Source organism: Anas platyrhynchos, chromosome 2 (assembly GCF_047663525.1).
Source record: "Anas platyrhynchos isolate ZD024472 breed Pekin duck chromosome 2, IASCAAS_PekinDuck_T2T, whole genome shotgun sequence".
Taxonomy (NCBI): Eukaryota; Metazoa; Chordata; class Aves; order Anseriformes; family Anatidae; genus Anas; species Anas platyrhynchos.
Genome location: NC_092588.1, coordinates 120,143,633 through 120,215,721, shown reverse-complemented (window position 1 = coordinate 120,215,721; position 72,089 = coordinate 120,143,633). Strand labels below are relative to the sequence as shown.

The 72,089-nt window shown below is 37.5% G+C and overlaps 1 long non-coding RNA gene across 1 annotated transcript; it reads right to left on the bottom strand.

Annotated features, from left to right (window-relative positions):
* Positions 1–35,777: 35,777 nt before the first annotated feature.
* Positions 35,778–53,097, bottom strand: LOC106019263 (uncharacterized). Its single transcript, XR_001193935.5, has 3 exons — positions 52,926–53,097; positions 43,018–43,226; positions 35,778–37,184 (listed from the first exon to the last, which is right to left on the bottom strand). It is a non-coding gene; the product is annotated as an uncharacterized lncRNA (long non-coding RNA).
* Positions 53,098–72,089: the final 18,992 nt, after the last annotated feature.

Genomic DNA, 72,089 nt, shown 5'->3' with positions numbered 1-72,089 from the left:
GAAATGTCTGATTATGCAGACTACAATGATCACAAACCTTTGTACAGAGACAAAGACATATACAATGCTATGACACATCATAAATGGTATAAGAAGTCAGGGCACTGTACATTACCTCAGTAAAACCTCATCTAGAATTAAGGTTATGAATTCCAATTACCTGTTTTCATGATGAAATAAGACTACTGCAGGACACAAGAGGACTAAAATGATCAGAGGAATAAAGGATATCTTACATGAGAGGCCCCAAATGCCTAAAAAAATAAAAATAAAAGCTGCAGAGAAGTCTTTGGACTTCTGTGTATAAATACACCAGGGTACAAATATCAGAGGGGAAAAGAGTTGTTGAACTTGAAGTACGGAACAGGCTGAAGAGCCAACAGATATAACCATGCTATAAATAAATGCAGACTGGACCCTCCATAAGACAAACACTTTTCTAGAGTACACCGCTCATACAGGTAAGAGGACCAAACATCCTAACCAATTTTGACAGATCTGGCACATTTATTAATAAGGTAATGTGACAATATGCTTAACACAGCAGCTTGAATTTGATGATCTATGAAGTCCTTTTCGCTTCTGTCATCATATCTTTTGCTAAGTGATTACCCTAGTGATTGAATTAGGAAAATTCATATCAATACAACAGCAAAGCCCATCATGGGCAGACACTGAACAAGGCAGGTCTTGGCCAGGGCACTTACAGTGTTTTCTTTGGTTTGTTGGGGCAGGTGGTGGATGTATTTGTTGAAAGATCCAAATCCACAGGCCTGATTCTGTAGTTTCTAATATAGTTTCCTTCCATATGGTTGAAAGGAAGGTTGCACACAAGAAAGGAATAAAGAAAGCCAAAGTCTTTTGCAGCTGCTATACTACACACAGTGCCAGAACCAATATGGAATGAGGAAGAGAGCATTCATCATTGCGACCTGACGACAGCCACATGCATCTGCTATATAGCTCCCTCTCCCACTAGCGTCATCCCCTGTGGCCTCAACAGAGCCCTGTAGAGCAGCACTGATGTTTGGGTTTGAAACACCCTCATCACTGTGACCACTATTATGGAGACAGTGATTTTAAGAAGCAGAAACGTTGAGGTCACTTGCTTCCTAGAACAGATGCATTTTCCTCAGGTCACAGACAGCCCCATGCATCCAGCTGCCCCTTCAGAGAACTGAGCATGCATGGGATTTCACAGGACCTTCAGAAATAACTACAAGAATCACACTGGTTGATCAGCTAACTAATCAGTCCCATGTGAAAGTAAAAAAAAAAAAAAAAAAGAGTTAAATGGCACCTAAGTCTAAGCCCACATGATTGGATAGAAGTACCTCAACTTTCTTGCCTCTAGTGCATTGCAATACATTTTTATTATTATTACTATTGGTAGTAGAGAATTGAATACTGAATTTTCCATAATCTCTATTTTATCAGGCAGACAGATTCCTTTCAGGGGTGACGACTCATTTCTCTATTCTTTATATTCAAAAGGGTATTTTTATTTTGAACCAGCAAGGGGAAAGAGCACCCTACAGAATACAAAGTGGTCAAAATTAATTTAATGAGTAAATCCCCACACGTACCCCAAATAAAACATAGATGGATTGTAACAATCTTACCCGGGTCAACCAAGGAAGAGTGTGCCCAAAGGCACCATTTCTTTCAACTATATAAAGCTGATTTCTTAAAAGATAACAGTTTATTCTCACAGACTTTACCAGACTGACAAACCATGCACTGCAGCCCTTGGTCTCAGACTCAACCTGGCTTATTTATCCCATAAAAAGTGGGAATAACTAAATCTATCATTTAACTGTTTGATTTCATGCATAATACCAAACAGCTGTCTTTGAAGTGGTGCAACACAAGACACAAATGCAAATGGAAGATGAATAATTTGTCACTGCAGTAGAAACAATTTCATTCCAGATAACACGGGTGATATACACCTATTCCTCATATTTTAGTTCTCCTTGCTCTGTTTTATTTATGTCCCATAGAGCTGTAATTCACCAGTGAAGAATGAAACACTTTATTGAACTTCTATACAGTATTTACACTTGCTGCATCAGACGCCACTTTTTCATCATAATGGGACATATTGGGAATCCCAAAGCCACAAAGATTTATGGACTTCTAGACTGCACTGGCAAAAATACAGAGCCATGAGCAGGCTCTCACAATGAGCTCTATACCTAGTAAACTTTTGTATTAATTAAAAATCTCTGGAGGGTTTATGGGTAACAATTTAAGTTAATGGGAACATCATTCTCTGTCATCCATCATTCCTGTAGGGACAGTAATAATGTAGGAAGAAAAAAATAAAAAAGAGTGCCTGACAAGAAGTCTGAAATGTTGTAATCCTTTCAATTTATAGTTTTTTTTCAGATGCTGTCTCCCAGAATTTATGATCAAGTTAGCTTGTAGCAATTTTTTTTCCCCATGGCAATGACTTTTCTAATAAAAAGAGCAATTTTAATTTTAAATAAATAAATAAAGGGAAAACATAATGCTTCAGGGAAATTATAATTAAGGATTTTGTTGACTCCAAAATACTGTTAGTGGTTCAGGTCAACCTTTAAGCCAGTCTTGCAGGTATTTCAGTATAAGCCTGTCCATCTACATGGATAGAGCCCCAGCTGAGGACAGCAGGGTTATTTGAGAGGAGTCCAATTAAACCCAGGCCCACATCTCCACTGGGAGCACAGCCTTAGCTGCACCAGGAAAAAAAAAAAAATCATGATTTTAGAGTAGAGTCAGAGCTGCTGTGTGCCTAGTTCTGACAGATAGGAATAAACATGACAAATGTCTCCAAACATGGCTGGTAGATCACCCTGACTGCTCATGAGAAGTGATGTTAGCCAGTGCAAGGTGAAACAACTAGAACTTAAAAACAGAGTATGGAATCACTGTCTGGGAATCGACACCCAAACTGATGCGAGATTCATTGAATCATGCCTAGATTCTCAGGAAAAATCACCAGGGAATTCATTTGTATGCCTTGCTATCACTGTGGCTTAACCCAGAAGGCAGCTAAGCACCACACAGCTGTTCACTCACTGCCCTCCACCCCCACAGTAGGATGGGGGAGAGCATCAATAAAAGTGTCCTTAACCAATGAGTTTTCACAGTTTAATAAGAAAGGAAAAAAGGCAAAGAAAAAAAAAATAAAATAAGAAGTGACACACAATGCAATTTCTTACCACTAGCCAACCAACACTCAGCCAGCCTCCAAGCAACAACAGCACCCCCAGCCAAAACCCCCTCGGTTTATTGCTGAGCATGACACCACATGGTGTGAGACATCCCTTTTAATCAGTCTGGGTCAGCTGTCCTGGCTGTGTCCCCTCCCAGCTCCTTGGGCACCCCCAACCTGTGTTAATTCTGTGTTAAACAGAAAAAAATAAATTAAAATCTATTAAGTTTTACTTGTACTAAGCTTCAATCGTCACAAAACACAAACTGCAACACTAACTGAAATTGTTTCATGAGTGAAAGCCTTGGCTGTCTGTGATTTTTCTGGCCAGGAACCACAGAGTGCCATTTTGATTCACTATCAAAACAGAACAGGAAAAAGCAAAGCAGTTAGCAACTTACCCTGTTGTTAACACTTTCTCCGGAGTCAAGCTCCATATGACTTGGATTCTTTCCAGGCCTGTAAGGTTAAGATAGGCATCACATCAAGGGCATGCAAAATAAAATAGAAAATTCTGTATTATCCAAAGTCATCTCATTATATTAGAAGTAGAAAGAAATTGTTGCTGGGATATTCCAGTTGTCCTCACTGCTGTGGAAAGGCTAACGGTATAACGAAAAGCTTAATTGTTTATTAAAACATGAGCATATTTCCTTTTACCATGAGAACATTGAGAGAGGCAAAAAGCAAGCAGTGATGTAACAGAGGTGGAGTGAACAATAAGAGATCAATTTAGAAATGTAAATACTTCAAAATGACATGGATCATCCAGAATAACATCACTGCAGATAAGCCAGTGATCCAACTTCAGTTATGCAAGCCTTGCTCTTTAGCATATTCACAGAGAAATGTTTTCCTAATAATTAGTCTTAGGATATTTATTCAGTTTCCTGTATGAGATGTGAGGAGCAGAAGGTGATGTTTCATATGTTTTAGCATCAAGGAATTTATCCAGAAGATTACCAGAGAGGGCCTAGTGAAACAAGGCACAGCAGGGGAAATCCTAACGATTCTCTCTCTCAAAGAAAGATGATGGATAGGACTGTTACGAAGTCAGTTGTATAACTCAGGCAATTTCACAATCAAAACGAAGCAAAATGATGAGTTCAGTATTAATTAACTATGATTTCTGTGGTATTGTTAAGAAAGGAACATCATCATTTACACCTTTTTTTTCTTCCTGAGAAAACATTTAGTCATTGTTGGGACATCTGACAGTGAGGTTAACCTTAACATCAAAATAAGTAAACATTCAAAAATAAAAACAAAACATTTTAGGGTAAATGATATGTAAATAAAACTTTAGAGATAAGCAAGAAAATCCCACTAATTCATGGAAGTCAGACATCTAAGCTGTTTACTATGGAAAATCTAGTATATTATAAAAAGCAAATATCTGTGGTTGTACTGAGTCATATGGCATCTGATACACAAGAGTTTCTGATTTTGGGGGAGAGAAATTCATTAATATGCCTATTCAATTCCTATCAAGTCTCAGTAATTGTCCAAAATCAGTTAGACCTACACAGAGCAATGTTTTAAGCACATTTACCTTATACAGAGCGTTTTGCCACAGATTCAATTAAGGATCATTTTTCAATTTCAAATTAAAACATGATCTTCATTTTAATACACTTTCCTGGTGGAACATCATAATTTCAGTCTTGGTCATACAGTCATGGCAAGGTTACCACAGTGCTGGAATGGTAGGGGGTTGTTGCCAGTCTTCATGCCATATGGGGGAATTTATTTTTTTTTAAGCTTTCTTACCTGCCTGCTTGCTGCTTTCTTGCACAAGCAAACAGGAAATTCATCTTCTGCCCATGAATAAGTAGTCTGTTAGTGCTGAGACAGAGTAATTCGTCAATATTCTTGTGGCAGTAAATTCTCAGAGCATCTTTAGAGTTCTTCTTTCAATACTAAACAGGAGATAGCCCTGAAATATCCTTCAGATTTAATATGAATTGATACTGTTTCAAATAAAGACTTATTCCTTCATCTCTTAAATCTCTCAAGCTCTTAAAACAGTCTTAAAACTTAATTACTTCTTAAAGGGTTTCTTGAATTTAAATAACCTTTCAAGATAGCATCATACCTTACAAATAGTCTTCAGAGAGGTAGTACCTTAAGTTTCTTACAGAAATTTGTGAAACATTGTCAGATCAATTCATTGCACAAAATATATGTTCAAATGACTTCTTATATTTGTAACTGGTTGTGGTATTATATAGCCCTGTCATATTGTACTTAACTCATCTTGATATTCACACAACGTTCCCTTTTATGTGAAGGATTCTATTAATATAGACTTGCAACACAAGTCCAAGACACAAAATTATTCCTGATTAGAAGTATGCTCAATTGTTTGCTTACTTTAAACACATGCTTCAGTCACTGCAGAGAGAAGAACATAAATACACGCTTAAGTGCCTTTCCATATACAGACTACTTGCTAAAGCTTAGGTATCACTCGAGCAACATAGTCATTTCCAAGCAAAGTTTACTGTAGTTTCTTAGGGTACTGTAAGCCCTGACTGGCAGCACTTAGTATGGAATTTACTAGAGTCAATAGATGGCTTAGAAAATAGGGAGTCACTTCCCTCATTGTTCACTACATTTTCCCAGTGTCTCACCTTTCACAGTACAAATGAGAAGCCTCTCCAACAGCAACATTAGGGGAAAAAAATGAGCAGCAAGGGAGGAAAAGCACTTCACTGTTGGCAACTCTTTTCATGCCTCAGTTTCTCAGGATTTTCAAATGTCCATTCCAATTAGCAGACAATTCTGGAAGAAACAGGAGCAAAGCAAGGCTGGAAATGTGACAGAAATTTTACTGGAATATGCAAGTACAGAAATGTAACACAAAGCTAACAGGCTCAAGTTATGGCTTTGCCACAGAGCCTCAAACAAATTCCCAGAGGAATCAATGACTATCCCAAATGGTATCAATTCTCACTGCAAATGCAGCCCACCCTTCCTTTATCTTGTTTCCCATAAACAAAACAATCATATCAAAACAAATTGCTCCAACCAAGTATCTAAATTCTTTATGTGGGGAAGGAACAAGCCAAGTATGATGGATGCTAGTCACCTCACGTACCTTGCACTTGCAAGTTACTCATATACCTCACAACGAAAGCAGAATGAGAACCTACATAAAACAGAATGGCATACAAGAGCAGGGCAGGAGGGAGACTGTGACAGGGATATCATTACTGGGAGAACAGGATACAAAAAAAGCTACCAAAGACATTCTGCTGCAGCTGAATTATGTAGAGCTCTGAAAAGGAATGAGCTCCAATTTAACTCACTGATTTATTCTCTGTTTCTGTTTCCTCACTTATGACGTAATCATTAATCAGCTACTTCTTTTCAGTGAGAAAAACTGGTTTTTGATTAAATTAATCATGAATACAGCCCAGAAATAGTTCCCTGCAAGTATTCTTTTGAGCAAACACTTCACTCCCACAGATTTTCACAAAAAGCTCTACACTAGATAAAATAGGTGCAAACATGATCTAAGCAAAACTCTATTTAGCAATTGTCAAAACATTAGTGAGTAGATTTCCTCATTATTCACTTGGCTCTGCTGGTATCTTCACAGTCAGAGCACAGATGAGAACCATGCTGCACAGTAACAAAAGGTTTGTATCTGGACTGGAAACCTCTCCCTTTACCTTGGCGTTAGGTGCCTCTGAATGTGAGGGCCAGAATTGTTTCTGGCAATTCTCAAGAGGCAAAGAGGCAGATCGTAAGCCAAAATATGGCTTTTGAAGCAAGAACAGAGCTTCTGCAAAAGCCATTTGCTTGCCTACAATCATTCTTTCATCTCAGGCCATTTGTCTGATCGAAACTGCCTGACCTATCATTATTAAATAATGTTACAAGGGCAGTTCTGTTCAGTGATACTTAAAGGTTTCAACTCATCTCCAGATTAAAATCACCATTCTAGAGGGATTCCTAGACAAAGCTGGGAGTCAGAGTCACGTGCTCAGAGCACATAAATGTGTTACCCTTTGAGCTAAAAGTGTAGCTCCTTAATTCAAGGGGGTTCTACCACTGCACCAATATTAACGCTCATTATTCTAATTGCATGTTCAGATAAATGCATGGTTTGCAAATACAGTGCCAACATACTATGTGTTTAAAAAACAACAACTAAGTCCACTGACTGAAAGATCTGAGGATTTGCCTGGGGGCTTGTGTATAACAGCCACTTTGAACAATTCTAAATTTAACCAATATGCTATAAAAGAAAAAAAAAAAAAAAACACACACACAAAATGCACAGCACTTCATATACTTGTCACTAGCACTAATTTAAACCACACTGTGGAATAAGCTATTTAAATGGTCTTGTTGACCTAGTTTTTGATCCCAGCTTTTGGGGAAGAAAAGAAGTTAAGAAGTAACTTAGAAGCTTATTTCCTATAAATCATATTTTTACATGGCTCTTTCCATATAGCATTTCAATTTATGATATTTTTTTTTTCCACTGAATGCAGGTACAGATTCAGCTGTAGAATGTTAGGAGATGGAAAAGTATTTTAATTCATTATTGCCTTCAAGTGATCCTCATTGTCTGACATTTTGAAAATATTTTTTCCTTTATTCAGTCTTTTTTCTGTTCTCAGTCACTTCCATTTGAAGGGAATAACACCATCTTAAATATAAAAAGGAGCTTGACACCATACATAACTACTTACAAAGGAGGATAAAGGGACTTTGTTTAATATAGTTCTTTGTCATAAAAATTCTTTCCTCAAGATCAGTCCAAACAATTATTCATTTCTCTTTAATGTTTGTCCCAAGCATGTATTTTTAGGTTCTCCACTGTTCTGTTACACCCTGTACGTGTAAAGTGCCATTCCAAAACATATGATATTTCCTTGGGACAACAGTTGGTCTATATTTTGCTCACTAGCATCCAAGTTAGAGGTGAATTAAAATGGGTCAAAAAGGGCTACAATGCAGTTCTTGCTAGTACCAATGCCACAAAGAAGTTGGTTAATCAAGACTAACAGAACAACTTGTGAGTGAAAATAAATATTTCCCTTTTGTACGTGTTTGTGATGAGAAACTGAGTACAAAAGTGGGTCTCTACTTCATTTGTGCCATACAACTAAATGGTACAAAAGGAGAAAACTGTAACAGGTTTCTGGTAGAAGAAAGCTGTACAGCTGGCACATCTCCCTAGTTTCAATGGATGTCTGTAGGAAGGCAACTGGACAAAGCCAATCCACAAGTTGGATGCAATGAATAACGCACAAAATCCACTATATTTATGACTTGGTTTCTTGCACAGGAAAGATCTTAAGATAGCCACAAGCTAGGAAAAAATAGCTTTGAACTACTTATTGGTAGGTGTCCAACTGCGGCAAGATCAACTTTTTCATGATCTAAGTGACCACACTTGAGTATGCAACATTAGTTCATCAGTGACTTTTTAAACAAAGCAATGCAAAGAAAGAGCAAAGGACCTATCATAGTACAATATCCATTTGCCTTTGAGGGAAAGGCAGAAAGAGGGGAAGGAACCTAAAAGAATATATATATATATATATATAAAATTTATATTATTATATAAAATATATATGATTATACATATATATATATATGTAATTATTCTGGTGAAAAACAACTGTTAATACCTTTATATAAGAGGCCACTGAAACTGCACATCCCTAGGATTGAAAATTTCAACTGAGTAATAGCTAACACATTGTCAATCTAAGCTTTTCTAGAAACCTTTCTGTGGTAAAGAAGGATCATGTCCTGCTTTCCCTAGGACATGTGAATTCTCCACTGAAGTGTGATACTTGCACTTTGCAGAATTAGGCAATTTTGAAGACAAGCATCATCCACTCAAGGATACAGGATGCAAGGGAGACATTTTTACCTTTGATCGTATAAAAGCAGTAGTAAAGCAATCAGATGAAACAGGGAATGCAGGAAGTATAAGGTTAAGAAACAAGCATTTAGAAATACTAGAAAAGTCACAACACAAAACAATTTATGTGAGAGCTGGCAAAGCAAGATGGGACAAGGAAAATGTATCCTTTTTTCTTTTATATATAGTCTCTAGGAAGGGGGAAGTAAAAAAGTGGCAATTACTAGCACAGCAGCAGAAACAATATGAAAATATGAATAAAAATGTTGCACCTGAAGAATATAAGCCATCTTTATCTGCACCTAATAGCCAAGAAGGCATCACCTGAAAAATGTGAGGAAGCGGACAGTCCAGGGGGCAAACATAAACCTACAGTAAAGCTATAAAAATTCATACTTTCTAGTTACATTTAAGGAAAGACAGATGAGGCTACATAGACAATTATAGGCTGCACAGACAACCACAATCCTACAGACCAAACTAGCCCCTTTAACTTTAGCAGTAAAGTATAATGTGATATTTAAAGAGAAGCTTACTGACCCAGCATTCTTACAATTTCATTGTCTGCCAAGTTTTAGTTAGTAGAAGCCCCAGACACACCTTCTGTTCTGAAGGGAGGTGGGGGAAAAAAGGAAAAAGTGATTCTGAGCAAGTCAGCCCCATTTCAACTAATAATAGCCCGATTTATCTTGCTAGAGTAATCTTTACCTGAGTTTTGGATTTTTTTTGCACATAAGAGAACTTTTTCTTACATGTTGAGGAATATACGTATAATTAATATTCCAATCACTCAAAGGTGTTCCATTTCACCAATTCCCTATCACCAAAAAGTAAGGGAGCAATATAATTGTTTCTGCATGCAGTTTGTACCTGTTTAAGGTTACTTCCTGAGCACCTAAGCAGTGCAAATAACAGTCAAGTACTGCTAAAAATCTGCAAGTACTCCTTAGAAGAAAAATGACACTGGGGATTGAAAAAGACACTTGGTGAACAGATTGACTTAAATTGTGGTTTTGATCATTAACTAACCTAGGATATCTCAGAATTCGTTGAGATAATCAGTTTGCTTTTAAATACTGCATGTCAACATTTTAATCAATACTTCTATGCATATCAACAAACCAAAGCAGACACCATTTTCTCTGCAGCAGGCAGTACTTCTTGCTCTAGTGTACAGCACATGTAAACATCCTCTTCAAGAAAATCACTGTTTAAGAATCACAGTGAAATGCATGCAAAGAATTTTATGCTCATAGCCCCCCAAGATCCTCTACCAAGGGTGGTAGAAAGGGGTAGGGACAAAGGTGTGAGGGAAGGTTTACCATGCAGAGCATGGGGCTGTCTTCATCTCTCTCCACTGCATTAACACAGGCCATGTGGCCCACATCACCTACAAGGCTGCAGATCTGCCCTACACAGCATGCTAACATTTGTCTCAAAACACATGGCTTTCTCCAGCAGCTTCACTTGTTTAGTGAAAGAAAAGTTATAAACCACAAGCCCAAAAGCCTCCTCAAGGCCTTTAACTGCCTGCCTGATTTCTCCCCTTGGAGTCCTTCAGAGACTAAAATGCAGGAGTTATATCACTTTAAGCCAAGGCTCAAAGGAAAAACAACACATGTCCATGAGAGAGTCAGGCCTTTGCCTTACACACTCAGGAGAAAGGCTTGCCTTTTTTGCCAGATGCTACACACACAGGATATCCATGAGTATTCACTTCAGTCAGATGTTTACTAACTATACCTTTGCCAGGAGAAATGCTCAGCTTCACATGTACTTATGAGCTTTATATTTCTTTAAAACATTTGAATTTCTTTAATATATATACACAGAATGCATCTGAGGATCATTTTTCACTTTTTTCCTTTAAAAAAAAAGAAAAAGAAAAAAAGTGTTCTCCTGAATACAGCTCCCAGACCTAGTGGAGGTTAAAACCAAACAAATAGGTTAGTTTTTTTGAGGCTATGCTTTTCTATGTTGTCCAGTAAAAGTCTGAACCTACAATTGTGGGATACAGATTTGAAACCTCTGTCCAATCCCCCCACAAATCCCAACCAAAACATTAAAGCAAAATTAAAACAACTGAAAGATAACAGAAGGGAGTGAAGATTAAAAAAAAAATCACAAGAGTTGTGACTTTGTGCCAAAGTTATTCAGACTTCTTGATTGGCACTTCTACCATCAGGAAAAGGAATTGCTTCGGAAGAAAGAATTTTGTCCATAAGCTACATCAAGTAGCTACTATATCAGTTCTCCTGCTGAAGTGGAGTGGCCTGCTACAAAGAAAAAGGAACCAGGGTCAGGAGAACTAACATTTAGCCACATGGCAATGAGCCTGAACAGGGGCAGCCAGGTCCCAGAGAGGTTTATAGCTTCTTCTCAGTCGTGATGAAAATCTGAGGTGACACAGCAAGTAGCGACTGACTCACAGCCTTCTTGCAGCCATTGGTAGCCAAAAAGACCTAAGTGATGTGATTACTGTATTCCTCAGCAAAAGCTTCGTGACTTTCTGCAGGAGCTAACTTAATTATCAAAGTGTACACTTTAGGCAGATGTTGGATCCATTCCAGGAGGTAAAAAAGCCTGAAAAGCTCTACAAGGGAACTACCAGACCTTTCATGGCTGTCAAGGCCAGAAGTTGAATGCATCATAGAGAGAAGGGAAGATCAGTGATTTATCCTCTTATTCAGACACATGTGGCTATCACCCAGAAGCTTCTCTATCTCTGAATAACACAAAGGAGGCCACTGCTACCCATCCAGTAAGCCAGACAGGGGAAAAGACTCTCATGCAGTAGGAGATTTCTTTCTATAATAACCAGAATTAGAAGCCATCTTAAAAAAGAGATCTCTCAATGAAAGTAGAAACTGGGGCTAGGACTCCTTCCTGTTCCCGTGTAATCACTTTCCTCCATCCTTATCCTTCCAAGCCAGTGATGTGATGACAGCAGAGGACCAGCTGTGATGACACGTGAGAGAAAAAGAGCACTAGAAATGTTCTATCAGAGAGAAAGACTAAAAATAAATAAATAAATAATTCTCAAGTTAGTTCCCAATAAGCTAGTTCCCAAGTAAGTTCATAAAAATCATGACAAAACTTCACCAGCTCTCTTTACTCTGTTGTCTCTCCCTCTGATCAGATCAATATGCACATCTTCCCAATGCTGTGAGGACGTTAATTGTTTTTCTTCATACAAAGACAAAACATTTTGTGCCTGTAATAGAATTTGTTGGCACTAAGACAGGTGCAGCATAGGAAGACACACTGTGAAGAGAGAGTTTAGTAGGAAAAGTTTTCCAGGCAAGCTTTAAATACTGTACTTTGATTGCACCTCTAAGCAGTACGTCAGTTATGCAATACATGTTTTTAAATACACTCACCTCACAACTCAAATCCACCTTGCATGTTTCTATTGCTGTATTCTGCACTTCCTTTTGGCAACCATGCCTAACCTACTTCCATAAGGGAAGTGAGGCTGCATTCCTATTTGGGAGCAGCACAGTGTTGATCAGAGAAGTATATCACAAGAGGATAATGTTTATAAGACTAAAGTGGGGAAAACCACTAGAGAGCAATTCTGGAGCAACAGCTTTTAAGGTTAGATTATATTTCCCCAATATACTTTACTTCTTGTTGTGGATGAAAATGATGGGCCCACACAGTTTTTCAAGATCTAAAATAGACAAGCCTTATTCTTTTTCCCCATGACTTAAAAACATAATTTAGCCTTTGCTGAGCAGACTTATTTCTATACACAAAGCATGCCAGTCAATTGCATCGAAACAATTTCATTCAGGTCACTAAACATCAGTAGGTAGTATGATTTAGTGCCAGGAGTGTATTATAAAAGAGCACAGCAATTTTGAGGTCTGGAATTGAAATGGAAATTGCAATGTGGATGAATATTGACAGTAAGCACATAGAGCAGCAGGGAGCATCCTGCACTTAGCCAATGCCATGTGACCAACCCATTTATGACAAGGAATCCTTCCCTGCCTCAAATGATGATAGCACTGCATTTTCTTAATTCCAGTTAATTTCTAGCACATGTGTTATACAAATGCAGGAGTGGCAAGTTACAAGAAAATTGCAAGAGCACTTAATTTCATAGTTCCAGATTTATAAAAGCCACTTTATTCTCTTGCATAATTGAAAGCTTTCTTTAAACCTGAATTTAAACAATGTTTTGTATTCCTGATGCCACTTTTTCCCTCTCTGAGGAAGAACTGGAATTGGTGGTGACTTATGTTTATTGATCCAAGATTTGTCACATCTTTAAAATAAAACTCTAAAATACAGAAAGATGACTATCTTGTTTTGGCCACCATTACCAGAGCCTCTTTGATACTCTTCAAGCTAAAGGATTTTGGCATTTTCTCACGAAAATTTAAAAAAATATATACATCAACTTCTTGTTTTTACCAGCAATTACTTAAATAAAACTGATATATATATATATGTGTGTGTGTGTGTGTGTGTGTATCAGGTCATATATAATACACAGCATATTCCTGGAAACACTATGGCTCCTAAAACAGCTTCTAAAAGATGAGTTCTACCTTAAAAAGCACTTATAATCAACCATCAGTATTTTTCTAATTCCAGACTGCCAGACTGGAATGTTCAGTTGACAAGGCAGCAGAAAAAAATAAAAAAATCTCAAACTACCACTTTTTTTTTTTTTTTTAACTATCCAAAAGAAACATCATCTCTGAAGATCTGAGGACTGGGCCTATTTCCTAGCCATGATTATTACCTTTTGCCTCATATACCCTGAGGAGTATTACACTATGGATTTTTTTTTTCCACATGATGAATTTTACCAATTGCTTTTTATCAGTATCAAAGCTACCATCATGTCACAACAAACAAAGATTATTCCACCAAAAGATTTAGGATTATTACAAGATTTGGCCTGGTTTTAAATGGCACAGATTGTCCGCTGAATTAGTCAGTTAAGCACCCTAAAACATGACACTTCCATGCAAATTTTACTTTTCTTCCACCCAGCAGTTACTGTCTACATGAATGCAGACAGAAGAAAACACTTTCAGTAGAGTATTAGAGCTCTTAAATTAAGCAAACGATGGTTAAATGAATTATGTTCTTGAATTGATTGCTGAAATATTAAGATTTAATTATATACATGTACTTTTTCCAGTATAACAACTTACAAACCTCCATGTCACTGTTTATATACCAGGTGTGTTTGGAACGTATTCTACTGTATCCTCAGTAGCTGTTTCAAAAGAAGTTATGACAAAGAAATATCTTGGAAGTCCATCAAATGACATTTTTAGATGAAAAAAAAATTTAAGAGAACCCTTAACAATATAAAGAGGATAAATGTGAATGCTCAGCTCTATCAGACATTTGTTTCAAGGTAACAGCTATCACAAAACAGTGAGACAAGAAGATACATATGTATGGAATATATACTGGGTCTATAAAATATTTGAGGATTCATTTCTGCAATTGCAATCAGTGGGACTGATCTGACGTGTTAGTATAATTTATCATAAGTAACATCTACAAGACACACACATGAATACCTCAAACGTTGAGAGTGAAAAAAAATGGTGCTACAGAGACTGTGGGACTTTGGCAATAGCAGTGGGACAAGACTGTTTCTCCAAATGCCTAATTTCACTTTTAACTCACCTTTCCTTCCAGCCTGATTCTTCAGATATCCTCCCTCATATCCTTCCCTCTCTGTTCATCAGCCCTTTCAGCAGCTCATGTCAGCCTGCCTTTGAATAGTTAGACCTATCATTTGTAAAACAGTTGATATGGTTAAAATCAATTCACTCCCTCCATACCACTTCTTTTGTCCTCTACACACTGGCAACACAGGATCATGTTTTCATTTTAAAAAGACAAAAATCAAAGAGCTAAACATTTTCCAATTCAGTTTTTCTAGAAGATTTTCAAAGCAAGGAAACAAATAATGTCTCATGGAGCATGGATGAGAACCAAAAAGAAAAACTACAGCCTGCTTCTAAAAGCCGTCATTCTCCTAAACTGGAATCAGCATGAACCCTTTGTGTTAAATGGATGGGAATTACAGAAGTATTTCTTTCTTTCACAAGTCCTTGTGAATTTAAGTCATAGGCAGTTTCAAACTCTGTCCTTCATTAGGAAAAAAAAATAAAAAAGGATGTTGTAAAATTACTTATTTTTCAGAAATATGAAAGTGCTTAGACAGATACACCCTGTTTTTCTGACTTAGAAATCTGATGACAAATAATTAACCAAGACAGAAGCCACCAACCCATCAATCACTGAAGAGCTTTAGACAGTACTGTCGAAAACAACTGTCACCATTTGTGACAGCGCATGTTCCAGTACAGTCTTTTATCATTACTGTCGTAAGCCTTGCACAGTTTAAGTATATTTTATGAACTAGAATATATATTACTAGTTTATATCATCTAGCAAGTCAAAGAGAATTATGTATTCCCTAAATAACCATGAGTTCATTATACCTGTGAAAAAGCATGCAAGATAATTTTGCATAATCTGAAGGAACATGCTTGGAGAAACCATATCCACTGTAGCATTTTCCATGAAGTTTGAATTAGATGATGGCATTTGGATTTGGGGAATAAGAAGTTCAGCAGGCAAAACCCAAGGATTTTAATGCAGTAGCTACTGCTTCAATCAAGCCAAAATCAGTAACATGGGCACTTAGCAATGGTTTAATATAGATGCAAAATTTATGAATCATGACAATTAAATAATGATTCATCAGGGAAGTAAGCAAAATCAGCTCTTTTTTAACACTGCATAACACAAGAATTCAGCAATACATCTCTTTATTTTACATTTTTAACTACAGTAATGTTATTTCTGAGATGTCCAAATACAATAGCTGTAAAAAAAAAAAAAAAAAAAAAAAAAAAAAACACCCTTTGATCAGGGTAGATGCATACATTACCCTTTTCCCAGACTGATTTTCAATTAATTCCCATGTCTATTTACCAGGAATATATTTGAATACACAACTGTGCTCCTAAGTATTCCCAAAGCAAGTCAAAGGCTTTCATGTATGTATTTAAAAGCAGAAAAATCCCATCTCAATCCAATTCTTTGAATAGGAGCTGGCTGCAAGAACGTGCCTGACTTGTAGCAGAGGGTGTCAATGTGCCTTCAGTCACACACTAGTCACTCTCCCAACCCCAGCGCCATCTACCTCCCACAAAACAATCTGAAGCTGTCAAGATGAGTTCTCTCCTTACCTTAGGATTTCTCCATCATGAGATCTGCCATGGAGTAAAGGAGAGAAACAGTCTTAAGAATTTATAGAAACAAGTGCCAAAAACATCACGCCAGCAGCCTACATTACAAGCTGTTTCAACATTTTTTCTCTAATTAATCAACATCCTAGTGATGTGCATCTGCCCTATACAATCTAAAGAAATAAAGTGGGACACCTTACCTTCCTATAAAGGTAAGGCTGCCTCTTACTTTGCCACTTAATTTCTCCTGTGCTACCTTGATTTTGCCTCCTTGTTATGGTGGTTTTGTTCCTCTTCCATATACGTATGTCCCTTCCTAAAGGGAAATTAGATAGGAAACAAGACCATAAGAAGGCTTTTAGAAGCCATTTCTATAACGAAGTGGATCAGAATAATTACTTGTTTCAAGCATATTACTTTGTATCAACATGTTGTTTTAAATAGGACACATTAAAGAGTAAATAATACACTTTGAAAGAGCAGTAAAGTCTGACTTTCTTGTTTTAAGTGTAGGTGGTATTAAATGGTTTTAATGCTGGGGTGAAATTTTACTATTAACTGATGTTCTTTTTGTTTGTATTGTGTTAGAGTAAATAGGATATAAGGGAGGATATAATTCACTATCAAAAAATTTTGAATTGGCTAATTTTTCCTCTGTTGCTGGAGGAAGGACAAGAACATTATATGATGCTGCAAGGTTTTGGGGTAGCTAAGAAGAGAAACTAACCTTCCATTAACAAAAAGAAAGAAATAAAATCACTACTGGGGGAAACTAACAGCTCTGTGAAAGAGTAAGAGATGGAACAGGATCTTCTTTGCCAGCAAGCAAAGTTCAAGGGCTCGCTGATGTAAGGTCATGGTGAAATAGATTACATCTGAGATGCAATCTCCAGGGATTCAGTTGAACTTTGTGTTCCAGATGTCAAAGAAATGCACCTTTACATGAAGACATTTAGAAGCACAGAGAGACAAGTTTAATAACCCCTTTGTTTCTGTAAAGGCCTTTTCAAGAAAGGATTTAGTATGATATTTTTCCATATTTTCACATTTGCTATAAAATTGCTGTTAAACAGTTATTTAAATAAGCAGGTACAGCTGCTACATTTAAATGCAAGAAAATTGTATTTATTTGCAAGAATCCATTGTGTTCACAAAAGATTACACAAACAGACTTGACAAACTACAGGACTTATGAGGCCTGGTGACCTTTACTTAATGCCTTGTATGATGTGACACATTCATACAGGGGATTGTGGATGGAATAAGCAGTTTAGGAAGGGAATCAGCCAGTTAATATATTACATTGCTAGAGTTTGTTTTTTTTCTTTTTTTTTTTTTTAAAAAAAAAAAGGCAAGAAACAGTCCAATATTGTTTTGTTTGTATGTTTGTTTGTTTTTTTTTAAATGAGGATGCATTGTGAGAAAGCTCTCACCAAAATGCTTTCTCCAAAAGAGGTGCACATTGTGGTTCCTGCCCTTTCCCTACAAGAGCACCGCTCTTATGTTACCACTTTTGTTATCACTTATGGTTACAACCGAGGCCTTCAGGCATCTGCGCTTTAGCAGCTATCTTACACAACCAATAATTTATTAACTTCAATACACAGCATCCAAACATCTTTCAGCTAGTGAGCCCTTGCAAAAGCAGTACTATTACCTACCCTCATCATACAGGTAGTTTAATCAGGATATCACCACAGGGAGAATATAGATACAGACCCATGAATTATTTTCTCTTTTAAATAGAGTAGGTCAAGAGATATTACAAATGGGATATAAAAACGGAGGATACCTATTAAAAACCCTTTGTTGAAGCTTTCATTACAGACTGTGAGAAATAATTAAAATGATAGCACTCTCTCTTTGGTCAAGTGACAAACATAAAGGATAGGAATTTAATAAAACAGGGTAGTTTTTCAGGGCATAAACTATGGTAATGAGATGAAAGTAAGAATAGAAAGTTTTAGGCTAAGTATTGTAAAACTTTGACAGTCATATCTGTTTTACAGGAGAAGTCCATCACTTGGGACATTTAATAATAGGAGGCCAAAGCAATCAAATTTACGGAAACAGGTATGAATTAGTTATTTTGATATTTTTAGGCCCATCTCAGATTCTTGGGCACCAGATCCAAGGAGAAAGGACCCAGTTCACACTAGCAGCTTTTCTAATAACTGCTATTCTTTCTGCAACAAGCTCAGTTTGGAAAGTTGCACTCCTCTGAATACAGACAACACTATTAATCACGTATAACACCTTGAGACGGATATCCATCCTCTCCCTCCCTCACACGGCCTGAGAAACCATTAAAGAGAACAAAGCAGAAAGGCACAGACTGTCAAACTGCAAAGCACTAGAAAGGTTATCGCAATACAGTTGCAGGCTGCTGTCTTTTCCAGCCTGTGTGACAGATGAAAAATTTCATTCTTGTGACAAAAACGGTAATGAGGATGGAAAATGGCACAACATGAATCCAGCTTTCTGACAGGGCTCCTAATGAGAATCAGGATTGTGCAAACTTAATCTAATCCCATCACAATGTTAGAACTCAAGTCACAAGGGACTTGCTTATATCTACAGTTTCATATAAACTATTCCCAGGAGCACAAAGCTTACGTGGGAAAGAAAAAAAGATATAAAAGCAGCACTATGAAGCTGAAAGAGGTTTGAACCATCATAAAATAACCTGGTCAATCTGACAGAAGTTCAGCCTCAAACCCCAGCACTGTAAATGCAGCTGGTTGCACCATAACTAAGCATACACAATTATTTACATGCACATGTGACAAACCACAATCTAAAGGCTGGTTTCCTCTGGTCTAGAAGATAGACTGTATGGTGGCTTTTTATCAATCATATTCATAAACATCATTATTTCATTTCAAGAAAGATGTAGTGGTATTATTTTTTTTAAGCAGTTGAGCTCATATTACACAACATGACATTCTTTACATATCAATAAATTTGTTTATTTATTAATCACATTTGAGTCTCCAGGGACTGTCTTCACACTGTCATCTTTCCTTTTTTTCTAATCAGATGTCTTAAGAAAGATCTCAGAATTTTAAGTGCATAAAACTGGTACTCTAAAGAATATTGTGCTCCTAGGAAATAAAGGATATAATTTCTACAGAATCTACCCAGAAAACACTGTATGCAAGAATATTGTAAAATTAGGTATTAGCTGATACACAGACCACTAAGCCTAGAAACATTCTTAATTTGGGGAAAAGGTCCTAATTATCACTGAGAGACCTCAATCACATATGCATCTCCCAATTTGGAGAGCTTGTGCCTCAGATATGTAAAATATCCGGGATAAAATTCTCTCTCTCTCATTACTCTCACTCCAGTCTCATTATTCAACTGATATGAAAACACACATGGGATTACAAGTTAACCCCTTCTCAGCACAAAAACATGATTACTTTACATGCTAGTGAGTTGCATCAGGCAGAGCAAGTCTACGCAAGATCAAATGTGGCATGCCAGTTCAACTTCTGGAGACAGCAGTAGCTTATTGCTCTGGACTGAGAGCTGCACAGATTCACTCAGCTCCTCAGAAAGAAACCTCACAGTGTTTGTCTGGTAGAATAATTGGGCTACTTTGCTCAGCATTCCTTGCACGTGAACAGAGATATCACTTACTGGATTTTAAAAATTTTTAATAATTTAAATAATACCTTTATATAATGTTAAAAAAAAAAAATCTTTAAAATGGCTCTGGGAGAATACATACTGGCAAAAATACAAACGACTTGGAAAGCACACATAAAATGAGATCTTGCATGACTAAGTTATGACAAGACCATACATGATAACTCATTGTTTCATGTCTTATCTTTTCTAGACTTGGCACTACACAAAGTGCTGTGGAGAAAGAAAATGTTTTAAACTTCACCCAAAAGATCTAGTCTAATGCACTTATTTAAAAAAGTTGTTGTTTTTTTTTTTGTTTTGTTTTGTTTTTTTTTTTAATAGTTTATTAAACCTATTATCTGCCTATTGTGACATTTACTTAAGTAGACATCATGCTATCACAGTACCAGATGATCTATGATCTTCGCACTAGTCTTTGAAATCTAGTAAGCCTTTTGTTTTGTAAGATCACCCCTGGGCAAGGTAGCATTCTTTGCTTCAGAAAAGAAAATTTCTCTAATTATAAAACACAAAAGCAAACCCCAAAGGACTATATTTTCAGTTGTTTGAATCTAGCATACTAAAAACTTTCTTCTACCTTTACTTCAGAGTACTATTTACTATTCCTGTAACTCCTGCCCCCATGACAGCCACTTATACAATATAAGACCAGAAGTTAGAACAAAACCAAAAAAGACCACTTGCTGGTATAAAATGTCTTCACATACAAGAAGGATTCAATTTCTGTTACCAATGTAAACACTGATTATAAATTGGATGCACCCTTGGACATTGGTAGGATGCATAGAAAAATGTGACAGAAAATGGTTTATTTACCGTCCTGTTCTAAGGAGAACAAAACATTCTCTCAGGTGCATTGTCAAGGGCTTTGAGCATCTCATTCTCATTTTCTCATTTTTCTCATTCTCATTTTGTGGCAGTAGAAGGCTCAAAAAGAAAAAGAAAAAAAAAAAAAAAGATAAAAGAAAAAGACAGACAGAGCAACTTAAATGACAATGATATTATGTGCATTATTAACATCTCCCTGAAGATCTAGAAGCTAGCTGCAATCATTCAGGTGAGAAGATGCCAGCGCAGCAGAGATCACAAGAAATCAGGTTGGGAAATAGGCCTGATTTAACAGCCCATCACACTGCTGCTTCAACTAATGGAGAAGGCAGCTGCACAGTACTGCCAACAACTGTGTTTTATTGTCCTTCTTCCACCTCTTCCTTCTAATGGTATAATCAAGAATTATTTTCTAGGACACACCAGAAGATAGGGCAGGGTAGAGAGGGTAATTTATTAAAACTCTTCCGATATAAGAGTGGTAAAGATAACTTTAGCAAGCATGAGTTTTGTTGTTTTTTCCAAATGAACTCATTTGAACTTCAGGAAAACTCTGTGTAACTTTTAATGTGTTTGTGGTTCTCAGATGAAAGGACTGCAGGAGAAGTGCTTGTCATGGATGTGGAAGGGATAAAAAGTGGCAGCAGCAGTCCCCAGGACACACAGGAGTGTGACCAGTAATAACATTGGCTCTGGTGCAAGAATCAGGCACTGGAAAGATAAGCTGTATCACTTTCCAGTTCTTCCAGAGGTTTACTAAAAGCACTTGGCCCAGTCTCAGTTAAAAAAAAAAAAAAAAAAAAAAGCAGCCACACATTAGTGGGTGAAAATGTCATGCTTCCTGAGCTGCCCATGTCTCCATAGGTTCTTAGTCAATTTGGGGTATTTCCACTCCCAGCTCAATCAGTAACTTGTCAGCTGGTGCCTTCCCATAGACCCTGAAAACAGACAAGGCTTCCAGATTTTTAATAGAGATGCAGTCACATCAGTAGTACAGTCATAAAGAACCCTTTTTTATTTGAATTAAATATATAGGTAAAATTAAGTTTTGTTCATGTGATTTTTTACCTCATGTGGTAAGATACTAAACAAGTGTCCATTGCTGGAAGATCCAGCTGAATTCAGGGGCATTTTGTATCACAAAGTATCACATGCCAAACAATGTGAAAGTTGTGTCAAAGGGTCAAGAGCTGTGGTGTGTAAATGTACATGCAAAACTGGAATCTACTTATTGTTCCTCAAAAATACATGGAAGTTGTTTCGGGTTTGTTTTTAATCCAGGAGGAAAATGTAACTTTTGGTTTCTGATGATTTGCTCTGTACTGCAGGTGCCCTGTACATCATCAGGATGGGAATTTCACTTGGAGCATAGTGGAGCACACAACTTCCCTAGGACAACAGACACAAGGACCATTGCTTCCCAAGGTGTGAGGTGACCCGTCCCCTGTTCCCATGTCACCTGTTTTCACAAGGGAAACCAGAACAAAACAGCATCAGCAGGGACAGATGGGAAATCTGCACAGATTTCTTAAAATAATTCTGAACAAGCACTGGCTGATGGGCCCAAGGATTGAATTTTGATGCAAGTTTCTTGAAGCAAGTTTCACAAAAGAAGGGTGGAAAATATGAGAGACTGCAGCTGCATACAGCATTATAAAGGGTGCAGGGATCTGCTTTACATGTTTCCTTATCAGGTCTTAGCACAGTGACTTCACAGTGCATTGGAGAAGGTAGAAGCAATGACGTGAGTGGGGGCAGAAGCTTTGTCATACAATTCTGACATTCTTCCACAGTCATTTTCTGACAGGCATTATGTTCCAGGATCGTCACATATAGAAGACAGCATAACATTCCTTTGGCTTATATCTTCCAGATTTCATGATGTATTACACAATAAAAAAAGGTATGAAAACTCGATAACTCATATAAATACATTTCTCCTGCAGCTTAAGTTATATACGTATGCTTTTGTAATGGGAAATGGAATCACTCTTAGAATAGATTCCACTTTTTCTTAGAAGTAGATGTCAAATATGTATTGAGAGAAGCACCAGAAAGCTTCATTATGCCAGCCACAGAAGACTATGCAAAAACAACCATTAACATGCCAGCATATAAACCCAAACCAATTCTGACCTCAGTGTTTTCACTGCAACTGTTCCTGTGATCCTTGCCTACCAACTTTAGCCTAAATTTCCTCAGTTTATTTTTGCAGTACAAAACATTGACTTTCTGAACACCACTGAAACCTAAATTTTTATATTCTTAAATGCTTTAACCTTAGCCTCACATGGCAGACCAATTAAAAAACAAATTTCCTTGCCTGCTTTTCATAAAATGAATTGCTCACCTCATTATCCTCATTTCTGCTGGTTAGTATCATTTTGTACTTCAAAACAGATAGCAAGTCCATACACTGTTACAGACCATCTGCTGCTAGACCGCATTAAAAGTGATTGTTCATAGGTTTTGATGTCCTACCCAAAATATTTCTTAAAAGTCAAGAATGCATAGGAGCCCTTTGTTTTGCAAAGCTCATATGAATGTGCATTTTGAGTTCTCACACATGCCTTCATTAGGAGCAATGTTTACTCATTACGAAGGTAATGCCTGAAGAAACAGGTAGAAACTTGTGATAGGGAAGAGAAAAATCAGCTGCCCAAACAGGAGTCCCTTCCTTACCCTCCTGTTTTCTGCTATCCTCTCTGCTTTGGTAAATGTGGACCCGCTGATTTGTCTCAAATTCCATCCTAGGTTTAAATTGTTCTCTATACTGAACATCTTGGTCTGGGACAATGTGACTGAAGTACTTTTACAGACCTCCACAGCCACTAGCAGGGTCTGCTCCACTAAACGGTGGTTCTGGCACCTACAAGGAAGAGCTAACATTTTCATAGCAGACTCAGAAGCAAATAAAGTCCTATTAAGTAACCTTGAGGGAGGAGAAGAAGCCATCTCCAGGTAATGACAATATATGAGATAAGTCCTGTCAGCCTCCGCAGGACACATTAAATTCCTGTTAAATATGGATTAGACAAGTGCTGCAAAACCATACAGTTACAAAGAGCATATCCCTGCAACTATCTGGCACTCTGTTACAAGGCCAGAGCAATGGCAGGCACTTTAGGAAGAGATGTGCAGGCAGAAAGCTAGGTCTATGTGAAGGTCACAGTTTTCACATCATCATTTCTAAGGGAAAAAAAAAAAAAAATCAGATGTATACATGACTTTTTCCATTATTTTATAACACCTAATGAGTCCAAGGAAACATTTTGAGAGCAAAGTAGCTAAAAGACTTGAAATACAGACAACAAGTGAAGAGAGGTAAGTGTTTTGTAGAAAGGAAAAAATATATAGAATATACATAATTTCATGCTTTTTTCTAACTGCTATAAATCCTTAATTTTCTGCAAATATAACCTCAGGGTTGCCACAGCTGTGCTGGAGTCTCCAGGGTGTAATGCTATGTGAGTGGTTGCCAATCACATACTCTGCAAAGGCAGCAGAAAAAAACATACTGGAAGAGTCAGCTTCTTGAACACATACTTAAAACCAGCAAGATAAGTAGAGCTGAACACAGCAGAGCAGAGACTTCATCGCTCCTATCTGCTCTGTAAGAAGAAATATCCTCTTGACCAGAACTGCTCAGTAGCAGAGACTGAAGTACTCAACAGACTGGCAGCAGAAGCTTAAAAACCAAGTTTACACCCTCCCCTTAGTTGAAGTTCTAGGGCATTAATTGCAACAAAGGTGTTCAGAAAAGCATTTAAGTCACATGTAGAACTGTTGTGGGGTGGAGGGCTAGGGAGAACACAGAAACAAGTTTCAGGAAAGAAATATCATCTCCAGAATTAATGCAGTTCATTTCTTTATGTTCTATACTAAAAATGCATCATGGGCCTGCAAATAAGTGTATCATATTTGGATATTCTGAGCCTATCAACTTTTTTTTCAGATCTTCTTACTTGTGAGCTTTCCTTAGGTTTCCGCATGTGTTCTCTTCCCTTACTTTTGTTGTTGTTGTTTGGTTTGGTTTTTTTTTTCCTCCTTGGGAAAATGGGGAGAAAGTTATTTTGGGGATATCACTAGTTTGTTATTTCTCTTCAGTCCATATTCACTGTGTTCATCATTCAATGACAGCTTTCATAGCCTCCATAAAAGTAGGTGGCCCATTTCTGCCCCACCTCCAGCTGATATATTACTACCAAAGCCATTTAACAATCACAGGACGCTCAAGAAGACAACGGTGTTAATGACTAATCAACTTCTGACAGGTGATTTTTCTAGAATCACTAATAATTTCACTGTGTATTTCTCCAACATGAAAGGTTGCATGGGTGACTGAACACAGGAAAATGACCACTGGTGAAGTGTCTCAGAAGGAGAACGGAGCATCTACCTGCAGTGCAATATTCCTCTCATGCACCACACGGCAACACAACATGCTTGGAAGACAGACTAATCTTCACATACAGCAATTTATCAGAAGTTGGTAATTCATTTAGAGCTGCACAGTCACTGGCCTCCATAGAAAAAAAAAAAAAAAAAAAAAAAAAAGTGTTTTGGGCATTAGGCCTTTTCCTCCAGCTAGTTAAAAATAACCAACTATATCCATTAGTGCTGCTGAAGTTTCTATAAGGATTTCTCCCATCCCCTCTGTAATCTTCCAAAGTTATAGAAATATTAGCCTCATAACATGAAAAAGACCATAGATATTATTCCTCTGCTGTAACTATAAGATCCCACTAAATAATTTGAGACCCTCCCAAGCTCTACAACCCAGTTCAATGTAATGAGAAAGAGGGAAAGTATTTTCTTTAGTTTGTGGGCTATCGGTTTCTAGGTATGTAATTTTATTTTAAGTCACAACATGGAGCTGCAGCAGAAGAGATATGGAAGGGGCAGAGAGTTGCACAAATCTGCTCTCCAGAGCAGATCTGTATGTTTAAGCTACAAAAAGAAGTTAAGATCACACAACAAAGCCAGGAAATAAACTGCAATAATTCATCACAAAAGGGTATACCTTCTTCCCCTTGTCTACACTTCCTCCTCCCAACCCTCAAAAGAAATGTATTACCCACAGAAGAGGGGCTAACAGCATCTCTCACTATTAAAGAGAAGTTAATCCTGTTTATAGACTTCCACTTCCTCATACTGAGGGGGAAGAAAAAACAAATCATCTTGTCAACTGGAAAAGTTCCAGGGCCATTTATGAATCTGTCGGTGAAACCCAGCATCTTGAATTGCATCCAAGGAAGTCCCAGGCACCACAAGCATCAAAATCATTTTTCATCAACTCAAGGTTGATTTAAAAGGTTTATTCCATAGCACATCATGTGTGTTACATTAACCTGACCTTGATGTGACAGATGTGGGCATTTTCATTAAGGTTTGCATGCAGAAGCAGCAGTGCTTCCGTCCTCTCATTTGAGAAAAAGGCAGGTTGCAATGGTTACTGGAAGGCCAACCAGGACCTCACTACAACTAGGTAGCATCGACGATCAAGAAAAGGGTGATGAAAGGAAAATGAGAAGCAATAATCCTAATGCAGTTACTCTCGATTTATCACTGCCATCACCGTAAAAATGTCAGCCATGATTTAAAGTGAATTGTGCTGACTAACATGGGATTAAAAATTAAGCTGGTGAACATGGCACAGCAAGATAGGTGGAGTGCATCCTTCGAGGTGAGTGCCTTACTGGAGACATACACTGGGTGAGGCAAGTCTGAGGAGGGGAACAGCTCCATGCTGAACCCTCCTGCACAACCCCTCCCAGGCAGCAGGTAAAACCAGCTGTCCTTGCAGATACACAGCTCAGGATCCATAAACATTGAGGGCAGCCGAAAGATCTACTGACTTGAGAACATAGGAAAACCACCATAAAAGTACTTAAACTAATAATATAAAATTTGATTATTGTGCAGGCCATTGAGTAATGTGATAAGTTTCCCCAGGAATATCTATAAAAATCCTTAAGTATATAGTTATAGCTCAACTTTTCAGATTTGCTTTCCTAGTCATTTGGCCAAAACCACAGACTTTGTGCAAGTTCAACCTTTGTTTTAAATACAAAGGTCTCCCTCTACTGCTTGTCAGAAGCAGAAAAGCTGTATCACAAATTAAAACACTGTTCTTCATTAGAAGCTGAAAGCAGACATAGGTAGATCACTTTTACAGAGATCAAGTTTAAAGTTTCCCCACTTACAATTCTGACATAAGTTAAGTGGTGTATAAAGCATATTTGCACATGAAGCAAGCACTTGCTTTGTTTAAGGTACTACTACTGCAACTATGAACTTTTTTTGAAAAGTTATGTATTGAAGAACTAAACAAAGCATATCTTTCATTTAAATAATGCTCTATCATTTTTTCCTAGCTATACTAAACAGTTCCTTCATTTACCCATTATTTTAATATATTTCACTGTATTTTAAGTATTTCTTTAGATATGTTCTCTTCTGGGAAAAAATATCAATAGTATATTTTTGGAAATTGTGCTCTTTTTAATTGCTTGCCACTATTATATTTTTTAGGACATCTCAAATCTATCAGACGTATTGATACAGAAATTAAATCCATGAGCTAGTCAAATGGAAATTCTGATCAAAATTATTGCATTAAAACATTTGTTATTATAATGATAGAAATGAAAGGAGAAGCATAATTCTGCTTCTGAGATTTTTCTTCCATATCTACCTTATCCATAGTCTTAAAAAAAAAAAAAAAAGAAAACATGCAAATTCACATATACGTATGTGCAACTTATTTGCAAAAGCAATAACAGACTCTAGTTTTAAGTTATCTTGCTCTTTTTATAATTTTGTTTGCTTCAAGTTTGTGTATGTCATTCGTTCACAGAAGACAGACTAACACAGAGAAAAGCTTTTCCATGGCTACTTTAATAATTACACAGTATGCTTCCAGGAGCATTTTGTTATCGTTTCTGATCTGAGGAAACAGGAAAAAAAAATATGGGCTCAAAAGGTTATTTTAGATAAAAGAGAAACTGCAATGAAATTGAGTATATTTGATGAAATCCTCTTTATTGGCAACAACAAAATCTTGCTTTTTGAGCTCAGAAAAACATCTGAAATAGCTCACTGCTTGCATTTTCACACACCCTTAAGTCAAAACTGACCTAAAAGCTTTTTCTCTGGTATTCTAAGGATCTCTAATAGTGCAAATTTATGTTGATTTACAATTTTTTTCTCCAATTTAAAATGATTCAGAGATATCCATCTGCATTTTGGGTATGGGCACAATTTCAAGCTTGTTGTCTGCTTCACAAGGGATTCAATAAATTACTTTAAATGACATATTCTTGTATACCTGATAATGATTCAATGAGATATAAAAGTTTATAGCGACAGAAGAAAATAAGTATGGCACAAATTCAGGATGGCATCATAGGATCCCACAAGTCTAAATGTGGTAACAGGCCACTTTTTCCATTGTAGTAATTGCATGCACACAACTCAAAAGCATATAGCCTATACCTCTTTTCCCTTGCCTGAATAAACTATTGGATAAAGAGGTTAGTGTTTGAAAATGCTTTTCAACTTTCAACACTTTTTTGACATTCAAAACACTTTTTCAACACCATATCTGAAACACAACAGAACAGTTAAAAAATCAGCCTCAAGCACCTTTACAGAATAATTGTTAGAAGTGTTATTTTAAAAATAAGCCCCTTTTCTTGAGAAAATACTGTCTCCAAAAGATCTGCCCTACTGTTCCTCTATGCAGATTTAAAGCAGAAGTACCTGGAGCAGAATAGTTTGGAGGAAAACAGATTCACCACAGCTCCAGGTTACAGGTAACACCAGACCGCATATAACACTTCTGTAGCACCAGCTGCATATCTGACTCACTAAACTGTCTCCTCCTTCCGCTACCAGGAGCATTGGCCAGAACAGGTAATCTCAATTAGTGTTATCTCAATTTAATTGCCATTTTAATTTATACATCAGATTTAAATCCCTAGGATTAAACCTTTTTTCTTGGTACTTTTAACTATGCACTAGGCAGCCTGAAATTCTGATGCATTTGCCAAATCATAAATACCAACATCATGCTATGCTCCAAGCTCCCTCCAATACGTGAAAATTCATGGTTTAATTTTCAAAACTGACCAGAAAGCCCAGATGATTTTGTAGTATAACTCTGTCAGCTGAGATCATTCCAGGGCTCAGAAGTTGAGATCATCTGGTCCTGTTGTGACATTACCAACTAAAATACTACACCTCGTATAAAGTAAGGAAGAATCCTTTGTCTGCTGGAAGCCTGGGAACATGGCTTGCTCTTTTGGGTGGGTTGACAGCACCCACTGCCAACCCACCCAAGGGTGACACGCACCACTGGGACACAACCCACACTGGGCTGCATCGCTTCACAACAACTTCCACAGTACTTATGCTGGAACGCTTCTTCACAATTGGAAAATATTATATTTAAGAATATAAAGACTTCCATCTCAAGGTGAAACTTATGATTGCCACCTCCCTGCCACACATTGCAATGTTAATGACAGCAGAATCAATTGATTAGATAGATAAGTGGAAGTGAAACATTTTCTCAAATTAAAATGTCATCCTCCCTCACTCTTCAAACACCCTTTTCCAAGTAATCATTCTAGAGAAAGACTGGCAGTTTTTCCTTATTGAAGTCCTTGAAGATAGCAGAAAGAGCAATATTTTGTGGTCTGTAGGGAGCTTAAACACCAATCTGCTTTCTGTATATACAGTCTCACAGAATGAAGTGCCAAAGAGATGAAAGTAAATGTCTGATAAGGCCCTGCTCCTCACTCCCTCTTGGACTTATTGAACTGCCCAGCTGTGCACCTTACAGAAAGATTCAGAAAACAGATCTTGGCTTTAAAGGCTGACTTTGCTGGAAGCCAAAGTCATAGATCTTCAGTCTTGTGTTGTTTAATTTATTCCTAATGTTCTCTGAATGGCATCAGAAGAGTAATTTCAAAGACATAATTTCAGCTTTTGCTTACTAAACAAGCATGGAAAAGTGTATATCAAATGTCAGCTTTGCTGTTTCTCTCATGTGTGTTCTGAAGGACCATAACACCAGAACACAGCACCTGTATGTATAATTTGAGTTCTGTCTACTGGAAAGGGCATGAAATGGATAGCACACTCCCCAGTTGACAGCAGAACACTCATATGACACTAATCAGCTTCAAGTGTTCACATGTGTAAGAAGTGCTTTGCTGGACAGCTATTGCTTAAGGAAGTTTAAAACAAAATGTGTGCAGAAGTCTGTGGTAGTACTTCAAGTCACATGCAGTTGGATTAGTGCACTCACATCAGTAATGAAGTAAACCTACAAGTTGTAGAAGACCAGAACTGGTCACTGACAACCTTATAGATCATCTTTTATGTAGAATTATAGAACCATTAAGTTTGGAAAGGACCTCTAAGATCATCTGGTCAAACTGTCCCCCAACCACCAATATCACCCACTAAACTATGTCCCTCATCACTAAGCCCAGCATTTTCTTAAACACCCCAAGGGACTGTGACTCTGCCACCTCCCTGGGCAACCTGTTCCAATGCCCAACTACTCCAAGAAGAAATTTCTCCTAACTTCCAACCTGATAGCATCATGGAAAATAGGGCACCCATGGCAGTTATAATTGTGCATATCACAGAATATATTTCTTCCCTAGACGAGAAGTCTAATTCTTTGTTGAGCTACAGTGCCACTAAAATAATTTACAACTACAGAAATTAAGGGTGTACATGGCTTTGACAGAGGAATACAGCACTCAGCTTGCCACAGCAAGAACTGTTGAGCATGTCTTAATATGACAAAAGTGATTCTGATTACTGGACCTGTGATTCTTATTTATTACTGAATGATAGTCATGAAGTCTCATTTCTCCTTGCATTTTATTCATTGTGCCTCCCCAAGACAGTTCCATTTGGTTCAGAGCTTTCCTGTCAAAGGTCATTTTAAATACTTATTTTAAAACCAAAGAGGCCCTGAGTTTCTAACTTCTTTGGAAGCAAGACCAAGACATCCACTTGTCTGTACTGTTACCTATTTCATTTATGCAGAATGAGATATTTGCTATTTCAGTCAAGAGACCAAAATATATAAGTGGTTTGAGACATCTGAAATAATAAAAACCAAATTACATCAGATATATCATCCACCCACACCCCAGTACATTCTGCCACTAGAAATCAATCATTTAATAAGTTTTACAGACGGCAGCAACTTTTTCAATTCCTTGGCAAAATCTCAAGTACAAAGATTCACCATATAACAGAGGCACAACTCCTTTGGTTCCTGCAGAGTTTGTCCTAACGGTCTGTATCTCTCTGTACCCACTATTCTGACTTTTGGAGCTCCAGTCTTCTCTTCTACATCTGCACAGGTCACTCATGCCAGGAATAAAAATAATTCTGGAAGGGAAGAAGATTAAAGTGGATAATCCTACTCTCAGAGGACAGAACATACACAAGAAAATTGAGTGGCCATGGTCCTTATGCCTGAGTCCAGGAACATTCCTCTGCAACTCTCTTGGCAGAGGGCATTAAGAAAAGGAACCTTGTTAGGCACTGGGAAGAAAGGCTTGTAATAAAGCAGCTCTATCCCATTCTCCTTCACCTGCCAAGTGTTTTTCTGGCACATTCAAAAATAAAATGTCCAAACCTAGTTCAAACCAGAATGCTTCATCCTGAAAGTATTCCTTATTAATAATCCTTATGGTATAATAATATGCATAATTACTTATGCACATGAGTAGCTTTAGAAGTTTAAAAAAATGTTAGGAGTCCGGCTCTTTCACTGTAGCCCTGCCTCACCACCTGACTGGTGCAGGAATAAATCTTGCCTGAGCATTTGACCTCACAAATCATCTGTCTCCACTGCTATATTAAATTATCTTCTCCCAATGAACCTCGCTCTGAAGGGCTCATGGCTTGATATACCTCCTGTAGCTACTAAAAAAAGTCAGGTTGTGTCACACCTCCTTCCTTTCCTGCCTTCATCTGCACTTGGAGATGCTTACTCTGAAAGGTAATATTCTTATTGCAGTTTTTCCCTTCAGGCAATAAAGGACTATTACAGCAAGTTAGTCTAGTCTGCAAAAGTACCAATTTTATACAAAACTGTAAGGATATTTTCCTTTCACAGCAGAAAGACATTTTTGTGCAACTGACATGTAGCTCCATCTTTTGGATCAGTTGTGATTTTGTCCATGAACCTATAATCAAGCCCACATCCATATTCTCCATATTTTTATACTATGGAAACAAGATGTCATGTCAGACTCCTAGAATTTCCATCCCAGATCATTTAGATGAAAGTCTACTCAAGATTGAGTAGATTGAACTCATCTGACAAGATACTGTCAAGACTATTTCTTCTATTTCTACACAACTATTAGTAAATTGCTATCCTGTCCCACCACCCTGTCTTAAGGAAATACTTTACTTTTGCCCCTACTAATTCTCTCACAAGAAGTAGCACTAAGCATGATTTAGAAAATAAAATTCTACTGTGCAAGGACTGAAACTCTTTGCAAACTATTTTCAGTTATAAACAGAAGCCAGTGAAACTTTTGTCAAGCAGAAGAATAGTCTGTACAGCAGTTGGCACTATTGAGAATTTTATACGTTAAAAGAGGAGGAAACATTTAGGGTTTTTCTCTCCTCACCTCCATTATTTTTTTTAATAGCATAGTATTAGTGTCAGGAGAAAAAAATCTGTCCAGTTCTTACCTTGTTACATAGAAGCTTGACAGCACTGAGTTTGTTAAAAAGGATTTAAGCCATTTATGTTGAAGACTGATACATGATTTGCTAATCAAGCTCTTTACACACACAACTCAGAAGTTATCTGAAAGTAATATACACTGTTTACTATAGACCTGTTTACCTTCACACCTAATCCCTAAACAGACACCATAGTACAACAACAGAGCAGGAAGATGTTATGTAATTTGGTCTCTCCATTTTGATCTTTTAGATGCCCTAAAAACATGGATATTTGTATAAGACTGCTCTTCATGATTTAAGTCATTTAAAGGATCCTGAAGGTAAAGGTTTAGTGCAGAGAAACTGATTGCACATCCACAGAACAACTATTTCACTTCTAGTCACAGTCCTCCATCTATCTCCTTTGGCTTCCTTTCTGTCCTCTCTCTGCTCCCCAGGTTACGCACCAGGTATCCCCAAGATGCTATCACCCATCCACATAGGCAAGACATGCCAACCATTTACTTCTTCAAATACAAGCTTCAAGCGCTAGAGAATGAGATACTTCTATATGATGTTGAACCACAGTGGTAACCATATCAAGATAAGCATGAATTTTTCAAGCCAGACAGAAACCCAACTGAGAGGCTGCACTTGCAAACACATGACCCACTACTGGTTCCTCAAGACCCAACAGAAGGCATTGGACCAGTCTTCATCATGCCATTTCATTTTAACAAGTCTCTGTGGGGAAACAGAGGCAGAACAATTCTCAGTTTGAAATACAGCCTTTATGCACCCCTGCCACACTGTAGTATTTCCACTCCTGTAATATTTCTCAGAGAAAAAGAACAATTTTTCTTCTTGCTAAGTAAAGTAAGAGGTACATGTTTTTCCTCAATCTTTATTATGCCTAATAAAACACAGTCTGTTTATCTTGGCAGAGCATGCTTTACGGACTGCAGCGACTTCTGCAACCACAGCCCCAGTACTTAAGCCCAACACATGACCTCAGTTCCTACTGAGCACAGGGACTAGGGCCTAACAGATTCAGATATTCTGGAAAGCCAGAGATACCAAGAGATGAAGCATGCCACACTGGCCCCAGCAAACAAACCCAACATGGGTGCTTCTGCAGAGCAATTTGTGGCTGCACTGGGTGGCTACATTTAATGCCTGCTGCTCTGTGTTTCTTAGTCCCTTAAAAATTTCTGCTTTCAAAACTAAAAGTCCTCACATTTTCATTAACATGATTTTAGCAATATAAAAACCTCACTAGATTTACCACATGAAGAACTTTAGAAAAAATAAACAATTTCTCTTAATAATTCAAACAAACAAGAAAAATGTGTTAAGCAATCAAAGTACTTGTGTCTGACCTGCAAAGCCTGAAGGTTTTTTTTGGGTTGCTCTGCTGCCCTACTAGCTTTAACCAGTCAGCAATTCAGCCTCAGGGAAGATGCTCTTTTAGCAATGAAAAATGACCATGGGTTCAAAGGATTATCAAAACATGCTAAGAGTCAATAAAAAGGTTCTGTATAAGTCATTCTGAAAGCATTTAAGGCAGTACAGCATTTATAACTCTGTCAACCTATCAAATGGAAACTTATCAGACTAGCAAAAAAGACAGTAATTCCTCTGTGCTTTATGCTGTTTTCACGTATCTTTAACCCTTCATCCTCCCTTCCTTATTGCTGTTAACTGGCTCCTGGGAATTTCTAGCCTGGAGTACTATCATCATAAATGCAAAAGACAGACATTCAAATGACTTTTATTCCCAGCTTTATTTTTTATTTTATTTTTGGCTTTCTTGACCTTCCAGCAAGTTATTTTACTATGAAAATCTCATTAAAGTCTATTAAACTTCAAATGGAAGATAGCAAGGAGGATACAATCCATTTTATAGGTATTAATAACCATACTAGCTCCTGTATCAAAACACCAATGGCAGTGATAGCTTTTTTTTTCCATTATGGAGCATATTTTCTCCTTTAGTTAAGCAAGGGGGCTCCCTTAGATTATTAGTCATTTTTTAATGTGTAAAATGAATCTACAATGATTCCACTGAGCCAAGGAGTCACAGTGCTATGAAAAAAGATCTTAGCATCAAAAAAAAAAAAACAAACACAACCAGACATTGTCATATTGAGAAGTGAGCTACTTATCACGTGGTCTGATCCACCGCAAAAACAAACCAGATAAAATTCTTGCTATTATTCCCAAGCCACAGTTCCACCTCTGGAAAACCTCTAGAAGGAGTAATTCTGCTCTCAAAGTTAACAAAGAGAACCCTTCTGACCCGCTTTATGGGTGTAGGTCAGTCAGATGTTCCTCCCATATGCCAGTTATCTCAGGAGTTTCTACTGCAATGCAACAATTTCCAATTCCTTTTCACATGAAATCATTTTGAAACAGCAAACTTGCTGTGGGAGTCCTTGAAGTCTTGCTTTTCCTTTCCAAATCAAAGCTTCATCTGGGACACTTTTTTGACTCACTGTTCTGAGGAAAGTCAGTATGGAGATGGTCCAAAAGGCAATACTGGAATTCTGGGACCATATGCGGTAGGAAAGGCACTGTCCTGTGTAATACCAACACGTTACAGAGAAAAAGGAAATACCTTCAGTGCCATCAACATAAGGCACTTTATCTACCACCAAATTAAAATTACACACAAATAATAATTTGTGTACCCACTTTCAGAGAACAAATACAAGCTATGCCTACACTAGTAAGGAAAAGGTGACACATCCTGTTTTGCGTACTTGAGGACAAATGGCTAAGTGCTGCTTGCTTTCACACAGTTAAACTATACTCCCTTTTCAGTAGAGTGGCTTTGTCAGTAGGGTAGCAGCATAGTTTATTAATGTAGACATCGCCCTAAAGGCCAGAACATCAGTAGAGCACATATTGTAATACACATTGCACATGTCAGGAAGAGTGACATTGGTAAGGTCAGGGTTGCAGAATACAGGGACACTCCATTTCTAACAACGTAGAATTTCCAATTGGAAAACATTTTGATAAAAGTGACAAAAGCTACAAATTCTTTAACTGTTTTAATGGAATATATCTCTGAGAAGATGCTCAATCATTTACTGAAAAGACTACTCTTCAACTCTTTAAATAGCCAACTATTTTCAAATTTCAATCTAAAAATCAAAGAGCAAGACTATGTTCAGTGAGCCTGGGTGAAAGAAGTGACCCGTTATAAAATCTTCCCAATACCAAAAAAATTACTCAAGGCTAAGTAACATGGCTCTTTTATTGGTTTATGAGAATGAAACTCAGGTAATGCAGTAATGATCAAAGGTTATATAGACAAGACGAACTACAATTTGCATGTGTCAAAGACTTCATTTTGACCAAGAGTTTATACTTCAAGTGGCAAGTTTAAGAAGTCACATGTACAGTACATGTGCCATTTATATAAAAATGTCATTGTCGTGGGAGCAACAAAGCAGAGATAGTGTTCCATTAACAGGCATAGAAAGTTATCCATGCATTTGCAGTCAAAAGTCAAAGACAAATTTTTCTAGAAATACAAAGAGGAGGAAGGTGTTAAGTGTTCCAACAGCAGAGAGCCTCCAAAGTTATTTATTTTATGTTTAATACAGCAATGTGATATATAGTGCAATTTTTACAAATGAAAGCTATAAATGTACTCCTGATAGCTATGAGCCATGTACTAAAGTACATGGGCTAGAGTACGTTCTTCCAGCTAAAGCTGGGATCTGTAGATCCTGGTTTTCCCACCACCACCTTGTTACTAGTGTTATCAATCATATATCTGGGGCTAATCAGGCAAAACAGACTGAGCAGGTCACATGGTATAATTAAGGCAACTGACAGCACCAGTACTAAGAAACAAAGACAGGATCAATGAATTTCAAATACATCAGGCTTTGGTTCAAAGTTTCAAAGGGGGGGAGGGAGACACCTTCTTCAAACAGTCTTAGCAAAATGGTGTAATCTACAAACAACAATATAACATCTTCAGAAATAATACTACACATGAAACAAGAAAAAAAAACATCAAGCTTTTGTGGCTTACATTGAAAAAAAGAAGATTAATTGATCAAATCAGCTAATGAAAAAAACATTCTGATGAGCTATGCTCCTCTGATTCAGAACCAAGGAAAAAAACTTCAAAAGAATTTCACTGTGGAAGAAACAGCGTATTCAGAGCAGTCAGGAACTAAAATCAAGAACACCCAAGGTACTCTGCATCCATGAGACTAGATGCTTTTATTTTGCCTTCTTTTCCCTGAAGGAAGACAAGCTATCACAAGGTTTCAGTACAAAGTCATCTTTGGTATTTTTTGATAGAAACTCCCACTATATAAAGACTTGGTTCTTGAAGACCTGTCATACCTTTCTTCTGCAAAAGGTTTGCTACTTTAGGAAGAAAGGGGGAAGAGGATCGGAGAAAAGGAAAGGCTATTTTCCAAGTGCTCCACTTTCTGTATAGAGCCACCATGAAACTTGTAAGATTCCAGCTTCAGAAGAAACAGAGTTTATCCTACAGAGATGGAAGGGATTCCCCATGACATCCTCCAGCTCCACGGTCTTCTGAAGGACTTAATATTCTTCCTCAAATCTCACTTCTGAGATGGGCCTGCTATGTAAGATGCAACCACCTTAAGCAGGTATCCTGTGTTTAAAATCAAGAAAGAAAATAAAAGTCAGTAACACCATGACCCTCTGCTAATGTTAATTGGAGGATTAAATGGAGAGGGTTTTAAAAATATCTCCAAGTCTCCAAGTTTTTGTAACAGTAGAAGCCAGGAAGTATAAATGTGCTAAAATTGACCAACAAAAACCCACCACTACACAACACATGGCAAAACCATTACCTCATCCCTTCCTTCTTCATCTATGAACTCCTTAGCTGTCCTGCTGCGCTCATTATGAAACAGAACAACTTGTCTACTCCCATTTCTCAGAATTCTTTCTTTGATTTTCCAGAAACCAAGCAGTTCCGCATTCCTCTGGGGAATTTCCCAAGGGCAAACACCCTTGAAATTAAAATCTTTCATCCAGACATTCCATAACTACAGAATTAGTAATAAGAAATAGTATCACAGAATGTAGTCACACATCATGACTGGACTATTAAGACTTTAATTTGAAAACTAAAATGAAACTTAGCTGATTCACTGTGGAAGCCATACAGAGGTTTTCCGTAGCAGCCAGAAGGTCACACGCAAGTGGGTGTAGCCCAGAAGCATGTAGAATCCAGAAGATGGAAACGTATTTCAAAAATGTGTACAGAGCATGTTTGACATGAAAATGCAACTACTGATGCTGTGAATCTGGTGAAATTTCCTGGCATTCTGTGGATGGCAAAGCAACTTTGATGAAAGAGAAAATAGAGGTTTATGACATTCTAAATCTAAAAGGTTTTTATGAATGCGGTCTTTTTGGTTTAAAACATAATGGGCTTAACTAATGCCTTAAAGCCTATTTCAAGTATTGATTTTTAGGTGTTGTATCCATAAATAGCTTCAGAACAATATTCCATCTATACAAAACACGTTTCTTAATATCACTGGGAAAAAAAGTTGGAAAGTTTGAACAGACTGAATTTTTAGAAACTTGGGAAAGGTCTTATGGAAACAAAGTCACACTGCATCTTAAGAGCGGGAGAGTTTTAAGATCAGACAGTTAATCCCAGTGCAATTATTTTATATGGATAATATTTGTTGCACAGCTATAGCTGTAGCCAAGCTCAGTATTCCCTGAGGCATGTTCTAACCTAGCATTTAACACCTCCAGGAGAGCCTCCAAGAACTACACAGCATCACAGGCATTTGCAAAACCATTAGAAACAAGCAAGCCATAGCCTGTTAACACTAGTTCAGGAGAGACTGAAGAATCTTCAAAGGCAAATACAGTGCTTGCTATGCTACATGTGTGACAGATAATATATGATATTTCAAGGGATCAAGTTACAGAACCATACACTTGGAGTACCATATTTTGCACCATTCAGAAATATCATATTTTGAAGGATAGCTACTCTTTAGGAGATTTAGGAGGATACAGAAGCAGATAAATCCTTCTCCAGATAGCCAAGACACAGTAAACTGGAAAAAAAAAAAAAAAAAAAACAAAACCACACTGCTGTAGACCAATATGAGAAAGGGCAGTTCCTGTTTGCTTAGATCAAGTTATCCTTTTTGAAGAACCTACAATTCAATCATTAATAGAACAAAATACATCAAAATTGATTTTTTTTTCACCAGTATGGGCACAGGATTTGCATATAGCTGCAGGTAGCTATTCTTTCAAAATAACACTTCAGAGGCAATCATTAAGAAAAAATTTGATCTATTTTGCGAAAGCCTCACTTACACCAAGACAGCTTAAAGTACTTCAGCATACATGCTTCCTCAGCATATTCTGTCCATAATTATAAGTAGGATTTCAGTGAACTGATGCTTTCACCTTATTATTAACCTTTTAAACAGAAACATATTTTATTTAGAACCCCCTTCTCAAGTCAGGTGGCAATTAAATTTCATAAACACAGGCCACAACAGTTGAGGCCATTACTGAGTTTAAAAATAAATCCCAGTAAATTAAAAAAAAAAAAAAAAAAAAAAAAAAAAAAAAAAAGACTAAGAACTGGAGAACTCCTAGACATTGTCTGTATAGATATCTGCCTCTGAAGCCAACACTGAGTGAAAATAAACCTCTGACTGATAAGGATGCTGGTGAAATAGATTAGATAAGCCACTTGACCTGAAAGACTGCATTGGCCACCGTCTCCAATGCAGAAAGCTTAGAAAAATGGTCATGACTGAACTGCTGATAGTTTAGTGGAAACTCAAAAAGAGTCCCTATGTAAGGAGCATTAGAAAATAAAAGGAAGAAGACCACAGTGAAGTTCATCTTCCCCTTTTAGTACCAAACATATTGAAACATTCACACAGGGGTAAGGGAAATTTTGATTAAAAAAAGATGGAAAAAAGCAACCCCTTATGTCTAGACATTTTAATTTGTTGACCTTATCTTGCAAGAAAGATCATTACGTGAATGTCTTATTAATCTGGTACTTAGATGAAACATTATAAGCTTATAAAAACATTAACTGCATTTCACTGAAATGTTTATGTAGTATAGGATGACAATATCTAAGTTTCCTGAAAGCTCAATAAAAATCATTTAGCTTAGAAGGGGAAAATGAGTTTTATCCATAGCACATTAGGCAGCACCAGGTCTGTGCTTGTGACTCATAGTTACTTTCTGCAGCAAGCATCAAATCGTCCTTGCTCAAATCAGCAGCACTTGCAAAAGCAGGAAAGTGACAGTGTTTTTCTACCTCCTCCTTACTTGGACATGATTTCTGGTTACAAGAGGACAGAGGAACATCAGTGCTTGTCCCCATCATGAGTGGGTGCCACGCTAAAGCTCACTGACGTGGCTAGGGTGAACATGACCGAAGGCAGTAAATCTCAGCAATGCTTGGGTTTCTGCTAACAGCAGTGAGGGGACAGGGTGGGAGAGTAGGAGGAATTGTCCCTCTGAGGAGGTACAGAGGAAGTAGGCAGAACAGCTACCAAGAATAACTGTGTATGTTTCACCACCTGATCTTCAGGACTCTGCAGGTCACAGGATAGACAACAATAAATGGAGAAATATTGTTTGGCAGGGTCATACTGGCCAATGAAATCTTGAAAGAGAAAAACAGAGTCTGAGGCCTCACTTATATTACTTCTGTGTACTGCACACACATCCTGCAGCTTGGTAGTGCTATTTCATGCTGCTTTCCCAGGGGTCTGACTTGCTGATTGATTTTCTACCACATTAATCGCCCCCAGATTATCAAAAAGTTACTTACACAACCATTCATCATCTGGGTTTGTTATACTAGATGGGCTGTTTGAAACAAAGAGGTAGCAATACAGTTTCAAGACTTCAAAAACTAGATTGTCCTTCTCTTGCTTGAAGGTCACAAAAATAAATTTGGTTCAGGAAAGTCATTATTGGGCATCCTTGTCAATTCCTAGATAAACACCTGAGCTTCAGAACTCTCAACATATAAGCACACTAAAACTTAAAAGGATTTGAAGTGCTTAATTCCCCTTGGTGATCATTTAATTTTTTTTTTTTTAAATTGATTTTTTTTTTTTTTAATGCATTTAAAATTAGTACCTGCTAGGGGAAAAGACCTGGAATCAGACAACAACAGTTTGAATATGCTTCCCATAAAACCCTTTAACAAAGGTAACATAGTAAATTTGAGAAGTGTGCAAGCATCCCTATTTGCCTTATAGTATATAAGATATCTTAAGTACTACGTTTTTGTCAGGAAAATTGTTTGCAAATGCCAAGCCTGTTAAACAGACAGTATTTACCTTAACAAGCACAGCTTTAATAAAATGTACGTAACAGAAGATCAAGAGGGACAGAACTACAAACAGGTTTAAATAGAGTTTGCCATGGATAAGTCAAAGAGAGGTAGAGGTGATGTATCCTAGGAAATGCAATAAGCAGCACTTCCGCACAAATTCTCTGGCCTGAGAGCACCAATTTCTTTGGATTACGCTGCAAGAACCACCCTGCAATAGTAGCCTAGCTGAGTAAAATCATATCATCCCTCAGATCAGTCATTTTTCATGGTCAGGATGCTGCAGTCTGGCAACACCTTTTTGAAGAAAACATCAATCCTACTCTTGCTTCAGAAAGCAAAGCATGAAAGCATCCAGTAATATTGTATCAAGCCTTAAAAAAAAAAAAAAAAAAAAAAAGGAAAGCCAAGCCTGTTGCCATTTGCCTTTGGGTTAGCTTTAGGATAGCTTTCTCTCTAGACAATGCGTTGGGATGTCCTACAAGAACTAAGAAATGCAAAGATGTGGATGCAGCCACAGTCAGAGGCCCCAAGCCACAGATTGCTGAAAGCAATTGGGAGAGAGGGAGCCTCACTTAATTAAGCCTCACTTAATGTCTGCTTGTGTTCATATTCTTTCACTGAACATCAAGTACTGACCGTTCTCCAGTCCATTAGAAGTCAGGCCCACTAACATGGGACACGTACACCTCTGACCTCATCTTCCATTTCTTTATTCAAATCCTCTATGTCATCAAGCATGCCAAAATATGATCTCTCAAAGTAGCATATAAGGAAGGTTAATGTTTTATTGCTTTAACATAAGATTTCCCAGATAAAATATTTTGAATCTCATTCTTTTCTTGCTCATCTCACCTGCAACCTTAATATTGTATACCACAGGGTAAGTATATTTCATTTTATTTAAACTTCCTAGATATAAAATTATATATATGAAAATTGGCTATTATAATAACCACTTTTTTTTTTTTTTTAAGTGGTTTAACAAGCAGAAGAGCTTGTTTAACTCTCTAAAGGTCATCAACGTGGAGTAATTATTGTCCTCAAGGATTTGATCATTTACACAAAACTAGCCTATACCTCCAGGCAAGGTAAGCAAGTCACTTTAAATGATGGTTGTTTCAGAAATGGATTCTCAAGAGCCAAAGAAAAGAGAGGCCTTCAAAGGACCTGGTGTTTTGAAGAAAAAAGCCTCCTTTTCCCTCCCCCTCTGAATATATTTATACATTTGGACTAGGAACCTTCAGAGATGAGTGTTGTTTTTTTTTTTTGCAAAAAGATTGAACTGGAAAATGTTAAAGCCTTCTCTTGGGCAGCTTAAGTTACACATACATTTCAAGAGCTAGTCATGCATTCCTAACTTAAGTGTAGGAGTCCCAGCAGAGGAATCCCAGCTGCAGCCAAGCCCCAGAGATTTGAGATGTATCACTTTGTTTGCTAATAAACTAACTCCCAGGAGAAGGCTAAGTTTAGGGTTTATGTAAAGCACAGACTGTTTTCATAACAAGCTAGGAAAAGTTTTTGCTCACTCTACGAGAAGATAATTTAGGAAAAAAATCATACCCATCAAGGATGTATGTAAATATATGTCAGAAAGAAAGTTAAAAATAGTTCATAGGTAATTTCCTCCGTATTAGCATGTCTAGTGGCTCATGACATAAAATTGGCTACACATCCTGAGCACATCTAGTATCAAATCTAAATTTCCAGACCAAAAGGTAAATGGATTCTGTTACCCAATACAGTTTAGTCTCAGTAAAAACTGTCTACCAATGTATTTTTATACACTGTAACACCTCAAACAGACAAGGACTTCTTGAGCAAACATATCTAGAGATAGCATATGCAGCTTCTTCTTTGAATATATTTATTACTGCATAGACAGGTCTTGAACTGGCTGCATTGTCCTCCCTTCAACATAAGTTGTTTGGATTTTAGCAAGTTATCCAAAGTAAAATAATAAAAAAAATAAAAAGCAACAAGATTAAATGCAACAATAAAGCAACATTAGCTCAGATTACTCAGGATAAGCAACAGAAAACCATCTCTTGCCAGAACCTCTGCAGATCTGTCAGTTATATATTTCCAAATGAAAATTGTCTGTTGGAAAAAATTACACAGAAGAAACTACCTCAGTTTGGAAGGGACCACGTCAGGTCCCCAAACTGAAGGAATTGGAAAGAAGAATCCCTTCCTTCCAAGAGAGTCCATCCGTCAGGTTTTGGGCTTGAGTGCTGTCGCCTTGTCTTACATCACCCCTGCTCTTACGGCGTTGATGGACTGTAAACCCTGTCCAGGCATCTCTCCTTGTGAGCGAAGATGTCGGATTTTCTTTTGCACCTATATCAAGAGAAGGAGGGATGGTCTTAGCAACACCTTCCATCCCTAAGTTTCAGTCGCTTCCCCTCTCCCATATCAGAGGAGCAACTGCCGTATCTCTAGCAAAAGAAGAGCAAGGGAGATTATTGAAGGGATGGCTGCTGAGCTTGAGCAACACTGAGCCACAAAGACAATTCTGCCCACATATACAGAGCACGTGGGCAAGACCTTCTGTCCTTTAACATTCTACCTATTACAGCTGTGTTGCTGACCCCTTCAGTATACCCTTCAAATTTCTAAGAGTTTGGAAGAGAAAAAGAAGGAAAATTTGTCAGATGCTCCCAAAAATATCACTGGCCATTTAGGAGAAAATATATCTCCATCCTCACTCCAGGATGCCAAGCAGACAGCTACAGCAGAGCTCAACATATGAGAACCTCAGAAAAGCACCTTCCCAAACAGCAGGCTACAAGTTGTGCTAAAGCCTGCTTTGCTACCTTTCTTCAATAATCAGGTAAATAAGGTATCAGTGACTTTCCTCATAACCTCAAATAATCAGAATCTATAAAGTCAGATATTCAGAAACTGTCATATCAAAAAGTCACCTTTTAGTTCATATTATCATTCATACATGATTCATGTTCATACATGAGCATACAGTTCATATCATGTTCATATATGGTATGAACTTTGCTATCTGTTAAATTTCTTCATTAACGAGTCAACAGTCAGTAGCAAAAGGGATTGCTGAGCTCACTTAAAGGAAAGCAGCAAACAGATTTGAAGTTGCTTCTGAAGCAGAAGCAGCTCAGACTGTTTTAAAATTAATTATTTAAAACAAACAAACAAACACACAGCCAATAACTTCAAGTTGAGAAAGCCACCTCCCCTTCCCACTTTTGCCAATCAGCTCTCTTGAATTCAATGCAAATATATATATTTTAAACAATATAGCAGGCAAAAAGCTCACTACTAAAAAAAAAAAAAGGTAAAACATTCAGAGGATTAAACAGTATTTTTCAAAAGTTTTAGTGAAAGAAGAACATGCCAGATTCCCATAGTTACCTACACTTATGATTACCTTGTAATACAAAAACATTTGGTTTAACGTTATTAAGAAAACAATTTAAAAGAAAGCCTTCCAGTGTTCTCCAAATGAAATGAAGAACGCAATAGTTATTTAAGGTGGTGTGTTTTGTGTTTTTTTCCCCCCTCCCCTGGACACTTGTCAAGAATGCTCTTTTAGTTCCTTCTGATAGAAAAGAATCAGATTTTTCAGCCAGGTCCTGATGGTATCAATCCTCCCTTCTTCCAACAAAACACTGCCTAGAGGAATGTCTGTGAAAACACAAAGCCTTGTATAAGTCTACTAGTTTTATCCCAAACATATTTAAAACTTTTCCAGATTCCAATAGAAAATACCAGCCTCTGTGTTAACCTACAGTCTTTAGATCAAATTAACAAAGTGTTATTGATAGACAGTAGGCTACATTTTCCAAGACTCTGCAGTTTCAGCAAACAGTAAGAATAACCTCCAGGCAACATGGATTTTGAAATTTCTCTCAATTATTTCCACTTCTAAGTAATTCATTTTAAACTTATATTACTGAAAAACCTCAAAGTACTCAAGAGAAGTCTGACTAAGCCTCCAGTCTTGCATCAGATATTAGCTCATGAAGACAGATAGTATTAAAAACAGTAATGAAAAATGCAAGTATTACACTTATAGTTACAGGCCACAAGTACATTTTCTTTCCTCAGCTGCATGCATTAACTATGAAACTCAGTTTGAAATCAATTAAAATATCATTTAATAATTTAAAAAAGTAGCCAGTGAAAAATCAAATGCTGACAAACACGCCAGTGTTCCCCAGTGCAGACCAAACTCTGCCCTCTAGGTTTACCCATTATATAACTTGGCTTGTTTATATGATCACACAATGGATGATGAAAGACAATATGCATCTGCTGTAGGGAAGAAGTTTTTATTGGTCGTGCTTTTTGTTCATTTCTAATTTGGAATATAAAAGCTGATACCACTTCCTCATTCAGGGTTAAATCATTGTCTAACCAGTGCTACAGCAAAAATGGTTTATGTACTTCAAGGAGAGAAGTACTTCATTTACCAAACTCACCCAGCTATCCAAGAAGAAATGTTACCTAATTATAGCCATCCCTTTGACTAACACTTCAGTATTTTCACTATCTCACTTCTCATCCCAAAATGTCATCCATGATCTCCCACCTTTTTCTGAGCTCATCTAATCATTTCTCCTACTCTTCTGCATGTATTAGCCCCCCCCCAACATTCACCCATTATTTTTGCCACCTGCTACTTCATCTTCACTATTTAAGTTTCTTTCCTAAAATATCATATTATGCAGAGAAACATGACAGCAAAGCAAAAAACAAGTAACTATTTGAGGACCACAGCCACCGGTGACAGATGCAGGAGGAAACTGTTCTTGCCCTTGCTGCTTTGTGCTTTCAGCAGAGACTTGCTAGCTCTCTTCCAAAAACCCTACTGGAAGCTTCTCTATTCGAGTGAAGCTGCAGTTTCATAGGTAAGGTAGATGTACATGCAGGCTTTACCAGAGTATAATAATTAATGGAGTAGTTGTTGAGTAACAAGGAAGGCAGGAATGGTGATTTTACTGGCCCAGCAGTAAGTAAATTTAGCAATGAGGTTGACTTGACACATAAAAAACACAGAGTTCAGACCTCATAACTGAGCTACACCCACTGCCAAAAAGAAGGGACACTGACCTGGAGAGGACAAGCTCATAAAGCAAAGTCACTTTGCAAGTAAGAATTTGAGCATCACGAGATTACTGAAAGCAAAATTGTAATATTAGTTATGCAAGACAAAAAAAAAAAAAAAAAAAAAAAACACAAACAATGTATAGAAATGAAAAAGAGGTTTTACGGTTTTACGTGGCCTAGTGGAACAAATCAGCACTTTCAACAGTGCAGATTACTTTTATTTCAGGTGTTGCTTACATCAGGAGTTTCTGGTCTGTCACAGAGAGAAGACTAGAGTACTGATGAATAAATCTTATTTTCCCTATGTGGAATAGTACTACGGAAAAATATGGATTTCTTGTTATCCTAATATACACTAATGGCACTATGCTAAAATCAAGCATTTGACGAATAGCTAACAGAGGCCAAAATATTTCCAGTCAGTGGTACACAGAAAGATTTTGACAATATTAATCTATTATTTTTTATTCACAGGCAGTGGGGCACTGGGCCAGATCCTCTACTCCCATAAGTTTCAGTAGTGTTGTGGCCAACTACTGCTCTGTGCCATAAAAGTTTCAAGTCTGATGGGTGGTAGTAAATTAATTACAAGCAGGACAATATTTTTCATGACCTAACAGTCACATTTGTAATAAAGCACAAAGGACATCAGCACTTATTCACTGTAGATGGATACTCATGCAATGGAGGACTGCAAGTGCCTCAGTGTCTCAAAGCTTGTGGACCAAATGGAGATTTATCACCATATCACAGCCCACATGGTCAAGGAAATAAAGATCTATTTATGTACCCTTTTTCTGCTGATGTTTCCTATTCCTCTGTTCAAAAGCAAACATATTTTTGAGGTCACATATCTACTCCTTCACATCTCATTCTCATGCTCCACACTGCATATTTTACTTGTTAAAGGACCTATCCAATGCCCAGCAGAGCCAATGTTGGTTTGATTCCTAAAGCTGATAAACATTAAGCCTCAACAGCATTCAGGGTCCCCATGTCTGTAAGACTATGAGCTACCACAGCAGGAGCCAAGAAGTTTAGATGTTCCCACTCCTCCTAATTTACAACAGACTTAACATCAGACTCTCTTTGTAGTTCTCTTAATACTGCAAAGTTAGCCTAACAGATTTGGCAGGACTACCATGTTAAGAGCTATCCCTGGACTCTAAGTGAGACTCAGGCTCTCATCCTGGTTCTAGCTTTGTTCCAAAGATGGTTTCCTGGCTCAGTTAAAAGCAACACCTTCATTTCACACGTCCAGCTTCGAGAGGTTTTAGACAGAGATTAACATGTAGAACATTTCCTTGCAGCTTAAGCTTTAGTTCTGCAAAAGGAACCCATAAGCTTTTAAGCATCCCTATAGCAGTCAACAATATTATTTACTTACATAAGAGTATATCTACATACAAGTATTTACAGAATTCAACAGCTATTTACAACATTTTTGTTGATGTACTCACTGGTTAAATTCTTATCTGCTCAGAACTAAGGAACTATTTAGTTACTTAATTCTCTGCTTGAAACATAGCCGTGTAACCTGCAGGCCTCCACTAAAATAATAATAAAAACCAAACTCCTGTAATTTGTGCATGTCAGGAAAATTATGCTGAGCAACATTAAGCCAAAGATCCTTTAAAGATAAAGAAAAAAAGTTAGGCTGGATTTCTTAAATTATCCTGTATATCTGATGAGAAAGCATACCCTTAGAGCAAAGGCAAAAGTTTACATAAAAGACTTTTTGTCTGTCTAATGTAATAACTTCCTCAAGTGCTTTGAAACAAGGAGATTTCACCCACAGATAGTTAGTCTAGGGTTCATGATATACTTGTTTTGCACAAATCACAATGTTTGACTTCAATCAAGCTAAGTGAATGCTTGTGTCCTGTAAGACAGGTAATCACAGTTAGAGCACTTAATGCTGTATAAGTAACAGTTAAAACAATGTCTACTGAAAGCAAATGTAGGTTTCAGAAAGTAAGAGGCATCTTTATGTTCTAACATTCCTTTTTTTCCCCTTAATAGAGAGAATGCACTCATTTAAAATTTTCTGTTTACACTTATAGCACAGAAGCCTAGCAGAGCACTTCACATGGACTTGAGATTTAGATCCTCTCAGACTAGATGCTGCTCTCCTAAGCTGCAAAGAAATCACTATCTCCCTGAACTCTGGGATCTCTACTTGGAAAACAGTGTTTTATAAAGACAGAAAATATAACTCTGAGAACTAGTGACAGAGAAGTATGTAATAATTCAGCAATATTTTCATGTATAAATAATTCCTTAATTTTTTTAAAAGCACTAGCCATGTGCACTAGATACACTTTAAATTTTTATTGATTTTGAAATAGCTACCCAACTCCATTGCTTGTATTTCAGTCTTGTCAGACCCTGATGAAATGAGACTTGGTCTCCACTTGGCTGTGACATTTCAGCATGTACAAGAACCCTAATCCAAATGCAGAGTTGTTATCCTTTTAAAGGATAACTTGCCAGAGTTTCCCTGTAACTCATAACACCACCTACATTCAAAGTCCATTTCCCCTTCTGCTTTCCAGATCCCAGAAACTATGGCCCTTCTAATATTAGGTGATAGGGACAACTATCTCCCAAGACAGATTTACTTCATATGTACCACAGAGTACACAGACATTTTTAAACCTAACTGGAGCTTTAGCACAAAGCTACACAGTACCAAAGAAGGAATGTATTTCTGGATGTGTTGAAAAAGGTCCCTTCACAGCAGTAAAGCTTACACTTGGTAATAACTAGCTGTACAACTGAGTCTCTAAAGCAATGACCTCATTCTGAAGGTCTCTGTTTTCCATTACCAGACCTGGGATCCATCCATGTCCATGAATTATATAATAAGTCTTAAAATCCTGTACTACACAACTTTAAGAAGGTACCATAAACGTTCAGTTTTTCTGACAATAGGAACAGTAGTTACAGAGTTGTGCATCTTATTTCTCCTGTCCACAGGGCAAAACACCTGCAGACTCCAACAAGACATCTGAAATGGTCTCCCAAGATCTTGCCTTCAGCATCTGAGAGGTAACAACACACCCACGTGCACAACTGCATTTATATTGAATGCATAGAACCAACAGCCTTTAACAACAACAACAACAAAAACAGTCCTTACCGATGCAGAAATAAATCCAGAAAACCAATAGAAATACACATTGCCACATCACATAACCCTCCCTAAATCCTGAAGGGGGATAATCATTACCATGCCTCACCAAAATGGCATTACTCTCCAGAGGCATGGTACAGATGGGGGTTGTGCTGCCAGGGTCCTGCACAGGCCACTGGGGTACCCCAAGGGATGACTGCTCCTGAAAGAGCAGGAGTCCAGAGCTGTTGGCAGCTATGACAACATCCCGTGACCTAAGGAGGCTGGTCAGAGCCCCCACCCCCCCAAGGCCTGTTAGTGCTCCCAGGGCCCCAGTGCAAGCCTGAGAAAATCCAGTCCTCTCCAGGAAAAATTACCATTTAAAAACAGTTGACAACAGCCACAGAAAAATAAACCCCAAGAAGTCTGAAGTTTTCAAATAGTTTGTGGACTAAGGGCTTTTATATGCTGCAAATGGCCACTCTAGAGGTTGTTTCATATCACAAAACTGAAGTGAGAATGCTGAGCCAAAGAAAATACCTTATGTGATAAAGCTAGGACCACAGTTTGATCTACATATCTACAGACATCCTGACTAGGAGCTTTCAAACCACACACTAGCAATAATCACACACGAAGTAGTTAAGAAATGTCTTACTATTTGATCCATAATGAAGTCTACTACTGATCTGACTCTAGTATAGAAGACTGAAAACAAATTCTAATTGGTCCCCTCAGAGACAGTTATATCTGGCTGCTAAGTCAGCACAAATCTGTTGACCCCAGACATACTTAAAACAGTACAGATTTTGTTCCAGAAAACTTAAGAATCAGTAACAAGACTGTGACACTTCCAGCATGACTGTTTCCCAGTTACCACCAAGAGACTAGCAATGAGCACTCAAAAGATAAACTGAGTGATACTGTGAACTCACTCAGAGATTGTTTCACAATATGCGATCTTTGGAGAAGGAATGCTTAATCCATGAACCTTGTTAAGGGAATTAAAATATTTCTGAAGTGTTTTCCAGATGTTTTTAGTAATAAACAGAAAATCCCATATGGTTTATAAAGGGGAAAAAAAAAATGGTATGATAATGTTAATCTCCTTCATTTGAAAACAAAGAGAGAAAGCATCCAAAAAGCACCTTCATTTAAGTTTAAAAATAGATGCAAACACTAGATTGATCACTTTCAGAAGCCAGAGACTGATGACCTGGCTGCACATGAGTTCACTTATTAATAAATAAGAAATGGTCACCAAAGGTAAAATTCAGGAAAGTACAGTCCAGGAAAACCAACAGAATTCACAGATACAGGCCCAGTCCACTGAATACTTTCGGTATTTAACACTTTCAAAGGAGAAGGAGAAATACTTGAAAATTTTGAAATTCTTTTCTTTAAGGGCTGCCACATGAAACATTTCAACTTCACGCTTTGAAGCTTCTGTATCAAGGAAAACTATTTTCTTTTTAAGGTTAAAATGATTAAGTAACCTCAAAAGAGAAGGAAATGTTATATTAGCTTGTTTGGAAGTTTTCTTCAGGCAAAATATTAGTAGCTGACACACTGACTCTAATGCTGCCCAGCTTGCCATACTCTGCCAAGAGTATATGAGAAAAAAAAGAGAAGAGCAATCATTAACAGCAGCAGCACACAGGGACTCCCACCACCCCAAGCCCTGCATATATTGTTTCTTGTCTTCATCCTTTCATGAGTCACCCTTCTGCAATAACTGAAGGGAAGTATGAGTTAACCCTACATTTCTCTGTCCCTGGAGAGCAAGTCCTATGAGGAGCGGCTGAAGGAGCTGGGCTTGTTCAGCCTAGAGAAGAGGAGGCTCAGGGGTGACCTTATTGCTCTGTATAAGTACATTAAAGGAGGCTGTAGAGAGGTGGGGGTTGGCCTGTTCTCCCACGTGCCTGGTGACAGGACGAGGGGGAATGGGCTAAAGTTATGCCAGGGGAGTTTTAGGTTAGATGTTAGGAAGAATTTCTTTACTGAAAGGGTTGTGAGGCACTGGAACGGGCTGCCCAGGGAGGTGGTGGAGTCACCATCCCTGGAAGTCTTCAAAAGACGTTTAGATGTAGAGCTTAGGGATATGGTTTAGTGGGGACTGTTAGTGTTAGGTTAGAGGTTGGACTCGATGATCTTGAGGTCTCTTCCAACCTAGAAATTCTGTGATTCTGTGTGATTCTGTGATCTAGGAAGGTGATGGATCTGATGAGAGGACTGCCTTCTTTCTTCACCTAGCTAGCACTTTGCTCTGCAAGGATTCCCATTAGAGCCTCTGGGGTCTTTTCAGAAATTAATACAGTGGGAAAGGTGGTAATCAGCCCACAACAGACTATATGCCTACAGTGATATAGTGCGATTGCAATCAGAATCATTAATAGAAAGCTTTGGAAAGGCTTGAAAGCTTTCCAAGACCTTCATAAGGCTGCAATTGGATGTAGCTCCTGGCTAGGAATGCCTATGAAGTTACACAATACCTGAGATGGCCTGTTAAAGCATGGTGAGGAACAAAGATGAAATTCATTAGCCTTCAACATACTAGACACAAGCAATCATCAGCAGACCTCTCTTTCAGAGACCTCATTCAAACCTAAGTTTCCTACTTCTCTGTTCATCTATATCAGCATTAACAAAGTTAGCCACTGACATGCATCTTTATCCTCGGTAAATAATTACAAACTTGAAATTTTGAGGAAAATCTCATAAAATACTGTTATGGAGGAAAATAATAATAATAGTAATAATAAATTAAAAAAAAAAGCCCAGCCTTCAAAAACAAGCCTTAGGAGGATCCTTGGAAGTGTTTTTATTAGCACAGATGTAGCTATGATGGAAATTATGGGTATTTGAGTGTTTTCAATACTAGAATTACAAAAGAAAACTAATTGTCTTGTACCTAACAATCCAATGGTTTAGAAAACAGGAAAGATACTTTTAAAACTGGTTTGAAATGGAATATAAGTCATATTTTTTGCAAAGAGAGGAGAAAAGGTTGTATTTCCTAAAGTCAGGTTTATTGATTAGACTTCCAAGTACATTATAAAGCTAAAAGCTGTATTCACCAGCTGCTATACATCTGCTGACTCCGTAGGTCATTTTAGATAGCATTGCTTGTATCTTTACTACAGAAGAACCCATTTTCAAGGTCACAGGAACTATTTCTGTTGAACTTTAATACTGTATCTGCACGTGCTAAATCCTGGATATTACACTATCGACTTACAGAAGAATGACTTTTTTCAGCTTGGCTACATTCTGTTCACTGAAATTTATATGCTTTGCTTCAGTGCCCTTATTGGAGCTATTCAGCAAGAAGAAAGTTCAGGACGAATTTTGGAAGCATCCACTTATACAACCAAACACAGCTTCTCCCCTCTGCATTTCAGCTGCTTTTCTGTGCCAGGTAAGGAATTACCAGAGCAGAGTTGTTCTATGACATCTCTCCTAGGCTTGGCTCCCCACTGCCCGGGGCAAGTAACAGAATAATCCTACTTGATTGTTAGCAGCTTTCTGGCCCCATGAAAACCTTTATGGGGTACACGTGCCCAGGTGCTAAAAGCTTTAACCCCTCTTGGCTAATACACCGGAGAAAATTAATAATAAAAGAACTGCCTACAGCCTTCCTCAATTTCTTATCTCTTCTGTATCTGAGTTTCTCAAGAGCCCCTTTTCCAAAGCCACCTCAAATGTGAAGAAGTATGGCTACAGCCCAGTGGTTGCAGAGCACAGAAAATGGTAGCATTTCCTGAGAACATGTAGGAAGTTCACAGGACAGGTTTATTTTGGGAAGTACCACACTCAGTACAAAACAAAAAATATTACTATACCTGAAGAACTCATGTTGCTGAATCCACCACGTTGTAGTTTCAAAGGAAAGACAAACAGACACTTGGGGAGCTGTAGCCAGTCTGAATATTCCTCCCCATACATTCAGCACTATCAGAGCAGGCACTCAAAAAGGAAGAACCACCCAACCAGAACCTAAGTAGCCCTACTCCTATGCGTTATGTCCAATTTAAACCAAAGCACCTCCATGTGTGACAGCCCTAAGGGCACCTGTAGCCTGCCATTGCCTCAGCTGGGACCCTCAGCTGCACAAGCCTGCCCACCTCCCTGGGATCCATGTAAGCTCAGACTTAGCATCCAGGCCTGACCTGTAGGCATGTCTGTCTTCTAGACCATCTTTTCTCCATCCAGTGCTGCTGATGGCCCCCTATTACAACAGTCAGTCCTATCTGGCATATAGATAAAAAATAAAGTAAATAACTAAAGAATTGTGTTCTAGCCATTAAAACTCAATATCTCTTTAATCAGCTAAAGAAAAGTATCAGTATTAATGTCACAGCTCTCTGTGAGTGCTTAGAAACTGATCAAATCAATTCTTTCTCTTTGGTGAACTACACAGAGTGACTTTTTGAGACCTTTTACTTTAATAATTCTGCTTAGACCTTCACAAGCAGGGCTGTTTTGGACTTCAGAAATAGAAACATATGCTCCTGCCTGGAGGAGGCAAGGAAAGATTAAAAACCTTGCTATGAGGAGAACTTTCAACAAAATTACGCACAGGTTTTCCTCTATTATCTGTTCCTCTCCTATGGGCTGGTACAATCTCCCATGGGCAGGTACAATCAACATTCTTCTTTTCAGCTCCACAATATAAATGATAGGGCAGAAATGGAATGTATGTTGTCTTAGAAACATTAAATTTGCTGCAGTTGCATGATCTGCCTACCACCAAACACCCCTCACCTCTTTCCTTGTCCCCTAGGTCAAGGTTGCGTTTGCATCTACCCTGTGCAGAAATTTCCCAGAGCACAATATGCTTTGTATCATTGGCTCATATATAATGTACTGCCAAATGACAGCAATTTGGCTATTTTGCCCGAAGTCAAGTTGTTTACAAAGATTGCTCTGCTTCAGAAAATTCTTGACACACCAGTTTACTATCTCATTAATGTTCCTACTCTCTTTAGAGATAATAGTCACATTAAATGCTCATTAATGTTAAAATCGAGAAGAAAAAAGAAAAAAAAAAAAAAAACTCATTCTACATCTCTCCATTTCTCAAATAGCCCAGGACCCAAACAGATTAATTTTTATCTCATACACTTGTCAACTAATCATCTTTGGTTGAGTGGTAAAGAGAACTGAACAATATTTCTGATAAAACTTCTTAGACAGATGCGCTTTCCATTGGGAGATAAATCACAGCAATGCTTACTTTATGAAAAAGTACCTTTTTTTTAGAAAGGAGGGGAGGGTAAGATGAAAGAGAAGCAGGACAAGAAATTATAGCAATGGGAAATAATTCATGATGGTGTAACCAGTACCCATTTTCCAAGAGAACTGAGAGTACATTACATCAGAGGAGTCATAGACTTCATCCCTCAACTTTCATATAGAAGCTGGTCATTTTATTCATCCTTGGCTGATCACATGCACATATTGAGTTTTTGTTACCAAGCTATGCACAACTTACATCATAACCCTGAACAGAAACTACAGCAGGTTGTTTTGAGTCTAGAAAGGAGATCTCCTGCTGACAAAAACTACATATATCATTCATATAACTTGGTTCTGTATGCACAATAAACTCCCTGGCCTCTTCTTCAGATGACAGCTTTGCAATCACCTCTAGCATGTAACTCATGAGTTATCACATGCCATCATTTTTTTGCCTATTGTGCACAGACAACTACTCATCCACACTATATACCGGACTCCCTGGAGGCAGTCCACCACACCAGATGTATAGGTAAAGTCAGTGTGGTCCAACAACAGTCACAGCTCTGGTCAGTGCTACAGACTGATCAGGGGGCAGATTTACAGTGGTTTGACTGACAGCCACCTTCAACAAACAGACAGAGCCTTCAGAAATTAGAAGTAAAAGACTACTGCATACTCCCACAAGCAGCTCAGCCCAAGAGCACAGGATATCACACACAGGATGGGGCCTTTGAGAAAGATGAAGATAGACCCAGAGACTTAATATCTCCTCAAACATGATCAATAGAAAAGACAGAGACGTTAATATCCTGTAACCAGAAACATCCTTTTCCCTGTACATAAAATATCCCTGGCTGATATGCTGACATTTCTTTCTGTGAAAGAAATAAATGTGTGGTTTATCATTTCAATAACACGTCAACAGTCTGAATTACCTTTCCTTATGCCTTGCAGCAAAAATCCTTCTGCCAGTAATCTGTGACTGAAGAGAAGACAGTCATGACAATCTACATGGTCATGTAACTTCTTTTGTATGCTATAGGATACTTGGTGCTATTTATCTTCAAATCTGAGGTTCCCGAACAATTACATCAACCTCAAAATGTTAAGGAACTTTCAAGGTCTTACAATTGTGAGGAAAATATCTGGAGAAAAATGAAAAAGCATGAGCATCTTTAAGCAAGTGGAAGTAATAACAAGCAAATTGCCAATTTATTGTTGCAACAACAACAACAACCACCTTCTTGTTCTTCTATTTGTCAACTTCATCACCTCATTTCCAATGTAGTGATCAATCTTTCCTAGTACACACTAAATACTATAGCAAATATTTATGTACTGGAGATCATGCTTTATGTATATCAGATTGTGAGACTAAAAATCCTTGATTCGGCATAGCACAACGGCATTTTTAACTTTATGCATGGGCAGTGAAAATTAGCCATATCTTCAAGGTATTTTGGAAATGGAGAATGATGAAGAAGTAGTAAAGACGTTTGTAGAGTTCTTAGTTGCTTTGAACAGCACTGGGTTAATAACTTTGATAAACTTTGATTCTACGGGAAAACGCACCTCTCAGTTTTACATAGAACAGCATCAGGATGTCTTATGAACAAACAGACCTAAAATAGTACCTTGTCTTCCCAGAATTTTATTTTTTTATTGTCTATCAAATGGCTGCCTACATAATCAATTAGACATACAATGAGTTTTTCTTGAGATCTAAATCTGTGCAAATATAACCATGCTTCCAAACAGCATTCAAACACAGAAAACTTAAACATGCAGTATTGAGCAGTATCATGCCCTAGAGCCTACATTCCGGCGCAAAGCAGGTTAAATCCCCCATCACCTAATTGGATAGCAGGTTCATTGCTATCAAAGGACAAGGCACTGGAGTTGAGCACTGCTGGTATTCACTCATGAAAGCTTGGGGAGGAGGAAATTAGAAGAAAAGAGAGAAGGAAATAATGAAAAAGCATCATCAAATTGTATCAACAATGGTTGCCTATCACTCAGAAGCCTGCAGTTATTCAGAGCACCCTCACCATTGTGTTACTTTGCAGCAGCAACAAAAGTTATAAGCAAAGGAAACAAATTCTCCAAATCTTGAGGTGCATTTGTTGAGGTGCTCCCAAAATAAGTCCAGATGATCGTCAGCCAGGTGTAACCCATGGTCAGTGCAGTGCATCAGGGAGAAAGACACAGCCCTGTTACCCTGATAACAGATGCATGGATACTTTCACTTGTACTCCAGTTCTGGCTCTTGTTATAGAGGAAGGGCTGGTGGACATGTCATTTTATACACAGAGCATCTGCTTTGAGTCTTGTCAAGCATAGTGCATTTTATATTAGGCCACAGATACAAATAAACCAGACAGGGAGATTAGAAAGCAAGTTATCTGTTTGGCACAGATTTTCATTGGTATGAGGCCCTAAGGACCAGCAAAGGATTTCCCACAATAGGTTGCTGACAGCTTTTTTTTCTGCAGCATATTGCCCTGGCTCAATGGCACAAGGTCAGACTGAATGTCTTTTTGTGCCTTTTCCCTTCTCCTAGGGAGCAATTGCTTAGAAAAATATCCCTTTACTTGACAGGTTTGTAACACAAACAAAAAAATCCATCCTACTTGTGGTTATTGGACTGATTGCTTAAGAATCAAACAGGAGAAGACAAATAGTGTCATATTTACTGACCACCAACCATACCAATGTAAACTTAAATTCACATAAATGATAGCTGACTGAGGATAGCCTGGAACAATAACTTTTTTTTAATTTTAATTTTTATTTTTTAATCTTGGAGTCATGTCACAGTAAAAATAGCAATTGATTCCTATTCCTTGCAAAAAGCAAGTTGGGATAATTAACTGTAAGAACTATACATGCACACCTGTATGCAAAATCACCGGATGATCTGCAGAGCAGCATCTACAGTAAGTGTGATGGTAAAGGAGACAGTTGCTTGGAGATTTTAAACTTGTTGACAAATTACAGCTATCTTTGTACATTCTCAAGATGAGCACTTAAAGGCTGACAGTTTTATGTATACAATAAAAGGGAATGCTGTGTAGGAGGTACTGACACACTAAAGTTAAGAAAGATAATTTTACATTAAAATAATGCCTATATACATTGCAGTCCCCTTGAGACACATCAGGAAACACAAGAAAATGCATGTTCCTAATTTAAAATCAATCTATCAGATTTATATCTGATATATAGGAGTGTCACAAAGATGCCTCCCCTAATGTTGTAGCCTTCTGTGCTGAAGAAGAGGAGCCAACCCATGCAGAGGTATACTCCATACAAGGTCTCTCCTCAGAAAACCTCAGAAAGCCATGCCCTCTATGTGGCTGTCAGTACATCTACTATCAGGACTTAAAAAAACCTTCCGGTGTTGGTACCCAAGGTCAGTATCAGAATTGGGACTTCTATATAAACACATTGTCCTGGATTTCAGCTGCATTTCAGCTTTGCTTCTCTTAATGTTGTCTTAAATTAGTAGTAAGTATTCTGCAGAAAGTGCTTTGGAGACAAATACCTGACCACTATTATGTTGAGTTAAATTACCTTTGAAAGCTAGGATTTAGGTGATTTTTGACTGATTATTATTATTATTATTATTTTAAATTAGATAAATTTAAGTTCCTAGAGGAAATTTTCTGATCTATATTTTTGTTCTTAAGGTCACCATTAATGCTACTATTTCAAAAGGATTTGCCAGCTATTTACAGACAGCGAAGTACAAGCCCGCAACATAGTCTATCTAGCATTTAGCTTGGTCGAATTTAAAGGAAACTAATCCATGTGATTATAATCCAGTTACATTGAACTGAAAACAAACATTGAATGTAAAATACTGAATATAAATCTATATGAGAGATTTTAATAGATGTACTTATATTCACTTTACTCAAATTAGTCAACCAAAGAGTACAATAATGATGGTTATATAAGCACCACAATTGGTTTTATCGGTTTACTGGCATTAAATATATTTAGAGATTTAAATTGGATTTATATTGATCTCTGGCCTTCACAGAAAACAGAAAATGCAGGAAAATAATGGCACTGTGCAGTAATGGTATATAGCTGTATATTGCCTCTGCTTGGTGTGAGAAGAAAAAACGATGTCTAGGAAGTTGGCCAAAATACACGTCCATTACAAATATTCTGCTAACATGGTATCAGTTATGCACTCTCAAAGGAATTAGGAGGTCCTAATTACAACAATGAATGATAAACCTGAGCAAAATCCCAACAAGAGTGACAACATGGTCTGCATTTATAAAAGATGCTGACAATTTCACCCAGGGGGAATGGCAGATGCTCAGCATAGCTCTCAGCTCTTCAAGCATGTTTGGGATTTGTTTACCTAGTATTTTTCTAGGCTTCAGAAAATACATCACATTTAAGAGTTGTCTACTTGGTTTACACAAGAATACCCATACAAATTGCCTGTCTCAGACTCTCAGCTATCCTGCGTTTGGAAATAACATGTAGGCCTCTCCTGCCCAGGTTTGAGTGGGGTTATGGCCAAGAAGGGCATCATGGTGAAATTTTGGTTAATAGATCTTGGAGGAGCTGCAGTGAAGATGTGTTTTCCCCAACTAGGCTATACCAAGCACAGATTAGTTGCCTCAAATGATCCAGCACATTTTTTTACAGCACCACCATTCCCAGGCTCAACTGGTACTTGCAGTATGAACACTAGGATCAGAGTATTCACAGCTGAAATTACCAAAGATGAAGTGCCAAGAGCTGGAAGATGCAAACTGCTGCTGCAGTGCTTGGCCACAACGTGGATAGTTTTGAAACATATTGACCGCCTGAAAACAACCATATTCAACTGAGAAATAGGCTCAGCGCATTCCCAAGGTCTGAAAGGAGTGCTTGTTAGTGTCTTTGTATTCTCACTCCCAATAAAGAGTTGATATCAGCATCCCTAAATCAATCTATCCTGCATCAATGATCATCAGTTCCAGTTATGCAGTTCACCCATTCTGCAATATTGGACTGTCTTATGGAGAGTGTTTATTCTTATTTGTAAGCAACCCATGTCCCTGTCAGAATTTCTAGTTCATTTCACCCTCTCCCCCTCCTCCTACTTTTTTATTTTAGATCTGCAGATGTTTTCAGAGACAGGGAAAATTTTATCCCATTCTTCCTCTAGATGACCTTCCACAATTCTAGCTTATCAGATGGTGTGCATACTTACATACAAAAAGAAAGAATGCAAATGTGGATCTTGTTTTTAATACTAATTAAATGCACTAGAATAATTCTGTACATTTCATGCTCTATCTTGCATAATTTTAAAACTTGAAGCAGCACCTGACTAATTCTACATGCTACTAGCATAATGCACCCAAGTTATCGTCTTCAGTTACCAAACACTAACACTCACTGGGATTGCTGATCGCAGGAAAGGACAATGGGAACATTAACTCCTCCTTGAATAAAAATTCCCATAAATCAAAATCTATCCTTGTTCATATAATAGAAACTAGTTCAATTAAAAGTGAGGAAATTGAATGGACAAAAAGTCTGTAAGTTAATGGGACCCCCAGCCTAATGAAGGAGAAATCAACATTAAAGGTTAAATTGAAATGTCTTGAGTCAAGATGAGAAAAAAAAAAAAAAGTTTTGGCCATGAATATATAGCATCAGCTCCTGTCAAACTACAATTAAAGAGTTTAGATTTACTAGTATCTTTTGAAACTTCTTTGCCATGTTTTTCATTAGTTATTGATCATTGAGAAAAGATGATGAGCAACGTGGTTCAACAGCAAGTAGCTCAGTCCAAGGACAGTGGTGGTCATAATGGAGTGAAGCAAGGTGCAGTCCCTTTTTATCAATGTTTAAATCAATAATTTCCTTCTGAAGCTGGATCCTCTCTACCCACCCAAAGAAGGGCCAGGAATGCTGAGGGGCAAGTTACACAAATAAGACAGGGGAAAAAAGAAAAGCAGGAATCTCCCTCCTGCATCAACTAAGCCAAAAATTCTGATTGCTATTATCTATGACAACTGTCAGCCCATCACCAGAGGCAAGTCAGTTTCCCTCCCTCGCTGTAGTAGCAGCAGGACAGAAAAGCATTACTTCCTATGTGTGCTCAGATCCTGCAGAAAGAGCAGGGAGCAGGAGTAGCCAGGCAGGAGGGCAGGAGGAGGGAGAGAAGGGATGACTGCAGGGTGGCAGCTGTCTGCCACCAGGAAGCAGGAACAATGATGAACTCCAGCTCTGAAAAACCCAAAACATAGCTGGTAACATTAAGATGTTGTGGTGAATAGTAAGCAATAAAACAATAAATATGCTTTCACTTGCTCCTTTTTAATCTCCAGTTTTTCCATTGTCTAGTTATCCTACATGTCTATACTATCAGGAATAGTACAACTTCATTGTCTTTAATCCAGCTTCACTCTCACTGCAAGAAAGAATAATATTTTGTTCATTCAATTAATTCATAATTATAATACATTATTAAAGTATGAATAATTAATCATCCAGATACAAATATTCCATCTGCAAAACATATTTGACAACAGTAAGGACTTGCTTACACAGAAAGGTGTGATAGGTACATCCAGAATAATTACTTCCAAACAACTCAGACCACAGACCTGCATTCTGCAATAAGGAGAGGAAGTCCATGCATGGAGTTAATAGAAATTCAATCTGAATTCTGTATTCAATCGCTCTAGACCTCTGAATTAGCTCTAAAGTGCATACAAGATTATATGGCTAAAAAGCAACACAAGAAAAAAGGCAGAAACAAGTGGAAACATTTTTCCTTGACAAATTACCACAGATGTTTTCTTGTATTTAAGCCAGTGTTATTAGATCTATATCTAACTCTCATAATAAGCATTTAATCAACTAATACAATCTCTCAGAACTTTTTCTGGTCACCTTTCCAGAAGGCTGGGCTGCTATTTTCTTATATCTAACAAGCAACTTTGTACACTCCGTTAGATCTAGTGTCTCTAGAGCCTGGTTCAAATTCCACATGGTTTATTAAGTCACCTTCAAAGCACCTATATGATGGTTCAACTAAAGCTTAGCATAAAATCTGCTGTACAAAATCATCAGGACTCTTCAGTTCAGATTTCCACAAGTGAAATTTGCTCTGGAACCATGTCATTTTATCCTCAGTAAAATGCTTCATCTGAGTACCAAGACTACAAATTTTAACTCTAAAAGTGACAGGTGAAGTCATTTTGATTCATGACAGGAACCACAACAGGGACTCTGCTGCATACACTCATTCCTCATATGGGACACAAAGATGAAAGCAGCAATTGCTATTTACTTATTCTTTGATGTTAAAGCTAGCAAAACAAAAACTGAAAAAGCATAGGGTGAAAGGTGGAATGTATTCAACTTGTCATTCTTGGAGAATTGCTAAAAAATAGAGAAATCTAACTGAAGATTTGCATGTTTCTTGGTGGTGGTGGTAGTGATTTTTTTGTTGTTGTTTGGTCTTATTTTTTTTTCCCACTAGCAGCTGTTACTCTCTGATGAACCAAGGGTATGTTAGCAACAGTATAAAATAGAAACATGACCACAGATGTGGTGAACATTGAGTGATTATTGTCTCAATTTCACCATGTTTTTCTCCTTTTCTCACATATTTTAGCATGAAATTATAGGATATTTATGACTTTACACAAACTCTGTTCTCTGAGGAAAACTTAGCTCAAAAAGTCCTGTTCAGTTTTTAAGTTGGATTCAGAAGATAACTAATAGGTACCAGCATTGTATTTAAAATGGATAAAGGAGAAAAGGTAAAGATGTTAACTTCTTCTGCTTCTCTCTATGGAAACAACAGTCACAGAAACACAAAGCTTTTAGCTTCCAACATCTCCGAGCATCTCCAAGGTGATGTGATCTTATACAACTGTCCTGTCAAAGTGAGCTTGAATAGTGAAATGAATACATCAAACCACAAAAAAAAAAAAAAAAAAAAAAAAAAAAAAAAAAAAAAAAAGTATAGCTTACACTCATAGGAATCAAAAAGTTCCAAGTTAAGGCTAGAATTTGTCCTTAGCTCTCCCTGTTGTTCTCAGGGAGGACAATAAGTGCATCATGCTACATTCTGCCTGTTGAATTCTGTCTGCATTCTGTACTGTTCTTTGGCACCTGGCTGCAACTCTTGCATTGACACGGTCACCTTAATGCCACAGTGGCATTAAGTCCATCCCCAAAGTTATCCTAAGTGCAGTTGTATAACTCAACAGGCCCAGACCTTGATCCAATATCAGCAAGCTTTTATGGTCAAATTAATGAATAAAACAGGTACTACTACTACACAGGTACTGATTGTGGAAATAATGAAGAGCCTAAAAACAAGGATTACTGGATGTTGTTCCAGTCAACATAGCTGCAGCTTCTTCAAATAACATTAATGGAAGTGGAAATTAAAATGAAATTGGAGAGTGTAACCTTAGAAGAAATGTCCTTTATAAAAGACCTGGGAAAAAGAAATAATTTGCATCTTTTATTGCTTCCTACTTATAGAAGACAAGACTCTAAGTGTTAGGAATGTCATTTCTTGGTTTGTACTGACTAGTTAGGAAAGAGAAATTCTCTATCCAGTTTCATACACTTGAACTAAACAAACGTTAAAGAAAGATCATCATCCTCCATTTTTATACCTTGTGTAAAAAGCTGTCCTCTTTATTTATCCTGCTTTATTTATAAAGTCACAAGTCCATGTTAGTTACCCTTAGAATATTTGAGGGTTGGCAGGTCCCAAAGTTATGTTTACTAGGATAAACGTAATATATTAACTTTCATGTACAATCTCTAAAAAATACCACAACTTACAGATGAGAAAAAATATGAAGGAGAAGTTTGGTTACTGTTGCTAACGGCAGGTATAAAAGTCTTTTTGCAACTGCTTTTTTCATGTGTTCTGTTCTGTATACATGAGTAAGTCCAACTTTTATTTCCTTGCAGTGCAGAAAGAATCCCTAAAGAAGATGAGTCAAAGTCTATACTTAAAGGAAAATAAAACTAATGTTACCAATCCTACAAGCAACAGAATAGGGTTTATGCAACCCAACTGCAATAACCACTGCAGCACCCCTCTTGGTGGGGAAGCAAATGCACTCTGTTTTGTGACACGTTTGAGTTTAGAGGTGTGTAGCTAGCTCCACCACAGAGACACCATCCAAGGCTTGGGGCAGACAGGTGGCAGGGAATACCCTTAACCAGAGCAAAGTTTGACAGAAATCATTGGAAAGCCCTCAGGTAGACCTCAGATGGTGAACTGCATTCAGTCTGAGACTTAGAGCAGCTCTGCCTGTTCTTTCAAGTCATTGTTATTTTACATGCTCCCCCCACAACCCACACCAATAAACTTGTCTGTAAGAGTTGATTCATTTCAAAAAAGTTTTTCTAGTGATTGCTCACTGCAGGACTGTTGGCAGGCTTGTACTAGGACAGCATCAGCTCTGCCACAGTTCTTAAAGGACTTCCCTTTGGAAGCACATCTTTCTGCTGACATGGCCAGAGTCTGCTGGAGCAGATTTCTGCTTTGATCTACCTAAGAATAAACCCTACCTGCAGTGGAGTGACAGCAGCACAATTAACACCATGGCATGTTGTGTGCATGAATGATTGCTGTACTGTCACTTTCTCGCATATAAGAGTCCCAAATTGTGCAGCAGAACAGACACGGAGACAGAGCGAGTTTCTAATCTTTTCCAAGGAAGACCTAGGCTGGATTTGCAAAATTCTACCGCAGACACTTTACAGACTCTTGTGGAGAAAAAAGGGCTCCAGCTTTCCAAGGATACTTTATAAATTGCTGTGGCTGCTGTATTTTGTAAAAATCAGTGAAATGAAACTCCTTTCTTATGTAAGCAGGCTCCTGTCAATTGTCCTCCAATTTATTGTCAAGGAGTTAAATTCAGTTTAGCTACCTGATTTATTTATTTATTTATATTTTTTGTAGATGACAGTATACCTCTTCATATTAATTTAATGGCATCTGTTGTTAACAAACATTTGTGTCAAGAACCCATGATGCATAAGCAAAATAAATTTGGACACAGTAGATAGTCTAGATTAGAAAATATTCAAACCAGTGACAACTTCTAACACAAATACAGAGGAAGGTTCCTGACTTATATTAGAATCAAATAGCCTTTAATTTAACTAAAATCCTTGGCCATAATGAATATTAATGTTCATGCCTAGAAGTGGCAAGTCTAAGACAGTCACCATTTCTCTTCAGGCTGCTTATATTGGATTCATTAGCAATTTATCATCACCGTAAAGGCAGAATTCAATTCCATCTGTGAGCTCTAAAGCACATAAGACTTGGTGTACCTGATGAATTGCAGATGAGCAGAAACTGGAGTTACCATAATAAAAGTTAAAGGCTTCTAGAAGCCACAAAAATTTTATGCTATTAAGCAATTTTGATAATAGTTATAATTGTCAAAGTTAGGGTTTAAATAAATCCTCAAAGGCAGCAGTCATATAAACGTGAAAACATGCTACATTTTTTTATCTCAAATATCAAATCAGAAAATTGTTTTAGGGATTTCTGAGCATTTCTGGAATAATTTCTTTAGATTTTCTGAGCTTCAGTTTGGTATTATTCAATTCAGATTTCTTCCTAAATGTGAAATATAATCTTAACTGCAAGCATTGGGCCAGGGTGAAATATGTGAACCATGTTAAATAGCACTTACAGTCAAGGAAAACAGCAAGGCAATCACAGAAGACAGACACCACTTATTGTGAGTAGCAGGGGAGCTTTATGGTTTATTATAGGCAGAACTGTAGGTTAAGTCTTAGGGATTTCACTGTTTTACCTACACACATGCAAGCTGAAAAACACAAAGGCTATCCATTCATCTTTCTCCCTAGCATAAGAATAAAAACATCTCGATGTTGCTTGTGACAAATGGCTTTCCTAGCAGGCTGCCCTGTAAGATGGTAGAAGCTGGTGCGGTAACACACTGCCCTGAATTAAATAGTAATGGTGGCTTTCAATAAGTAGAAGCAGACATCCTGTACAAGGCTTAATATTACATAGGGTTGGATAATAAACACTTTGATGTCTAGAGTAGGCATCAGGAAATCATTTGAGGAAGATAGTTATAGGGAGTTAAACAGGAGGGTACAGGAATAAGTTAATCAAACATATCACTGTGAAGCCACCTTCTAAACAGAAGATCTGTCTACCAGAATCTCACCATTATGTTATAATTTAAAACAAAACCAATGGCTGGGTTTTGCACACAAGCATAAGCAGAGAGACAGATACCACAAGCAAGGCTACAGGGAAATGAAAACACAAAATATTAACTGAAGTTTGTGGTCCTCAGTTAAATTTTTGTGCAATAAAATGGAAATGTCACGAGTGATTACAGTTTCTTTGTGTGTATACCTACATTGATTCATGAACTTTGCAAAGTATTAGTTTGCCCTTTAAACCGCACTAGGAACTAAACTTGCAGTTGTATAAAGGTCACTAAAGCGGAAAGACACTTATCACTCCAGAACTGGACCATATGTAAAACTAAGGAGTGACAAGCCTGATTCAACTGAATTATTTATAAGTATTATTTAATATGATATTTTCCTCTTTGGAAACTACTATTACATTATAAGCCACCTCATAAATACTTTATGCATTGTTTAATGAAAAGCATATATAAAAAAAAAGCAAATACAACCTAGCTTTACTTACAATGGAACAATGGAATAAAAACATGACAGCAAATGGACAACAAAGTTAACAGAGTAGTAGAACCAGAAAGCAAACACTATCCCATGCACAACTCCTATCTTTCTTTTTCCTACCACTCCCCACTGAACATACATACATCATTCATATATCAGTAGTTCAAAATATCCTCACAAGGAAGTCAGAAAAGAAGCAAGACATGAATAAGAGTTTCATGTTTAATGGTCAGTTCCAAGAGAAAATGACGCAGCAAGGCTGTGCATCCTGCTACCAGTGCATTTCAAGTCGAGAGGAAAGATTGGTTCAAATGGAGGACTGGCATGGAAGCTGAAGAGAAAACTGAGATTAAGACCACAGATAATAATACAACTGATAGAACAGGACTGAGCTATAAAGAACACCAGAGGCAAAGACAAACAATAAAAACAGCTTACACTTGACACTTACCTGCTACCTCCACCCTCTGAACAGCAGAGGAGGAAAATCATTTCAGCAACTGCCATTTTCAGTGCATTGGAAGTGGACAGAAAGGAGTAGGATTGTGCCATTAAGAAAGCAGAAGACAGTTAATTTGTGTTAGATTGAATCAGACTCTGAAATCTTGTTTTCATTCACAAAGAAGCATGTTGAGTCAAAGATGTTGTGCAGTCCAGCACTGTCTCATTATTTGAATTATAACTCAGATGTATTACTAATGACTAGAGACTTATTGAACTTTTGCTGTGAGATTTAAGTAAGGTGATGCAAGAAAAGTAATCATTTGAAATATATATATGAGATATAAAAGCTAATATAACGCTGACAAGTGATTAAAAAAACAAAAAGGAAAACATAAAAGAAATACAGGAAAGCTTGAGCCTACCTAAGTATTATTTACAAAGAGAACACATGAAAATACATGCAGCTATAATGTAGCTACCTCCTACCTGTTCCAAAAACAAAGCAGGAATGAATCTATAGAAGGTGTGACAAAGAAAAACAGTCAGGTAATAAATGATTTTCAGGCTATGTAAATAAAACAATGTTTTACTTTCATTTTTCTTCTTTGAAAGAGAAATGTACTTTTTTTTTTTTTTTTTTTAAACAGCATATTTCCTGTGATTTGTTGTGTTCTAGTGTCCTCCAATGGATACTTTTGAAAGTACTTGCTCTGTAATGGTGTAGAAAAACTACAGCTGTGCCTCACTCAGTGGGTTTTTTTTATGGCATTTATTGCAAGATACGGGGATCAGGGAACATTATCAGATCTCACAGACTCATCTTTTTTTCCCCCTATGTGCAAGAAGCCATTGGCACTCCTATATTATCCCATCTTCAAAAAAAGAAATACGACTTTCCATCAAGTTGTAGCAGTTCCATCTAAGGACTCACTGAGTTCAATATTAACCTTGCACATTCAGTCATCTGGTGAACTCACAAAAGGAGAAAAAAATAGGATAATGGGAATGCAGGAAGCCCTCAGGAGCCATATGTAGGATGAATGCCCCAAAGCAGGATCTAGCAGTCAGTGGTGTTGTATGAAACAGCTGACAGTGAGTCTCTGGAGCCACAGCTTCCCCTCCTTCTTTTCAGCTGGTACCTTTGAATAAAATGCCACTGAAGAAACACTCAATACTTCACAGCTAAGTGAGAAAACACTGAATTCAGCACTCATTTACATTGATTTAGTTGACAACATACTGTTATCACCTGAAGATGTAGCAGAAATTGGGTTGTTTTGGTTCGTTTTTGCTTTTTAAAAGTCTAAATCTTAATTTGGATCTCTTAATTTACAGTCTGGGTAAATTATACTATAAACAGTTCTTCTGGGTACAGGGTTTTTCTTTAGTCATTCAAAACTTCTTTATATGGCATAGTTAATGCACAGCTAACTTTTGTTCCCAGATCAGTTGCCAGATCCCACCAGCCATGTACTTCCTCTGCTCCAGATCACTGGTTCCAATTGCTGTCAGCCTCTTTCTCCCAGCTGCAGGTGTCTCAGTCCTTCCTGCTCCCTTCCCTAATCCTGTCCTTGGCTCAGTCTCCTCCTCTTGGCTACTATTGCTTCTTCCAAATGCTTCTAAACAATGCCTTCCTTAGGATAATCTTAAAAGCCATGGATCCAGGGCATGAAATAAACCTACATCAGTCACTACTAAAATAGAAACTAAGGATGCTTTTATGCAAGGTGGATTATCCTGCTTCCAAAGACAACTCAGGTACTGGGCACACCTAAAATGCACTGTGAAGATACAAAAGAGCAATTATAGCAGAGTAGTTAGTGCAGTGTTAATTTATGTCCTAGTTTATTTTGTGCCAGTCTCCCTGTCCAACACAGCCTTCAAAACCTAAATTCAGTCAAAGCAAGTCAACCAGTGTCACCATCTCACTGTCTCTTGTCTCCAGGGATTCATGGTCTTCTCAGCTGAAGACAGGTTCCCTTCAGACAACATCCTTCCACACATCCCCACACAGGTCCTAAGCAGGAAAACAACTGTAAAAAAATAAAATAAATAAAATAAAATATAAAATAAAATAAAATAAAATAAAATAAAATAAATAAATAAAATAAATAAAATAAATAAAATAAATAAAATATAAAATAAATAAAATATAAAATAAATAAAATATAAAATAAAATAAAATAAAATAAAATAAAATAAAATAAAATAAAATAAAATAAAATAAAATAAAATAAAATAAAATAAAATAAAATAAAATAAAATAAAGCTGAAGAACCCAGAACTGTTACACACTGTTGGCAGCATGTGACTGATGACCTCTCCAAATCTGAAAGATTTTAGGGCTTTAACAGAAGTACACTTACATCCTAAGCTCCTATGTCCTTTTATACTTCTCAGCTTCCTCCTAAAATATGTAAATTCATGGATCTCTGTTGCCTGAAAATTTTTTGAAAGTTAGAACATCCCTAGTGTAGAATTACAACTTGGAAGTATGATCTGTGCCCAGCAATCTAAGAGTCTCCCCATAGGTTAACACAAAAACAAAGCTTTCATCAGTCAAAACGCAGAAACTCAGAGCTCAGCTGAATACACAGTTACAATCATTCACTCCAAGTTCAAGAAAATAGCAACTCACTTTACTCAACAGCTTGAACAATGGTTGTTCCATCACTAGTATCTGGATCTAAAATGCTAAGACAGCCAGAGGACTCCACACCCACTCAACTAACCATGAACAGGCATTCCCTGACAGAAACTCTGTACCTTAGCTGACTTGCATTACGTCTATAAAATACTTAAATACTTCATTTAAATAATTACTTAAATACTAAGTTTAGGTAATTTAAGGGACATTTCCTGATCCATCCAGTCCTCATCTCACATGCCTTCTCCATAATTTTCATGTTTCTATTATACATAAAGAGGAAGACTTACTAGGTTCTCCTTACCGTAAATTTAATAACTGCAGATCTTTCACTATTGCTCATTATGTTTTGAAGCTCTTCCACATAAAGCTATTTAACACCCTTTAATTCCTTCAAGTACAAAGTTTAATAATATACTTCAAAGTCCCCTTATATGCGATGCCTGACATTCTCATATTTCCTGAAACAAAGATGTGTACTCTAGTGCCTCTTTCCTTCAAAAGAGAATGTGTCCAACGGTTTCACATTCCATTTAAGAACTAAAAACTAAAATAACTGTTACTTTAATAGAAAATTGTTTCTAGTCCCAGTCCCATATTTTTCTAAACAATTCTTTCATACAATTTGAACTCCCTCTTGTCTTTGATGCCAATCTTTTCTTTTTTTCTTTTTTTTTCTTTTTTTTTTTTCCAGCAAATCCAATCTCTGAATTTCTATGTTTGTAACACCCCTTCATCCTCCCAGTAAACAGAAAGGAAGTCTGACTCTGACAAGGATACAATAAAAAGCTTTAGGTGTTTTTGAAGGTGTTTCCTAAAGAACCTAAATCTCAAAAATGATTTAGACACTGATGATTCCTCACCCTCCCCAGAATAATTTAGGACTTTGATATGCCCATGGGTACATAAGCACTTTCACAGACTTTCACAAGAGAACAAAATCCATTAGCAAAGAAACATAATTCTTTTTTTTCAGATCTGGTGTTCAGAGGAGAATGCAAGGTGGAAATCCAGCTCCTTGGGCACAGAGTCAAATCTTACCATTAATGTGAATCAGTGCATACCTAACTGGGAATGTGTCTGCCCCAGTTCCTTCACTTGTTTTTACAGGTCTCTATTTAGAGGTAGACATTAACAAGGCTCCAAGCTTCCAAGGTTTGTTTCCTTGAAATCCCGTTTCAAAAAACATTTCTGCACACAGGTTAGGAGGAAAATCCCCGCTGTTATCCTCAGGTCTATTTTCAGCTTGCTAGGTGTTGTAGAGAAGAGATTTTTCCTCAGAGAATCTTAATTCCTCTTCTCTCCTTGCAACAGTACAAAAACATAAGGGCTGGGAAGGGCAGCCACACAGGAGCAACACAAAGGGTCCCAGACTTGTTGAATGCCTTATGTCTCAACCCCTGCATCTTAAAACTCTAGGAAGGCAGTCATAGCAACTTATCTTGACCAAGTCAAGAGACTGAAAACCCTTTTAGTTTCATTGATCATTCTTTTAATTTGACAAACAATGTTATCAGTAGCTTTAGACAGAGGCCCTGGGTCCAGGGCAAGGCAAGAAGTGCCTGTTGGACCTAGTGATGGGAAGTGACACCAACAGTGATTAGTGACTTAGTGAAGGAAAAAAAGCAAGAAAAGCAAAAAAAAAAAAAAAAAAAAAAAGGCACCAGGGAAGGAAGGAAGTAACAAAACCCGGTGTACTTTGATTCTCTGACAGGGCTCCAGTATCAAAAGGCAGCCTTTCCTCTATTTTCCTCTATTTAAGTCATTTAAGTCGTGAGTAAGGACGTAAGGGAGCTTTGCTGAAAAAAAGAGCCAAAATAAGACTGCCTAATGACACACTGAGTGTTGTTTTGTTTTTAAATGTATTTAAGGAAGCAACTCTTTTAGATCTATGGTTCCCAACAGAGAATAAATTCCTACTCACAACTTCAGCTGTGAGAAGAGGAAAAAAAAAAAAGAAAAACAAAAAGACACTCTAAAATTTTCAACACACCACATGATCAGATAAGCTGTACCTCTCTGTCTCCATTTGTCTACAAAAGCACGTAAACCTGCTTACATGCAGGAAAAAAAAAAAATATATATATATATATATATGCATATATATATGTATTTTATTCACAATTGTCTGGAGAGAAGAAAGAAATGTTGAGACTTTGTTCCAAATTTTCTGAAATTCCCTATGGCTCTATAACATATGCAAGAGTGAGTCTGAAATGTATAATTTCTTTGGGCCAAGCAAGTAGAATTCTTTGGAAATCCAGGAAATAATGAGCTTGAAAAAAATTGAAACTGTCAAAAATGTTCAGCACTATTCTAACTTAACTCCCACTCAGTTGCAAAACGGTGTCACTGAAGTTGAAAAGAGCAAAATTAAGATAAATGCCAAGCGTTTTTGAATCAAACATCTAATGTAAAGCCTTGTCAGTGGCAAGAAAGCCATGCCTTTCAATATTAAAAAAAAAAAAAAAAAAATCTCTAGGGGCCACTCCTGCTCACAATATGTTTTTCTGTATAGCTTCAGATTATTCTGCATAATAGAATCATTCCCAGATGGGCTATCGTTATATTCTTCTTTCCTATTACCACTAAGCCCTGAAAATACATTACAAAAGACTTGGCATAAACTGATTACTTCAAAAGTCGTCCCATGTCTCTGTGTGGTGTAATGACTACATGGACACCAGGGTTCTTTGAGGATCAGTAACTGCTACTACTTAATTGATGACATAACTTCAACTCTCCCTTCTTACACCATTTGCTCTACAGCAGTACTTTTCCACTAACTATTCATTGGTCAACAACTTTGCCCAGCAACCGCAAACACCCAGCAACTTCCATGTTTTAATTGCTGGAGAACAAGCAGTCTGAGACAGCAAGGCATTCACCTTTCTTTGTTCCATCTAAACTCTTTACATTCCTCCTGGCCTCATCGTTAATCATCTGATGTTATCACCAACCACGACCC